Below are 72,089 nucleotides of genomic sequence, written 5' to 3'. Positions count from 1 at the left end.
ATAGAAGTTTATCACTGGGATCAATCTAAATTCATATCTTTTTCAGTAATTCATTTATAAATCAGTTAGATAATGTTTTTGTGATCTTCTGGCTTATGTTGTTTTTGACATGAACTTTGATGCTATTATTATTTTTGACCCTTTGTATGTAACAGGTTGTTTTTCTCCTCTTACACTTAAAGCCAGTGGCAGAGAAAATATTGAGAAAGTAGATTAAATTGGGCTTTGGTGTAGTTTCCCTCATTTTCCTTGTGTTTGGTATTCATGGAGATTTTTTGATGTATAAGTTTATATTTTACATCAAATATGAAATTTTCCCAATTACTATATCTTCAACTATTTATATCCTCCACCTTGTTCTCTAACTTATGGGCTCCATTTACATATATATTAGGATACTTGAAGCTGTCCCACAAATAAATTGTTGTCCTGTGTTTCACTTAAGATAACCTTATTGGTATGTCTTCAGTAATCTTTTCATCTGAAATCTAATCTGTTAATCCCACATATATTTTTATTTTTCATTTCATACACTTTAGTTTTCATCTCTAGATGTCCTTCTAAAACCTATATTCACCTGATTAATCTTCTCTCTGCTTTCACGAACATGTGATGTACACCTATAGTTTTTAATGTTTGTTTACTAAATCTGTGACTTGCATCATTTCTGGGTTGAAATTTCTTGATAAATTTTTCTTGTAGGTCCTCTTTTTCTACTTTGCATAAATAACTTTAGACACAGTGAATTATATTTTTCTTGGTGCTGGATATATTTCTGTTCTTACAGTCTTGAGCTTTGTGTGGGATATACCTTTTCTTATTAAGAAATGCTTTAAATCTTTTAGATCTTCTAAATTTGTCAGATGGGGTTAGAACACTGGTTCATTTGGGGCTAATTTTTCCTATTACTGAAGCAACACTCTGGGAGTGCTACTGAATGCCCTATGAGTGCTAAGATTTTATGTGAAACCTGGTGAGAACAGGGTTTTTTTCAGCCTTTTGTATTCTAAGTAGTTTTCCTGCTTTTATGTAGTTTCCTCAATGTGTACATTGATCAGTACTCAATGAAGAATCAGGATGGACCCTCTACAGATCGTAAGTGCTCTTTCTGTGTGCAGTTGTTTTCTTTCTTGGCCTCTTCACTGTGATGTCTAACTGCTTTGGTTTCCCCATGTTGAATTTGGGTAGCTATTAGATGGACCCTAAAGTTTAAATTAGATAATTGGATTGAGATACGAACTTGGGCATTGTCAGCATGTATGGTATATTTAAAGCCATGAAACAGCATGATTTACCAAAGGAGTTCATGTTGACAGAGAAGACTGAGATGTTGAGCTCTGTAGAAATCCAACATCGAGAGGCTGGGATAAAAAGAGAAGCCAACAGAAATGCAATTCTGACTTCTTAATGTTTTCCATACTTTACTATCATCTTATATTCATTAAAAATACTTATTATCCACAACTTTTAGATTTCTTACAAAATAAGGTATTTCTTAACATGTATAGTTCATCACATTTCCAGCAACGTTGTCTTTTACACTAATTTTTATTCACTTTTTTAGACCGAGAATCGGTTCTATAATAAATGACAAATTAAGGAATGCTCTATTAAAAATTTAAAAATATATTAGAACCAGTTTCATATTAGGGCTGTTCCTAAAAAGTATATTACTGATGGATCTAAGGATCCCATCCACCTCCATCAGAACTACAGTTACTTGCTAAGAATGTTGATTACTGGGATTCCAGTCTAGATTTGGAAAGTCTACACATTTGCAGTTTCACTAAGATTTTCAGATGACTCTTTGGTGTATCAGAGGTTGAAGAATTTGGACTCATTTTGTCAGTGGTTCTCAACACTTTCTATGTACTTAAATGTCTGTGTGCGTGTGTGTGTGTGTGTGTGTGTGTGTGTGTGTGTGTGCATTTAGATGATTATACCTTGGTTTTATAGAGATTTTGATTCAGTTGATCAGGTTTGGGTCCTGGACACCTATATTTTAGGCCTTTCAAGAAATTCAACGTGCAGCCAGAATTTAGAACCATGTCTTAAGGTGGAGTGTGAACACATGTAAGTGGGTGTTTATGTAGGGAAGAAATCCGGAGTTTTCTTTGAAATAGGCAATATAGCTGAATGCAAAGAGAGTGCACAAGAACCTGGTCATTATCCTAGATCAGGCGGGTTATTGGTTAAATAGAGAAAGTTAGACAGGCTTGGAATAATTAGAGGATATGTTAGTTGAAACGATAAGAATGAAGCAGAGGTTATCTCATATAGTCTCAAAGGACTCTGCATGTGGGCTCTAAATCTGGACTGTCAGAGTCTGAATATCCCAGTGAATAGGAAAGTAAAACCTATAGGTGATCTTAAGATAGGGATTTTTTTAATCTTAAAACATTTGCTCTGTGGATGGCTTAGGGTTCAGAGATTTTTCTTTATACCAGAGAATGTAAAAAAATCTATGCACCCTAATTAAGGCAGGCAAAGGTACATAGATTTAGATCTATCAACACAAGTTTTCTTTGATTTTTCATTTTTTCATCTTTTTAACACTTTTCATGACTTTGACTATGTTCCCTTCGTATAATCTAATTCTTAAAACTGCTTTCAAAAAAGAATTTGACCCAGAAAAAGGTTTACTTCTCCTTTTTTAAAAAATGTATTTATTTGAGAGTGGGGAGGGAGATAAGGAATATGAGCCACGGTAGAGGCAGAGGGAGAGAGAGAAATCAAGCAGACTCTACACTGAGCATGTGGTCTGACAAAGGGATCCCATGACCCTGAGATCATGACCTGAGCTAAAATCAAGAATCAGATATTTAACCTATTGAGCCACCCAGGCGCCCCAAGGCTTGCTTCTTAGAGGTTATTTCCACTTGAATGGAAGAGTTTATCAAATACATCTCTAATAGCTGGAAGAGGAGGTATTTTAAGAGTATTGTTTTTCCCAGTGTAGCTGAAATCACAGCACAGAGCTTCTGTTGAAGAATGTATACCCCCAAATTTCATGTTGAAATCCTAACAGTGACAGTTATAGGAGAGGGAGCCTTCGGGAGGTCAACAGAGCGGAACCCTCATATGTGATTCATGCCCTTGGAGTTCTGAGAAAGCTTGCTTCCCCTCTCTGCCCGCGAGAATACACGGAGGAGCTAGCAGTCCGCAACCCAGAAGAGGGGTCTATCCAGACCTGGTGGCATTCTGATCTTGGACTTCCATCCTTTAGACCCGTAAGAAATAAACTTTGGTTATTTACAAGCTACCCAGTCTATGGTAATTTGTTACAGTGGCCCAAGCATTCTAAGACAGCTACTTTAATTACATGTATGGCCACATCCTTACCCACATATTGCTCACACACGAGTATATTTAGTTTCAGGGGAGTTGGATAGATACATAGATAATGTCTAGCTTCCTCTGAGTTCTGGTTTCTCTTTGCTGTTATGGTAGTTTGATGACTTACCTGTAAGCTCCTCAGTCTAGGGGATAGCTTCCTTCAATACAGAGCTCTCACATCAAACAGTTTTGATTGTTATCAAACTGTGCTTTGATTATTTCTTGTGTTCTGAAAAGTCTTTTGCAGTATTTTTGTCCAAGAGGTAAGAAAAAAAAGTTTTACTTCATTTTTCATCCTGAAGAGATTGATTCTTGTACATAAATCAGCCCAGTGAGTCTTTCTGTGCAATGACTCCATTGTCTCTGAAGCAGCTGCATTTCAGAAACTGTTTCCAGATTATCTGAATCTGCCATTTGGAAAGGATGTTAACAAGTGGGTAGTTTCACAAAATAAATACAATGTATAAAACTGAAAGCGTTCCATGTTGGACTTCATTTATGCAAGGACAGTTTGAAAAAGAAAATGCTCATTGGCAAAAGGTCAACTTGGTTTCGAGAAAATAAACTATAGCAACACCTCAGGTGAGGATTTTAAAAACAAAGAGCTACAACAATAATCAGTATGAGTTTTATATGAGTATCGGGCATTGTGATATTCAGTTATACTGTAAGCGTAGGATTAGACTTTTACATAGTCAACTGCTTCAAAAAGATAGAGGTAAGCTTTATTCTATACAGGTTTCATTTTATTTTTCTATTTTCTTGTACATTTACATTCTACATTTTCTTCAAAGTTTATTATTTCATTAGATCAAGACCACCATCCTAAAGAAAATTTTTAAAAAAGAGGAAAAGATGTTATCTACCATTAATACTTTAGTGTACTTGCTTTGTTTATTCTCTTATACAAATTTATTTTTTATATATTGCTATTCACATCTACAGATTTGGTCACTTCTCTTTTATTTCTACAAATTAATGTTATTTTAAGAATCAGTATGCCAGTTTGAGTAGGAAGTCTACCGCCCTTTCCATCCATTCCCTGCATGTCTGGGGTTTACTCTGTCTATAAGAAAGTACATCTGAAAGCCATGCCCGAGTACAGAGAGTCCCAGTTTCTAACATTTGCTGTAGCCTGTGATGCTATAGGTTCTTCCTCTTACATTATGTTTCCTTTGATAGCAGTCATTCATAGTATGAAAACCTTGCCAATCACATGTGCTGCCCCAGCTCCTCATATAGACCATTGTGGGCTTTTGAGGCATGTGACTCTCAGGATATTTTCTTCTTTCAATGTTAGACATAGCTCGGCTGCCCCATACTCATTTTTCTGGGATGTCTTTCTGGGGCTCAACCCTTTCAGTACAAACTGTAGTCATTCCCAGTAAACAAACAGGCCAGCCTATCCAGAAATACAGCACCTTGACTGAGTTTATGGTGGTGTGAGCTGATCCACAGTCATATCTCTATATTCTGTTTGTTGGATCTTTTGGGGGTCAGACAGCTTTCCTTTTCAATCCCTGAATGCCAGTTGTTCATTCCACTTCCTTATTGGACAATGAAAATATCTCATGATGGCTACCTGTACAGTTGTCAGGAGCCGACCCCTCCATAGTTACCTGATAGTCTCTGTTTTAGCTTTTCAAAATTAAGTTTTAAAAATTAATCAAGTCCTTTGTATTATATCCTTCTTGGAAAATAGAGTTTGAATGACTTCAAGGATTTAGGAAAAGTTTGTTTACTCACTGCAAGAGGGACAACCATCTGTTACTGTATCAGCTGGGTGAGTTACCTCCTGAGTACCATCTGGGTGAATTTAAATGTTCTCTCTAAAGAGTAAAAAAACAACAAATTCCAACTTAGCTTTTTCTCCTTTATCTTGAAATAATTGTAGATTCACACCCAATTGTAAGCCATAATATGGAGAGCTCATGTAGCCTTCACTCAGCTTCTCCCAATTGTAGCCTCTTGTAAAAACTATGGTGCATTACCACAAACAGGAATCTGGCATACAGAGTACATAGTAAAGATACAGAACATTATCCTCATCACAAGGAATCCCTCATCTTGCTCTTTGTCCTTTATACCCACACCCACTTTCCTCTTACCCTACTTACTTCTTTTTTCAAGAATGCCATGTAAATGGAATTGCACATTATATAACCTTTTGAGATTTGCTGAAAAATAATCTCTCTTTAAAAAATGATCATAATTCTCTAGGGAATCAACCAGTTTGTTGTATGTATTGATCGTCTTTCTTTATGGCTGAATAGTATCCCATGGTATAGATATACAATGGTCTGTTTAATCATTTACCTATTAAAAGACATTTGGCTTATTACTAGTTTTCTGCTATTATGAGTAAAGATGCTATAAATATTCATGTATATATAGGTTTTTGTGGGAACATGAGTCATTTTTCTGAGATGAATGCCTAGGTCTTCAATTTTGGGGTCATATGGTATTATCATAACTTAAGTGAGATTTATCCACATGGAAGGCCTTGATGACCCCAGTAATAACTGTTTTGGTAGAAAATTTGGGATAGAAACCTACATTGGGTGAGTTCAAGAAAGAGTGGGAAGAGAGGAATTGGAGACAGTAAATATAGTGAGTCTTTTGAAGGGCTTTGCTATAAGAGAACTTAGATATGGGACAGAATATTGAAGTATGAGAGAAATAATAGCCTGTTGATTTGCTGATGCAAATGAGTAAGAGGGAACCAAATGAGTAAGAGGGAGATTGGGATATGGGGAAGAATGCTGGCCTTGTAACCAATGAGAGAAAATAGGACACAGCGCTAACACGGAACCTTGGCATAGACATATTATCCATAACAATAGGAGATTCTGAAAAATTTTCTCATATTGGTGTGATGATTTCCTCCAGGCTTTTTTTGAACTCCTATTAGGTACATGTTGGATTTTTTTTTTTTTGATAACTTTTTACTTTTCCTCCCTTTGTTCTTTGCTTTGTAAGATTTCCTTAATTTCCCCTTCCTTTATTTTTTTAGCTTGTCTGCTAACTTATTTCTACAATATTTTTAGTTTGCAATAGTGTTTTATCATTTTTTTGCAGATTATTATTTTTTTTTATTTTCAGCATAACAGTATTCCTTATTTTTGCACCGCACCCAGTGCTCCATGCAATCCGTGCCCTCTCTAATACCCACCACCTGGTTCCCCCAACCTCCCACCCCCCCCACCTCTTCAAACCCTTCAGATTGTTTTTCAGAGTCCATAGTCTCTCATTGTTCACCTCCCCTTCCAATTTCCCCCAACTCCCTTCTCCTAACTCCCCTTGTCCTCCATGCTATTTGTTATGCTCCACAAATAAGTGAAACCATATGATAATTGACTCTCTCTGCTTGACTTATTTCACTTAGCATCATCTCTTCCAGTCCCATCCAAGTTGCTACAAAAGTTGGGTATTCATCCTTTCTGATGGAGGCATAATGCTCCATAGTGTATATGGACCACATCTTCCTTATCCATTCGTCCGTTGAAGGGCATCTTGGTTCTTTCCACAGTTTGGCGACCGTGGCCATTGCTGCTATAAACATTGGGGTACAGATGGCCCTTCTTTTCACTACATCTGTATCTTTGGGGTAAATACCCAGTAGTGCAATGGCAGGGCCATAGGGAAGCTCTATTTTTAATTTCTTGAGGAATCTCCACACTGTTCTCCAAAGTGGCTGCACCAACTTGCATTTCCACCAACAGTGGAAGAGGGTTCCCCTTTCTCCACATCCCCTCCAACACATGTTGTTTCCTGTCTTGCTAATTTTGACCATTCTAACTGGTGTAAGGTGATATCTCAATGTGGTTTTAATTTGAATCTCCCTGATGGCTAGTGATGATGAACATTTTTTCATGTGTCTGATAGCCATTTGTAGTCTTCACTGGAGCAGTGTCTGTTCATATCTTCTCCCCATTTTTTGATATGATTATCTGTTTTGTGTGTGTTGAGTTTGAGGAGTTCTTTATAGATCCTGTATATCAACCTTTTGTCTGTACTGTCATTTGCAAATATCTTCTCCCATTCCGTGGGTTGCCTCTTTGTTTTCTTGACTGTTTCCTTTGCTGTGCAGAAGCTTTTGATTTTGATGAAGTTCCAAAAGTTCATTTTCACTTTTGTCTCCTTTGCCTTTGGAGATATATCTTGAAAGAAGTTTCTGTGGCTGATGTCAAAGAGGTTACTGCCTATGTTCTTCTCTAGGATTCTGATGGATTCCTGTCTCACATTGAGGTCTTTTATCCATTTTGAGTTTATCTTTGTGTACAGTGTAAGAGAATGGTAGAGTTTCATTCTTCTACATATAGCTGTCCAGTTTTCCCAGCACCATTTATTGAAGAGGCTGTCTTCTTTCCACTGTATATTTTTTCCTCTTTTGTCGAAGATTATTTGACCGTAGAGTTGAGGGTCCATATCTGGGCTCTCTACTCTGTTCCACTGGTCTATGTGTCTGTTTTTATGCCAGTACCATGCTGTCTTGGTGATCACAGCTTTGTAGTAAAGCTTGAAATCAGGTAACGTGATGCCCCCAGTTTTATTTTTGTTTTTCAACATTTCCTTAGTGATTCGGGGTCTCTTCTGGTTCCATACAAATTTCTGGATTATTTGCTCCAGCTCTTTGAAAAGTACCGGTGGAATTTTGATCGGAATGGCATTAAAAGTATAGATTGCTCTAGGCAGTATAGACATTTTAACAATGTTTATTCTTCCGATCCAAGAGCATGGAATGGTCTTCCATCTTTTTGTGTCTTCTTCAATTTCTTTCATAAGTGTTCTGTAGTTCCTCGAGTACAGTTCCTTTACCTCTTTGGTTAGGTTTATTCCCAGGTATCTTATGGTTCTTGGTGCTATAGTAAATGGGATCGATTCTCTAATTTCCCTTTCTGTATTTTCATTGTTAGTGTATAAGAAAGCCACTGATTTCTGTACATTAACTTTGTATCCTGCCACGTTACTGAATTGCTGTATGAGTTCTAGTAGTTTTGGGTTGGAGTCTTTTGGGTTTTCCATATAACAAATCATGCCATCTGCAAAGAGAGAGAGTTTGACTTCTTCATTGCCAATTTGGTTACCTTTTATTTCTCTTTGTTGTCTGATTGCTGTTGCTAGGACTTCTAATACTATGTTGAACAAGAGTGGTGAGAGTGGGCATCCTTGTCATATTAGATTTTAAACTAAAGACTGTAGTCAGAGATACAGATGGACACTAAATCATTCTTAAAGGGACTATCCACCAAGATGATCTAACAATTGTAAATATCTATGCCCCCAGTATGGAAGCAGCCAATTACATAAGAAAACTGTTAATCAAGATAAAGGGTCATATTGTTATGAATACATTAATAGTAGGAGATCTTAACACACTTCTCTCAGAAATAGATCATTGAAGCAGAAAATCAATAAAGAAACAAGAGCATTGAATGACACATTGGACCAGATGGACCTCATAGATATATACAGAACATTCCACCCTAAAACAACAGAATACTCATTCTTCTCAAGTGCACATGGAACCTTCTCAAGAATAGACCACATACTGGGTCACAAATCAGGACTCAACCGATACCAAAAGACTGAGATTATTCCCTGCATATTCTCAGATCACAATGCTTTGAAACTGGAGCTCAATCACAAGGAAAAGTTCAGAAGGAACTCAAACACCTGGAAGCTAAAGACCACCTTGCTTAAGAATGCTTGGATCAACCAGGAGCTCAAAGAAGAACTGAAACAATTCATGGAAACCAATGAGAATGAAGACACTTCGGTCCAAAACCTATGGGATACAGCAAAGGCGGTCCTAAGGGGGAAATACATAGCCATCCAAGCCTCCCTCAAAAAAATTGAAAAATCCAGAAAATCCAGCTATCTCTACACCTTAAAGAATTGGAGAATCAACAACAAATCAAACCGACTCCACACATAAGAAGGGAAATAATCAAGATTAGAGCTGAGATCAATGAGGTAGAAACCAGAGATACAGTAGAACGTATTAATGAAACTAGAAGCTGCTTTTTTGAAAGAATCAATAAGATCTATAAAGCATTGGCCACACTAACCCAAAAGAAAAGAGAGAAAACCCAAATTTGTAAAATTATGAATGAAAAGGGAGAGATCACAACTAACAGCAAGGAAGTAGAAACAATCATCAGAAGTTATTATCAACAGTTATATGCCAATAAGCTAAGCAACCTAGATGAAATGGATGCATTCCTGGAAAACTATAAACTCCCAAAATTGAACCAGGAAGAAATTGACAACATGAATAGACTGATATCTAGTAACGAGATTGAAGCAGTGATCAAAAACCTCCCAAAAATCAAGAGCCCAGGACCTGATCGATTCCCTGGGGAATTCTACCAAACTTTCAAAGAAGAAATAACACCTATTCTCCTGAAGCTGTTTCAAAAAATTGAAGCAGAAGGAAAACTTCCAGACTCTTTCTATGAAGCCAGCATTACCCTGATCCCCAAACCAGGCAAAGACCCTACCAAAAAGGAGAATTTCAGACCAATATCACTGATGACTATGGATGCTAAGATTCTCAACAAGATCCTAGCAAACAGGATCCAACAGCACATTAAAAAGATTATCCACCATGACCAGGTGGGATTCATTCCTGGGCTACAAGGATGGTTCAACATTCATAAATCAATCAATGTGATAGAACAAATTAATATGAGAAGAGAGAAGAACCACATGGTCCTCTCAATTGATGCAGAAAAAGCATTTGACAAAATCCAGCATCCGTTCCTGATTAAAATGCTTCAAAGTATACGGATAGAGGGAACACTACTGAACTTCATAAAATCTATCTATGAAAGGCCCACAGCAAATATCCTCCTCAATGGGAAAAAGCTTTGAGCCTTCCTGCTGAGATCAGGAGCACAAGGGTGCCCACTCTCACCACTCTTGTTTTATCATTTTTAAAGTTTCCATTTCAATCCTGTTCTATTCTCTTATGATGTATGCAACATATTCTTTGCTTTCTCTGTGAATATTAACTATATTGTTTGTGACAATTTCATGCTCAACTTGACTGGGCTGAGGGGTGCCCAGATGGCTTTAGAGACATTTCCAGGTGTGTCTATGAGGGTGTTTCTGGAAGAGTTTACTGTTTGATTCAGTAGGCTAAGATTCCTCCCACCAATGTGGGCAGGCATCATCTAATTCACTGAAGGCCCAAATAGAACAAAAAGGCAAAGGAAAGGAGAATTCTTTCTTTCCCTGAGCTATAATGCCCATATTCCTGCCCTTAAACATCAGAACTCCTGGTTCTTGAGTCTTTGGACTCAAAAACTGAATTATACTACCACGGGCTTTCCTAGTTTTCCAGCTCACAGATGGCAGACTATAGTATTTCTCAGCCTTCACAGCTGTGTGAGACAATTCCTGTATCTCTTATAAAATGTTCCTGTGGAGAACCTTGACTAATACATTGTTGAAAGTATTTTATTTTTCCTACATTGTTTCCATTTACTCCAGACTCCTTTTCTTTTTGTTGGTTTCTCCAAATCCTATTAGAGACTTCTCTTAATGTATTATGAGCCACACTGTTTAAGAACCATGAACTAAAAAGCCATATAGATAGGTTGTGCTGGGTATGTGTGCAAGTCTTGTCTCTTGGACTTTGCTACTCATAAGAATTGCAAAGTGTATGTGAGTTCTCTTTCAGGAGAATCTGCTTCTGCAGAAAGAAATTTTCTAGTTTTTTGTTTGCGATGTAGGTATGGCTGCAGTATTTGGATGGCTGAGTGGGGGAAAGCATTGAAATGCTTAATATACTCTCTTATTCCTCCTGTTTTGACTTGTTACTGACTTCTCTTTCCAGTCTCCTGGCTGACTCCAAAATCTCATGTTGCTGAGAAGGGAAGATCAGCTGCCTGTTTCACAGAGTAGAGGGGATCTCTGGAGGTCTACCTGCTCCTTATATCATTATTCAAACAGTCCTGTTTCTAACCAGTCATGTCATCCTGTCCTCAGACACATGTGATGCTTTCCATATCAGAGTCTTCTCTGAGATCTGCTGGCTGCTGATGGGTTTCCCTTCTGTAGGCAGTGAAATTTTAACTCTTTCTGCCTTGCATAATAAGGCTGAAAATCACCAATCTACTTATCTATCTTGCAAAAATTGTTGTCACCTTTACCTCACATTACCTTTCTCCTAGCATATTCATACTTTGATACTGAAAACTTATCTTTATGTTGGTGAATAAAGGGTGAATCACCACCGCTTAGTGATTCACAAAGTCAATCTATGTGTTAAAACTCTCATATAACTGGAAAATTTCATTCAGACTCATGCACCATACCAACTAGAGCTGTTTAATAAGAGGATAACTTCATCAAACAGAACCTATTCCAGGATAATCCTATAAAATATTTGACTATATTCATACTTGCCTGCATTCCATAATGTGAGTTGCCAATAATGAAGACAAGCATTAACTTTCCCTCTGATAACCCAAAACAATGTGGACATACAGATTTTTGTCTTCATGCAGAAGAGATGTGCAATTTTGTCTAATTATCAGAAGCTCTAACATAGCTTTAAAAATAAGGAAATTAGTGGACAAAACATGAAAAATACAAAACAGCTTCCAGGCACTTTAGCTTTTATTAACCCATGTATATCTCACAGGTAGCTTTAATCATTATCCTTGTTTTACAGATAAAGAGTCTGTGTTAGTCAACTTGGGCTGTCATAACAAAATACTGTAGACTGGGTATTAAACAACAGATTTTTCTCATGATTCTGGAGGCTAGATGTTGCAGATTTGGGTACTGGCAGATTCATTTTCTGGTGGGAACCTTTTGCTGGCTTGTACCCAACTGCCTTCTCACTGTGTCTTCATGGCCTTTCTTCTGTTCATGTATGGAGAGGAAGAAAGAACTTGTGTCTTCCTCCTATAAGGACACCAGTCCAGTGTCATTAGGGCCCTATCTTTATGACTTAATTTAACCCTAATTACATCCCTCAAATGAAGACTCATTTTCCAAATAATACAGGCCTATTGGGGTTAAGCCTCAATGTATGAATTTTAAGGGGACATACTTAGTTTATAAAAGAGTTTGAAACAAAGAGGAGGGTTCCACAGAATGTATGCGGCAGAAGGCAGTTGGCTTCAGGGTTCATGTTTGAATATTAGGCTACTGTACCTCAGAGTCGATTGGTCAAATAGTTTTTTCAAACACATTTTGTTTTGTCATGTTGAGGCAATGATTGAATCATGACCTTGGTATTTTCCTATCTCAGTGTGCTGGCAGTAGAGGAAACTTCTTTATCAGGTAGCATGAATAGATCACATCTAAGCCTTTCCTCATAGTGATGTGATATGTATGTTGGCTTTTGTCAGTAAGTTTTATTAAAGCAAAAAGATTGGGGCATAAGATAAACCTTATCTTTCTTGTATTTTTCTATATCTGCTGGGAAATGAAGCATATGGATCGATTATTTCCTTTCAGTATTAGGACTATTAAAAGGATTATTTGTATCAGAGGAATCTTCTGTGTACAAATTCTTCATGTTTAAATTTTTCTTTTGTAATAAGTGATACATGTCCATGATGAAAAAGTTCAAAATATATAAGCGTATGAGATGAGAAGCAATATTGTATTCTATTTCCAATCCCCAGTTAAGTTTCCCTCTCCAGAAGTAATCAAGGTTGTAGTTTATTAATTATTCTAATTTTTTTAAAGATTTTATTTATTTATTTGATAGAGAGAGAGAGATCACAAGTAGGCAGAGAGGCCGGCAGAGAGAGAGGGCAGCAGTCTCCCCGCTGAGCAGAGAACCCGATACGGGGCAATCCCAGGACCCTGAGATCATGACCTGAGTCGAAGGCAGAGGCTTAACCCACTGAGCCACCCAGGTGCCCCTAATTATTCTAATTTTTATTTGTATAATTAGTCAAGCTATTATTTTTCAGTCTTAACTTTTTTTAAAAAAAGACTTTATTTATTTGACAGAGATCACAAGTAGGCAGAGAGGCAGGCAGAGAGAGAAGAGGAAGCAGGCTCCTTGCTGAGCAGAGAGCCCTATGTGGGGCTCGATCCCAGGACCCTGAGATTATGACCTGAGCCTAAGGCAGAGGCTTTAACCCACTGAGCCACCCAGGCGCCCTGCAGTCTTAACTTTTAAAATATGAATCTAGCCAATTAGAGAAAGAGCATGATCACACCATCTCTATTAAGAGAAGCTTGGTAGAAATAACAATGATCATTAAACTAAAAATGAATAAACTCTTAGCACTTGGTGGTGAATACTCATTGCATGATTGATTATAGCTGTTAGTCATATTTACTTGATAAATTATATACTAGACTATATGAAAATGTTGCTGGTTAATGTGTTAGTAGCTTTCTTTTTTATATATAAGAAGACAAGAGCTTAAGGCTTGTTACTTTCACGGTAAATTGTTTAACTGACTCTAATAAGAAAAAACAACTTACTCATTTTTTTTTTCTAATTATAGTTGATGCACAATGTTAAATTAGTTTCAGGTATACAATATAGTGATTCAACAAGTTTAAGTTATGCTATGCTCAGAAGTGTACCATCTACCTACCATTTGTCACCATACAATGTTATTACAATACCACTGACAATACTCCCTTTGCTGTATTTTTTATTTCAATGTTTTCTTTCCATATCTGGAAGCTTGTATCTCCTACACGCCTTCACCCCGTCCTCCTCTTTCAGATACATTCTAGAAGAACTTTACTCCCTCCCCCATGTTTTATGTATATGTTGTCATGTTCTACATTTTTATTCATAATTTCATGCATAATTTTCTTATGCATAATTATGGACATAATTATTTTTCTTTTCCACTTAAGTCCTTGGGGTGCCTGGGTGGCATAGTTTAAGCTTGGACTCTTGGTTTGGGCTCAGGTCATGACGCTAAGATCATGGGATCAAGTGCCTTGTTAGGCTCCTCAGGCTGGAGTCTGCTAAAGTCTTCTCTGCCCCTCCCCATCATGTTCTCTCTCTATCTAAAATAAATAAATAAATCTTAAAAAAATAAAAGAAGTCTTTTTAACATTTATTGTAAGGCCCATTTAGTGGTGATAAACTCCTCTTAGTTCTTGTAAGGGAAACTCTCCTATTCTGAATGATAATCTTGCCTGGTAGCATATTCTTGATTATAGTTTTTTTTTTTTTTCTTTCAGAACTTTGCAGGCCAGAAAGCAGTGGTATGACATATTCAAAATTTTTGTTGAAAAACAAGCTGATATCCTAATGAGGTTTTCCTGCTGTTTTTAGGATTCTTTATCTTTAACCTTTGACATTTTAATATGTGTCCTAATATGGAACTCCTTGGGTTCTTCTTGTTTGGACATCTTTGTACTCCCTGAAAGTAGATGTCTGTTTCCTTCCTTACATTAGAGAAGGTTTCAGTTATTATTTCTTCAAATAACTTTTCTGTTCCTTTCTCTCTTCTTCTGGGACCTCAATAATGTAATAGTTTATTAACTCACTATTATCCGAGACCTCTCTTAATCTACTCCCATTTAAAAAGAATGATTTTTCCTTTTTGCTGCTTTCCGTTACCCTTTCTTTCAGACTGCCCATCTGTTCTGGCTTTGCTAATCTATTGCTGACTCCTTCTAGTATGTTCATTTCAGTTCTTTGTGGTTCTTTTTATATTTTCTATCTGTTTGTTGAAGGGCCCACTGTTTTTCCACTCTTCTCTCTTCTCTGATGAGCATCTTTACTTAACTGAAGAGGATGTAGGCTGGGGGCAGGTGTCCTAGGGCTCTATGCACAGAGGGGATCCTGGAATATTCCTTTGATTCTTAATGCAAGTAAGAGAACATTGAAAAGAATGGATAAACTCCACTAAGCCAGTTTTGTGTATGTTATTTAGCAATATTTGCTGGCAGGTAATTGAAACATTAATAAAAACTGACTTGTGATATAATGGAAAAGTCCAAAAATAGTGTGCCCATCAGGTCAGGCTTCACTGTGTAGCTCAACAAGGTTTTCAAAGACCTGCTAGTCTTTCAAGATATCTGAAATACTGTTACCATGACTTAAGGGGAAATTGATGTTGGATATTAAATAATAAATGCTTATGACAGGTTCATATGAGATATTTAACAGTTTCCACAGTCATCCTTGAATGGGCTGGAGTGAGTGAACTATAGAAATACCTTGGATAGGAGACTTAGGGGTTCAAACCAACTGAGAGTCTGTGCTTTCTCCCCATTTATTAGGAAGATCTGGGTCCAAATTTTGGTAACTATTGTCTAAATTGTTATATGTAAAAAGTAAACTTTAATGTTATTTCCTATTGTCTATGTGATTCTGAATGAGTTCTTGGATATAAAGTGCTTAACATGAACTGTGAATCATATTAAACTCTGACAACAACTGCTACTAATATGGTTATTACCCATATAGTAATTTTGCTTCCATGGCATGTGCCAGAACCTTGACCTAAAACTCTTCTGTTCCCATCATATACTCATTTCTAGGTGATCTGCTTAATGTAATCAGCTTTGAATTCTCTCCTGTGCTCTACACTTTTTTTCTCAGGTCCCAAACATTGCAATTTTCCTTAACTTTTCTGTTATACCCCATTCCAACCCATCAGTAAATCTTACTGGTCCTATCTTCAAAATATACCCACAATCTAAACTGCTTCTCATCCCTCTACTGCTGTCACCATGGAAAAGCCATCCTCCTCTTATATAGGATTCTTGCTATAGATGCCCTCCCTTTGTACTTGTACCCCTTAAATTAGTCTCAATACTTCTGCTTCAAACCTTCCAATAGCTTTCCTTCTCACTCAGTCCTTCTTGCTGAATATTAGCCCAACGTCATCCCTGAGCTGACCTTCTATTCTCCTGATGGCTCCTACCACACCAGTTTCTATTCTGTTCTTCATAATCAGCATACATGTTTTCCTTCAAGGTTTCTACAATGAATCTCTTTGCCTGGGACACTTACTCTCCTTCATAACAGTTTCTCTGTTAAACTATCACCTTAATGGAGTAGATTTCATGTCCCTCTACCCTTTCATCCATTGCTTTCAGAATCTATCTGATTCTGCTGTTGTCTGTTTTTAAACAACACCACCATTTGATATGTTTCTTATAACCTGTTTTCCCCACTGCATGTAAGCTGTGTTAGAAAAAGGACTTTTTAAATTCTACTGCTGTCTGACAAATATGTAGAATTGGGCCCTCTGTATAATGTTCACAAAATGAATGTACATGAATACTTGGGGCCCATGTGTGTCTCTGGACTTTGGCCTATAGAGAGCTCAATGGGCTGTATAAGAAGAGTTGGGTCTTCCTATTTCCACCAGTAGTGTTTGATTAAATTTAAAATTGTACCCGAGGACACTAGTGAAGAAAACATGAAGGCCATGCAAAAATATATTCAGAACTCTGTGCAATGCCCTGCAAAAGAAGGCTGTTCATCCCCTACAAAAGAGAGGAGGAAAAGAGGTGCCATTCTACAGCACAGGATTAATAGAGCCAGAAAGATTTCCTGAAATTGCATCTTAGTCTATTTTCAGTATTTCTCTCTTGCCAAAGACAAGATTGTCTTAATCTTTTCTTGAGAATCCTAACAAGACCCATGCTTTCAAAACAACTTTAAAAACCTTTATATGGGATGAGGTTGCATAGAACTGGACCTTCTATTTTGTGAGCTACTTCCAAAAAGAACACCTTTTCTTTTTCCCAAAGTCACATACATTGGAAAGTCTAAGAGTATGGCTGTGATTTAAATGTTTGTCTCTTTCCCTCTCCCCCAAATTTGTATGTTGAAATCCTAACCTTCTGGTGTGACAGTACTAGGAGGTGGGGCCTTTGGGAAGTGATTATGCCATGAAGGTATGGCCTTCATGAATGGGATTAATGATTAATATCCATATAAGAGAAACTACAGATATCCCTAGCCCTTTCCACCGTGTTTGGATAAAATCTGTAACTCACAGAAGGGAATTAGCTTGACCATGGTGACACATTGATCTCTGACTCACCAACCTTCAGAATTGTGAAAAAATAAATTGCTGCTGTCTATAAGCTACACAGACTGAGATGTTTCATTACAGCAGCCCAAACAGACTGAATGTGTGGGATTGTTCTCTGGTTTAGATATGGTGACATCCCACAACTATATAAGAGGGGCATACTGGTGTGGACTTACAATTATCTTATTTCTCAAAGCAAGCATTCATTTCAAGCTCCTCCTTGAGTCTCATTTCTTCCTGCTGTCAAGTATTGAAGTTATTGATAACTGTTACACAGTCTTTCATTTCTATTTTTGCTTTGCCACTTCAGAGTCTGAAGGAATTGTCTTTCTATCAAGAAGAGCCTTTGACCATGATTGAGGTGCTTAGCACCTCTGTGTGCCAGTTTCTTAATCTTAAAATTTCTATTAGATCTATATTGTCCCATACGTATTTAAAGATTAAATGTTAAATTTAAGGATTATACAGAACACGTTGAAAGATATTTGAACATTCAATATGTTTTTGTTACTAGTATTGCTTGTTGTCATATCTCTGAGCCAGTTTTACGGTTTTATTTATTTATTTTTATTTTTTATTTTTTTAAAGATTTTATTTATTTATTTGAGAGAGAATGAGTGAGAGAGAGCATGAGAAAATAGAAGGTCATAGGGAGAAGCAGACTCCCCAAGGAGCTGGAAGCCCGATGCGGGACTCGATCCTGGAAGTCTGGGATCATGACCTGAGCCAAAGGCAGTCGCTCAACCAACTGAGCCACCCAGGTGCCCCCAGTTTCACTGTTTTAATGTGACTAACTATCTAGCCAAGTATTATTTCTACTACATACTGGTGAGTCTTTGCTGTACTTACAAAAAATTTTAACTAAACTTATTTTTGTTGATGTCTAAGGATCTTAGGCAAAGTTAAAGAGAATGTCTACTCTTTTAACAATTCAAATCCTTTATTATATCCTACTAATCAATGCTTAAGATATATAATTGCTTATATTTAAATAAAATTTTGTAATAATCTTAAGGTTTGTTAATTATGGATGCTTTGTACCCAGTGATTTTAAAATGACTTCTGACTATAGTTTGCCTTTCTTTGTGTTATTGTAAGTTTCTTAACCAACAGGTCATAATTTTCAGGGTTCAACCAGACTATTAATCAGCTGATAACATGAAACATCATATTTTACATGAGGGTTGTAGCCTTTAACACTTACATAACTGAAATTTTGTAAAACATGAGATTAATCATAAGTATAATCAATATTTGTGTTTTTTAGTTAAATTGGTATTACCATATGTCAGGAGCATAAACACAGTTGGAAACCTAAATTCAAGACAAATTTTTGATTTGTGGGAATTTGCATTATTTTAAATCTTACGTATTAAAAATGTAGATTTTTATAGCATACTATATCAAATTTTAAAGATTCAAATAAATACCAAATGTAGATGTCTTTTGCTTAAAATGATTTTTCTACCTAAATTATATGTCTTCTGCTCTTTTGCTAATGTTTAAAAGCCATCAGAATGATTTTTAGTTCTTGTTAACTTGTTCAGTAGTTCCAGTTAGAATTCTTGACTGAAACCGAGACATGCAACTGTGTATTACTCATAGTTCTTTCCATAGCTATATTGGAATCTCTGCTTGAAATTTCTGAGTAAAAAGAGTTTGTTGGAAGTATTTGGGAGTATCTTCTGTAACTAAAGGAAGGTATGTGGGCTGGTGGATTTCAAGGAAAACCATAGGGAAAAGAAAAAAAAAAGGACTTGAAAGGATGTGAACCTTCTCTAAGACTCTCTTTGGCATTGGTCCATAAAATATTCTGTGTGAACTTTTAATTTTTTTAAATATTCTAGATTGCTTCTTCTAGGAAGATGGTAGGAAACTGAGTCACTCAAAGCTCCCAAGCCTTCTATTTCATAATCCCTACTAATTTGACTGGCATTGACTCTTTTTTTTTTTTTTAAGATTTTATTTATTTATTTGACACAAAGAGAGAGATCACAAGTAGACAGAGAGGCAGGCAGAGAGAGAGGAAGCAGGCTCCCTGCTGAGCAGAGAACCCGATGTGGGGCTCCATCCCAGGACCCTGAGATCATGACCTGAGCCAAAGGCAGAGGCCCAACCCACTGAGCCACCCAGGTGCCCCTGGCATTGACTCTTAACACTAACTTAAGTTAAACAAAAAGAAACCGAAGAAATAGTTATGAGCCAGTCCAGTTACATCAGACACCCACCTTTGCATCACTTAGCTGGGTCAGGAGAGAAGAGTCCTTGTATCAGAAATACAGCATGTACCTAAATATAACTGTGTTTTTTTTTTTTAAGACCTACTGTATGTCAGATATTATACAAAGATGACTAGTTGTTTTCTAATCCTCAAAACTATCCTTTGGATCTTTCATAAATGAAGATGTTTAGATTTGTTGAAGTTAAGTGGTTAGTCTAAAGAACTATGACTTTTCTGTATTTTAATTATACTGATGGCCCCAATTAAAGGCCTCCTTATATCCAGTCCTGTTGCCTTTATAACTTTGTATTCCCAACCTTCTCTGACTCTGGAATGGTCTGTGACTTGGCCAATAAAATATGGCAGAGGTAGATTGTGCTACTTCTGAGATTATGTATACTTCTTCTTGCTCTCTGACTCAAATGAGCTTGGCCATTACTGTACCTCAATCTTGCCATGAGAACATGCCTAATCTATCTTGCTTGAGGGATGTAAGAGACACATGGAGTCCAATCCATGGCCTGGACATACCTGTGTGTCCCAGATTGAATCATGTGTCTTGATTCTAGCATAAGCTGTGACTAATGTTAGGCTCTGAGAAACACCCTTGTGACCACTGGTTATGGGCCTCAACCAGGCATTTGTCTGCATTCAACAGAGTGCTCAGGAAAAAGACTGACACTCTGTGATATGGGCCCTTTGGGTGACCGCTAATATAGAGGAGAGCAATTACCATGTGGCATACTGAGGTCCACACACCTTACTAGGACGGTTCACTGAGACCCTACAAAATAATTCTGTTGCTGCTACTGCCTATGCCTTTGTTGCCAAAACAAACAAACAAACAAACAAACAAAAAACCACATCCTCAGAGTTATAGAGGAAAAATACCCACTTATGGTATACCCATGGCTCAGCCAAGGAGTTAATTTAAAGCCAATATAAATCTAAGCTCCTTAAAACCACTAAAGCCACTATTGGCATGGGAACCTCTTATCTTGGTGATAATGATTAGGATTCTCTGGGGAAAGAATGTAATGTAAGTAATGTAATGTTACATAATGTAATCTAATGTAAGTAGGTGAAGAGGATCTCCTCTTCTACCCCAAGTGTATCCAATAGACAGGAAAAAAAAAAATAAAGATGATAAAACAAAAATCAAACCAAAACAGACCTAACTCAGATGCAGAAAGAAGCAAAACCTGAAACAGATTTGAAATTTGACCCAGTTGGAAAGCCAAAGTTTACTAAATGAATTTATCAACAAAAAGTGCAAAATAGCCTTGGTGCCTCAATATAATGTTTTGAATTAGCTTTAATATCTGCTGAAATATAGTAATTGGCAAGTCTTTATCAATACTTTATCAAATTAGAAACTCTTTGGGATTGCATTAAATATAAATACAATAATCCTTATGGTTGTAGGGGATGTGTGAAACATGAAACAGGTATACCTCACCTTAACTGTCCTCTATCAGAATTCTTGCTTTGCCTTAATTATCCAATGTCTTGAAATATCCCATAGCAGGAATGGAATTTCTGACCCATTGAAATAAAAATTACTTTAAGTCTCTGGCATTTAGAATTGGTTTGACAAATGGGACTCCATGGATCTTCCTAACCCTGCCCTGGACCTAAAACCCAATCTGAGTTTCCTTGGTGACTTCTAATATAAATCAGTTATTTTCATCCTTTAAGTGGGCTGTCCATTGATGAAGGATGGGTCCTGAGTGTTAGCACAATTGGCAAACTGTTGCAGCTGATGTCTAAATATTCATAATAATCTTAGGGTATTTTGTTTACACAGAGTAAATTGACTGGTTTTTTTGCTTATTTCTTTATTGGAAATGTCAGATTTTTGTTTAAAATGTTTCTGTTATTTACTTCATCTTTTATGGATATAGCATGTTCTCATCCAGGTAAGGCAATCACAGTCTTTATTGAAAATGGTAGTATCACCCATGACAGATGAAATATAGTAAATTAGGTGAAAATTACATGAGAAAATGTGATTTTTTCAAATTATTATACTTAACAAAATCATGTCATTACTAATTTCATGGGGGAAAGGTTTATTTTTATTTTGCATAATGAAAATTTTACAGTGATTGAGTAAATGCTATGTTTGCTTAAGTAAATTTACTTGAGTATATATATATATATTCTTATTGGAAAATTATCTTCTACATTTCAGGCATTGAGGGGTTTCTAGATGGCTCAGTGGGTTAAACATCTGACTTGTGGTTTCAGCTCAGCTCATGAACTCATGGGTCATGGGATCTAGCTGATGTCAGACTCCACACTCAGCAGGAAGTGTGCCTGAAGATTCTATCCCTCTGCCCCTCCCCCAACTCGTGCTCATGTGTGCATACGTTCTCTCTCTCTCTCCCCTCTCAAATCTTTAAATTTCAGGTATCCAGTGATCACTGAAAGGTAGTGAAAACAAAAGACTTTCTGGCTATTACCATAATTCATTATTTCTTTTACCAAATTAAAGATGTAAAATGTGAAGTAAAAATGACTGCTTTATTCCTGGGGGTTGCTTCAAGACTGCTGTTTACCTAGGAAGGCACCATTTGGCCCTCACTCTCTAGGCCCTAGTGGGAACCCAGATGAAGTTTTTGGTGAGAGGAAATCTGAGGGAGGTTTCTGAACTATTTCTGGCCAGAGGCACTTGGGCTATTGTGATGTAAGACTTGAAGGAAGCTCTCCATAGCTTGAAGGCTACTATGTAAGCCATGGACAGAAAAAAATATTGGGTTTCACAGCAGCAAAACTTTTCTCTCCTACATAGGACATTAGAAAGAATGGAATTCATTGCTTTATGTGATTTTTGAAGAGTAAAAAGAGAAAATGGGACAAATCCTTTGTCTCTCACCCATAAAATAATTTCTATTGTATTTAAATGACGTTTTTCCTAAAATTTCTATGAAGTCTTCCATATTGATCTGTCTGATTCTTCAGTTAGACTTATCTGTTCAACTTCAGGTTATTTTCTGAGCTGCCTCATCTGTTTTCATGGCAGTATTCTTGCCTAACTGCAGCAATTTGCATATCGGTCATCTTTCTTGGATTCATGTGCCCACATGTTTTCTAAAGAAGCTTCCACATGCTGTTGACTATGTCATGACTGATAAACTATTTTAAATTCCTAATATAGGCAGACAGACCATCTTTTCATTCAGGACTTTTTATAAACATTATGGAATAATTTTTGTTCTCAAAATCATTTTTTCTAGCTTGAAGCTTATACAGTTTTTGGTAGACTATTTTCATATCTCTTAAGTAAATTGATTTCCTGTGGTGATCTCGTAAGAGGCTTATGTTTTGCAATCTTGAAGCAAGGTTTAAATGAAAAAAATATATAGTATTTTAGGCATCATTGATTTCTTTTCTCCTAAGCAATGATCATTTTCAAAAACACAAAGAATTTCTAATAAAATATCAACTTAATTTTTTTAACTTTAAAATAAGTTATTTTGTTATAGGGATTTTTTTTGAAACACTTATTTTTAAAGATTTTATTTATTGGAGAGAGCGAGCACATGAGAGCATGAGCAGGGGTGGGGGGGGGTGGGGAAGGGCAGAGAGAGAGGGAGAAGCAGACTCTCCGGTGAGCAGGAAGCCTGACACAGGGCATGATCCCAGGACTCTGGGATCATGACCTGAACCAAAGGCAGTTGCTTAACTGACTGAGCCACCCAGGAAATATTTATATTTAAAATAATGTGATAAAGATACTTGGAATAACCAGAAATATAAACTTGAAATTAATCAGTTGGATAATCTTTTAAAGTACATACAAATTGATATTCAGAAATCTTTTAGGTGGGTAAGTTTATGATTTGAGAATTTGTTTGGAATTTTTATTTGAAAATTTCCCATACCATGTTCCAATAATTCATTAACACATCTATCAAGCAAATTTACTTACAAAGAACAGAAAGTAACTTCTATGTCCATGTTAAATTCTTAGTAAATATTTGAAATTTGGGAGTATGTTTTATAGCTTTCAGTATGAACTTCTCAACACAAGAAATTTCTAGGTATATAGAGTAAGGCTAAAAACCTCTAGAAAAGTAACCTTTCCGATTTGCATAAGATTTGCAGTTAATGTGAAGCCAGCCCTATTTCAAAGGGACACATTCAGTGGCAAATTCACGTGATTTAGGGACTGTTGATTATTATAGTTCTTAAACCTCTGAAGCATTTCCTCCTCTGCTTTGTGAGCTTTCAAGTCTGAGGGTATGAGCCAGTTATCTGTGCTCTTCCTCTGTGAAATTTAAACCACTGAGAACCTCCTTTCTTTTCTTCTAGGGACAGGTTCTCTTGGGAATGCTTATCCCCTTTAACTTATGGAAGACAACACATGAGGATTGTGTAGGGGGGGCCACAAAGGCTCTCTGTGTGGGCCACCAAATGTGGTGTCTGTCTTGATTGGATGTGGGCCCCCAAATGTGAGGTGGCCCAATTGGTTGGAAGCTGGAAGCAGGGGTGGGGAGTGGGTGAAAGAATTCACCAGAGGCAGAACAAAGGAGATAGAAGTTGACTAAATACACCTCAAGAAAGTGGTGGGAAGGATAGCAAAGCAGAGACTGTTGCCATGAGGCCAGGGTGGGGCACTTTAGTTAAAAAGGGAAGTTGAGGGGGTGCCTGGGTGACTCTGTGGGTTAAAGCCTCTGACTTTGGCTCAGGTCATGATCTCAGGGTCCTGGGATCGAGCCCCACATTGGGCTCTCTGCTCCGCAGGGAGCCTACTTCCTCCACTCTCTTTCTCTGCTTGCCTCTCTGCCTACTTGTGATCTCTCTCTGTCAAATAAAAAAATAAAATCTTAAAAAAAAAGAAAAAAGGGAAAGTGAGGAGGTATGAGAACTAGGGAATTGTCCTGTTTGTTTTTTGTTTTGTTTTGGTGCTTAGGTCTGGATGTAAGTAACCCATTGGTCAGCTAGGGTTTACGGATATTTCAAGGTGGGTCACATAATGGGCCTGTTTGTATTCAGCCAGGGGGTTAGGGGTCACCTGGGCCCTTCTATCTTAGTTTCCCATCATTATAGTTAGTTGCCTAAAAGCAGCTTTTCCAGATTGCAAAATTAGTTGTCCTTGGTAATTTTCCTGTATAAATAGAAGAAACCAACATTATGGGTCACATACCAATAGGCGCGTATAAACATATGTTGATAGGGGTTCTTGGATGGGTCAGTCAGTTAAACATCTGCCTTTGGCTCAGGTCATGATGGTTCAGGTCATGATCCGAGGACCCTGGGATCCGAGCCCCATGTCACGGTTTCCTTTGTCCCTCCCCCTCCTCATGCCTGTGAGCATGTGTGCACATGCTCTTCTTGAATAAATATATAAAATCTTTAGAAAAACGCATGTTGATGACAGGAGTAGAGTTTAACCTAAGTAGAGAAGATACCTTTTCATACTCTTTTGCTTTTAAGTGTTCTTAAAAGCTTAAAAAACACCTTCAGAAGGTGTTTTTAAGTGTTCTATTCTTAGTTAACACTTAAGTTTTAAGTGTTCTATTCTTTTTCCTTCTGACCTTTTCTATGTGTAGTTTTATTTTTTTCTTCATATATCTGAACAAACTGTAACTTGCTTGGCTTTAATTCTAGTCCTGTATGTCTATCTCAGAAAACTGGGTATTAATGCATCAAGTCTACTTATTTACATCACAACAAATTCAGAGATTTCTTTTAAAAAGGCCTTGGAATTCACATATTGTTTTCCATGAGGAACTTATTTTCATAGTATTGGTGGATCTATAAAAATGGTGTATATTATTTTCCTTTAATAAAGTAACAATTATTAAAAATTAATCCTTATGAAATTAGAGCATACTTGTTACAATACATATTGCTGGGCTCCCACCTAGGGATTCTAATTTAGGAAACATGAAGTTGGGGAAGTTGTTAAACATCTTATTCAGAAAGAACTAAGGAATTCTAAGTTGGTGGTGGTTAGGCTTTGAAAACTTGTTAGCTTCTCAAACGTGAATGTGAAACTGAATTACTTAATTGCAGATTTTGACCGAGTGTATCTGGGATGAAGCCTGAGACTTTGCATTTTAAATTACTTTCAATCATTTTGGGTAGAAAGCCCTTCGTGAAATCACAAGTAGGCAAGCAGAGAGATGGGGGAAGCAGGCTCCCTGCTGAGCAGAGGGCCTAGTGTATGGCTCTATCCCAGGACCCGGGGATCATGACCTGAGCCAAAGGCTAACCCTCTGAGCCACCCAGGCACCCCTAGAAGTCTATATTTTTAAATGTATAGCTACTGATCATAGCTATTAATTAGATATTTGTGTGATGATTGGATGAATCCTTTCTTGCTGAGACCATAAAGTCTGTGTGTGAGTACACTGCCCTCATGGTTTATGGCTAATAGTGGCACTCGCAAATATTTGGTGACTAAGTGGATGAGTGATTAACAGTGTCAAGCTCTGTTGATGCTGGCAATCTAATGGAACATAACAGCCAAGGCTGACATGATCTCTCACCCTTATGAAGCTTATAGCCCATTAGGAAAGACAAAAGTGAAAAACAATTACATAAGCATTCATTTATATAATTGGTGTGAGTCCTACAGAGAAGTCCAGGGTATAATGTGAGAATCTGGGAGTGATGGGTGTGGCAGGACAGCCAGAATGCTTTTTCTGAGTAATTGATTAAGCTAAAATCAGGGAAGTACAGCTTAGCTAGGTGAAGGAGTGGCATTGAGGGTTCTGGGTCTCTCAGAGTCTTAAAGTATGTGGGTGTCCCTGCCTCTGCCCATCCGTTCACCCATCTACACACTTCCGAGAAAGAGAAATAAGGGTAAATGTGCAGACCAAGAATTTGTTACTTCCTTTGTACCCCAGTTTCACTTGTCAGTTAAATTTCCAAGTTGTTGCCTGATCTCATCTTGAATTCATGATCACAAATCTGCATTAGGTTTTAAGGGAAGCTAGTACTATTATGACTTTTCCTTAATGAACCTACTCTCTTTCAGTCCTACACACCCATTTTCCAGTGTTCTCCCCCCGCAAACTTGAAACATGTCCTTTTCTTCCTGACATCAGCTGATATATATTTTTTTCCACTGAGAAAATAAGGGAAATACAGAGATGGTCCATGTGTTCCTACCACAAAATTATGGCATCTATACTCAGATTCTTGGCCTTCTTCCTTTTACACTGGATGAAGCTATTATCCTTCCTAAGACCAATGACTATCCTTGTGTTCCAATCTCATCCCTCCTAGCCTCCTCAAAGACATTGCCCCTAAAATTTTCTACCTCTTGCTTCTTACATCTTCAAAATTTCTGTCTCCACTGTATTGTTCCCATCACATGCAAAAAGGATATAGTTATTCCCAATTTTTAAAAAACAATCTTCCTCTTGACCTACATGCTCTTTCAGCTAATGCTCCGTTTCTACCCTCCCTCTTTTAGCAAAACTCCTTGAATAAGTTGCCTTCATTCAATGTCTTTAATTCTTTTCTTTCCATTCTCTTGTGCAGGCACTTCAGTTAGGGGTTTTATCTTCTCCACACCGTCTAAAGAGTCTAAGCAAAGCATTACTAATTTAAAGGAGACAAAGTCTCTCACTTCTCTGAAGGAATCCAGCAGAGTTATGAGATGTATTATGCCTTTACAAATAAAGGGAGGAAAAGGAAATCTTTCAGCTCTTTTGGCTTACAGAGAATCTCATTTTTATTTAAGCTTTTGAAAAATAAACATGTTATTGGAGTATCTTCGCCATGGCAAAAGTTATGAAAACAACAAAAAAGGACTCATAAAGTTTTTGGTATTAAAGGTAATATTTCTCTGGACAGTAAGAGTAATCTCTTCAGCAATATGTTGGCATACTTTTAAATATACTTGTGTTATAAATAACCCTTCAAGGACAGCAGTTTTAGAATTTTGGAAAAATAGAACAGAATTATACATTTATAGGACTTCGTAGGATAAGAAAGTAAGAATTCTTCTGTGGATGTTCCCAAGTTACTACCTTATCATACCTGGTTTTATGATGCAGAATACAGTCTACTCTCCTACTCTAGGGGAAAAGCAAACATTTCTCATCTTGAAATTCTTTCACCATCTTCTGGGAGGACTGCAGTTTGAAGGGCAAGCACTGAAATTAATGCAGTTTGAAGTAAAGAAAATAGGACCAAGAATCTTTAAATGTGCAACAGAAGAGTTAAGGGCAAAAGAGAATTTTCAAAGATTGGAATATAAAGCCTGTAATATAGGAATTTGCATTTATGTCACTAATAAACTATAATTGTCAGCTGAAGGTCAATTATCAGTTTTCTGTCTGCCAGCAGCATTGGGCACATCTTATCACTCTCTCCTTCTTGAGACCTAGTCTTAATTTCCGTACACAGTCTTTTACTTCCCATCCAACTGTACCAGACATTCCTTCATCTGCTTACGGGGTGATTTTCATCCTGTTGACCTTGAAGGTTGAAATGCCATAGAGCTATGTCCTAGACATTCCTCCTTTTAGTGACCTTAACAGAGACTCCTTTCCCTCTAACAATACCTAAGGAACAACTTCTACTCTTTTTCTGCACTGTTTTACTTAGAATTTTTCATCACCTGACATATTACCCATGCACACGTTTAGTTATTTCTCTCTAGAGTGGAAATGTATGCTTTATTGGAGAAAATACTTTGTTTTATTCACTATTGCCAGCAACTTAAAGAATACTAGATCCATATCAAGTGCTATAAAATAAAGATGGTTTGTTTATGAACATTTTTACATGTAGAACAAAACTGAAAGACTTCTTTAAAGTTAAGCACTTTATTTTCAGCACGTAGGTTTTTCCATTGACATTTTACTGTCTTCTTTTCCTCACATATCTAAGTACCTATTTTTCTCTGTCCATCTATTAAATATCATTTTTAAACCCATTTAAGTTCAAAGAGCTCTATATACTTCCTGTTAAAGAAACATGAAATTTATTAAGTAAAGTTCAATATATGTTTGATTTTTCTTGATATAAAATTTGTGTATGATTAAATGCATACATCTGAAGTATACATCCACTAAAGTTTGACCTGTGCAACCCAAACGTCTATTAAGATATAAAATATTACTTCAGGAAGTTTCTACTTTCCCAGTCAACTCCCCAATCCCCACCCAGCAGCTACCAGTGTTCTGATTTTTTTCAACCATAAGTTGCTTTTAGAATTTTAAGTAAAAGATGCCATCACACAGATGTTCTCTTTTCTGTAAGACCTTTCCAGGAGCATTATGATTTCAAGACTCCTCTGTATGGTTGTAGACATCAACAATGCTTTATTTTTTATTGCCAGTAGTATAAATATGTGTATTTGTTTAGTCATTCTTCTACTGATGAACATGATGAACACTAGGGCTTTATTCAGAATTTGACTATTACAAATAAAGCTGTTATACACATTCTTTTTCTTTTTTAAAGATTTTATTTAGTTATTTGCCAGAGAGCAAGAGAGTGCTAACACAGGCCAGTGGGATAGGGGAACTGGCAGGCATAAGGAGAAGCAGTCTCCCCTCTGAGCAGAGGACCCAATGTGGGAATGCCTGAGCTGAAGGCAGACACTTAACCGACTGAGCCACCCAGCTGTCCTGCTATGCATATTCTTACTCAAGTATTTTTGTGACTGGCCAACCCCCTCAGGTCCCCTCCCTTCTTAAGAGCTTTGTACTATCACTTTGTTATTGCTCAATAAACCTTGCTTTGCTGCCCCCTCCCCCCAATTTTTTTTTTTTGTGATCATATCTCTCTATTTTTACCTCTTTGTGGGAGGATAAATACCTAGAAATAGAATTCCTAGATCCTGTGATATGTAAGTATTCTATTTTACAAAAAAAATTATCAGTAACTTTTCAAGCGATTGTATCATGTTAAACTGCCATAAAGAATATATGGCCGTTCATTGTTCTGTATCCTTGTCACCATTTGGTATTACCAGTCTTCTTAATTTCAGCCATTGTGGGGGGATTGTAGTGACGTATCATGACGGTTTTAGTTTGTTTCCCTGCTGACTAATAATGTTCAGTACTTTGTCCATGCATATATTGATCATACATTTTTTTATAAAATGCCCTTTCAGATCTTTTGACCATTTTGTATTGAGTTGTCTTCTTCTTATTATAATCTGTGTGTCAGCACTTCAGTCTTTCTCTAGCCACTGGGGAAACTCATTTCTCCCGCAAGAAGTACACAAAAAGAGAGTTTTCTCCATTCTCTTGGGACAAATTTGTACTTCCTCAAAGAATAGAGGCATCTTCTTTTCTACAAAAACAAAGAGGATTATTAAAAAGTTACACATCTTATGGTAACCCACTTCCTGTGAATATGTGTATTACTGTTTATAAAGTCATATAGCACATAAGGAGAACATGTAACTAAGAAATAGAAATCTAAGAAAATGATACAGAGCTACATGGAAAAATGCATCTGTGGGATCTTAGGCAGAAGTGAATTTAGTTGGCACTTCCTGGGACTGGATCATCATTGTTGGAGTCTCTAAATTTTAGGCCAAGTCTGCATTCCTCCACTCCAGAGAGAAGGAGTGAGAAAAGTATAAAATCAAAATTTAAGTGTAATAAAACTAATAACCCTTTGGGACTACTTCAAAGCTTTTTTTTTTTTTTAAGATTTTATTTATTTATCCAAGAGAGAGAGTGAGAAAGCATGAGAGGGAGAAGGTCAGAGGGAGAAGCAGACTCCCCATGGAGCTGGGAGCCCAATGCGGGACTCGATCATGACCTGAGCTGAAGGCAATTGCTTAACCAACTGAGCCACCCTGGCGCCCCATACTTCAAAGCTTTTTGAGAAATGTCATATATTAAAGTCTTTCCCAAAAATAAAAAAAAACAAACATTTTTTTCAAATTTCTGCTTTGCTGGCAATTTAGGCACATGCTTAGTTTACCTAATTAGGTATTCAAACTGGCTCTGCCTGGTTATAGAATTAAGGGAAATGGGAGAAAAATCTAATAAGAGATGTTTTAAAATTTATTTTAAAATACTTCAGCATTCATAGTAATATAAATTCTAATTTATACCTTAGAAGTTTTCACCTTCTCCTAAAGGGATTGCATACTTCATGGGTGGTTGGCTAGCATTTAATCTCAAGAGCACCCTCGAGGCTACTGGATCTGTTTGAGTTATCTCTATCCCTGATAGATACCAATGGTTTTGTTATTAGCTTAACCTATGGCAAAAGTGGCTTTTGATAGGTGAAAGTCACAATATTCATGATATATGGATAGGCCAGAAATAATGAGGGACAGTCCGACCCTTGCAGAGATGGGATATAAGAATCCTATAAACACAGTGATTGACTCTCATATAATTCTGGGTTCAGCTGTTAATTGAGAGTTTTCTGGAACTTTTGCCTCTAGGTGACTTGTCAGTCTGTGTCTAGAGAATTGTCACCATTACTGTGCATGTATCATTTATGCAAGTTGCTGCTGGAGCAACTAGAAGGACAGAGAGCTGTGTTTCAGTGTTTGGTTCCTATTGGTAATGTCTATGGGTGGTATACTTTTGTCTGGAAATTGCTTTCATTGTATTCTGGTTAGGGCAGCTGTGAAAAAGTGACCTGTAACTATCATTTGTTTCTGAATCTGGACATTAACCAAAACCCCCCTAAGATTTACATATGACCAAATCGACTCAGGTCAGTTTGGCTTACACTTAATTTTGACATTTACTTTAATAATATAATCCTCGGTGTCTCTACCAAATATAGAATATTATACTGTAGAGGGTAAGAGCACAGAAGACCTGGGTTCAAATTTCAGCTTTGTCATGTATTAGCTGTTATTTTACTTCAATTTGTTTCATTTTTTTTCCTCTACAGTAAAATAAGGACAATAACCCTACCATAGTTGATATGGAAATTACATAAATTCATGTTAGAAACCATTATATGGGATTCCTTTCTTTTTTGCTTTAAGGAATGGAATAGAAATATGTTACTTGAACTTAACTGAAGTTAGGAGATGTGTTTATTTGAAATCACTGAAAGTTCTCAGGATTCTATAGATAGCCACAAGCTAAGAAGCAAAATAAAAATCTATAGTAGCCTCAGGAAACGTTCCCACCTCAATGATATTCAAAAGCTATTTTCATCTCTGCTTATAAGCAGAAAGTAACAAAAGGAGAACATAAGAGCAAATGTTTCTAGCTGGTTGTTAATTATCAACTGAAAGAAATGTATAGAACCTGAAAATGATAGGAATCCAAAATGAAATGTCAACTTCATGTAGAACAGACTGCTTAGGTGATATATATTTGTTAGCACTTTAGCTCACATTTGAAAGAATATTCTGTCATTCATACAGTTACTAAGGGACTAAGTTGAATACTTTTAAGGTAAAAATAATTAATACCTTCATAGAAATTTCATTTTAACAATTTGGAATGTTTAACAGAATGAGAAGTATCCATTTCTCTTTCTTTCTTGTGAGTGGTCAAACTTTGCTTGGTTGTCTGGCTACCGGATGAGAAAAATGATGTTCCTTGACCTTTTTATATATATAGAAAAATTAAGATTTTATTATTTCTGATAAACATATCAAACCACAGCCTGGGGTTATTTTCCAGTAGGGTTACTGACTTATATAAAGATTTCTCTTGTCAATCTTTGATTTTTCATGTTTCTGACTTTTCTTGGTCCTCTCCTGGAGAAGTAGATGACAAATCACTATTCAAGTGTCAACTGTAAATGGCAAACTGGTCCCAGGGTTTTTGACTCTTGAGAATATGAGGACAATCATTTTCCATATTGCTTGACAGTTAAAGGGTATATTAGCTTATGGATTATTTTACTCTAGAGACTCAATAAAATGCTACCCATTTCCTGTCAGAAGTATAGAAAATGATTTTAATTTTATATCTTTAAGATATTTGATAAAATGACTGCAAAAGTTAGGATATTTTTAACAATCTATTGTCTTGTTTTACTGACTTTAGAAAAATTTGGTGTGTAAGAATTCTGCCCTTTTTCTCATGCATACAGATGAACTGATTTCCCCAGAGTAAAGGGCTTAATGTTATTTAGACTATATCAGTATATAAAGTTGTATTATAAAATATCATATTGATTAAAACAAAACAAAAAAATGAATGGCCTGACAATAAAAAATGGTTTAGAAAAACTGTATTCTCCATTTAATATCTAGAACATATTTTAGACTCTGAAAAACTTGCTTATTGTTTAGAAAATAAAAATCTTAGATATATTTTTCATGAAAATCCTGGAGATTAGGGCTGAATTTTGGGGTAGGATATATGCAGTTAAATATAGGTGGTGGTTTGAAGTGTACTAGGAATGCGGAATGTACCTGGACCCTCCTACCCTCATCCTCTCCATCCCAAAATAGCTTGCCTGAAATATCAGTGCCTGAAATTCTACCAGATGAGAATGGTTGTTTTGTATGAGGTAAGCATCTTTCTTGCTCCGTGAAGTTTTTTTGTTTTGCTTTTTAAAAGCAAATAGTACTGCTAAGGGAAATCATTAATCAACAAGTTTGTCAGAATTTTCCATTAACTTGGCTTTCTTTTGCATGCAGTCTTGTGATACATACAGATATTTTTGGGAAGAGAGAAACTGGAAAGGGTGCTGGCAATGAAAAAAAAAGTCCTTAGGTTTAGATCATATAATAACCTTCCCACATTAACCAATTAGATAATTATGTGTGGTATGCTACTAAAGATGAAATTATTGAATCATCATATCCCTGAATAACTACTTACTGCATGTGTGAAAAGTTCTAAAGTTCTATCATAAGAGATGTCATGAGTGCTACTTTAATTAGTAAAATTATGTTATATATCTTATAGACACTAAAATGATAAGAAAAAAGTATGAAAAGCTTTGTGGTGATATAAATTCAAAAGTTTAGATGGAATGGAAAAATTACTCAAAACAAAACTTACCAAAACTGAGTGAAAGGAAATAGAAAATCTGAGCAGTTTTCTATCAAACTAAATCTATTAAAAAAAAACAAAACTTGCCTACAAAGGATGTTTCAGACCCAGCTGTCTCCACAGGGGATTTTTCTCAAATATTTAAAGAATTAAAGACCCATTTTTCATTAGTTTTTCAGGGAAGAGAAAGGAGCACTGCCCAACTCATTTTATGAGACTAGTATAACCTTGTAACAAGATTTACTAAAAGAATGTTGAAAAAGTAAAGTAAAGCTGGTAACATCACAATTCCAGACTTCAAGCTCTATTACAAAGCTGTTCATCAAGACAGTATGGTACTGACACAAAAACAGACACATAAATCAGTGGAACAAAATAGCCCGAAATAGACCCTCAACCCTATGATCAACTGATCTTTGACAAAGCAGGAAAGAATGTCCAAAGGAAAAAAGTCTCATCAACAAACAGTATTGGGAAAATTGGACAGCCATAGGCAGAAAAATGAAAATGGACCACTGTCTTATACTATACACAAAAATAGACTCAAAATGGATGAAAGACCTAAATGTGAGAAAGGGATCAATCAAAATACTTGAGGGGAACACAGGAAGCAATGTCTGTGACCTTGGCCACAGCAATTTCCTGCTAGAAATGTCTCCAAAGGCAAGGGAACCAAAGGAAAAAATCAACTATTGGGGCTTCATCAAGATAAAACTTTTGCACAGCAAAGGAAACAGTTGACAAAACCAAAAGACAACTGACAGAATGGGAGAAGATGTTTGCAAATGACATATTGGATAAAGGGGTAGTATACAATATCTATGAAGAACTTATCAAACTTGGGACACTTCGGAGGAGCAGTTGGTTGAGCATCTGCCTTTGGCTCAGGTCATGATCCCAGAATCTGGGAATCAAGCCCTGCATTGGCCTCCCTGTTCAGTGGGAGTCTACTTCTCCCTCTGCCCCTCCCCCTGCTTACGGTTGCTCTCTGTCAAATAAATAAATGAAATTAAAAAAAAAAACTTATCAAACTCAACACTCAAAGAATAAATCAATCAAGAAATGGGCAGAAGACATGAAAAGACATTTCTCCAAAGAACATATACAGATGGCCAACAGACACACAAAAAGATTGTTGAAATCACTCACTACCAGGGAAATACAAATGAGATACAACCTTATATGGGTCAGAACAGCTAAAATCAACAAGTCAGGAAAATACAGATGTTGGTGTGGAATGTGGAGAAAGGGGAAACCTCCTACACTGTTGGTGGGAAGCAAACCAGTGGAGTCACTATAGAAAAGAGGATGAAGTTTCCTCAAAAAGTTAAAAATAGAACTACCCTATGATCCCACAATCGTCCTACTAAGTGTTTGCCCAAAGCATACAAACATAGTGATTCGAAGGGGCACATGCACCCCAATATTTATAGCAACAATGTCAATAATAGCTAAATATGGAAAAAGCCCAGATGTCCATTGACACATGAAAGGATGACAAAGAGGTAGAGATGTGTGTGTGTGTGTGTGTGTGTGTGTGTGTGTGTGTAGGAATACTACTTAGCCATCATAATAAAAAGAATTCTTGCCATTTGCCATGATATGGATGGAGCTAGAGAGTATTATCCTAAGCAAAATAAGTCAATCAGAAAAAGACAATTATATGATTTCAGTCATATGTGGAATTTAAGAAACAAAACAAGGATCACAGGGAAAGGGAGGGGAAAAAAATCAGAGAGGGAGACAAACCATAAAAGACTCTTAATAATAGGAAACAAACTGAGTGTTGCTATAGGGGAGGGCAGGGGGGGTATGGGGATAATAGGGTGATGGGCATTAAGGAGGGCACATGAGATAATGAGCACTGGTTATTATATAATACTGATGAATCACTGAACTGTACCTCTGAAACTAATAATACACTATATGTTAAATTTAAGTTTAAAAAATTAAAAAATAAATGCCTTTATATTAAATAAAATACCTAATGGTACAATTGCTGGATCATAGGGTAGTTCTATTTTTAACTTTTTGAGAAACCTCCATACTGTTTTCCAGAGAGGCTGCACCAGTTTGTATTTCCATCAACAGTGCAAAAGGGTTGCCTTTCTCCACATCCTTGCCAACACCTGTTGTTTCTTGTGTTGTTGATTTGAGCTGTTCTGACATGTGTGAGGTGATATCTCATTGTAGTTTTGATTTGTATTTCCCTGGTAATGAGTGGTGTTGAGAAATTTTTTTGTGTGTCTATTGGCCATCCATGTCTTCTTTGGAGAAATGTCTATTCATGTCTTCTGCCCATTTTTAAATTGGATTATTGTGGGAGTATTGATTGTGATAAGTTCTCTATATATTTTGAATACGAATCCTTTGTTATTTGCAAATATCTTCTCCTATTCTGTATTTTGTCTTTAAATTTTATTGATTGCTTCCTCTGTTGTTTAGCTTTTTATTTTGATGAAGTCCCTATATTTTATTTTTGCTCTTGTTTCTGTTGCTTTAGGAAGCCTATCTAGAAAGAAGTTGCTATGGCCAATGGGAGAGAGGTTCCAGCCTGTGTTCTCTTTCATGAATTTACATCTTTCACCCATTTTGAATTTATTTTTGTGTATGGTGTAAGACAGTGGTCCAGTTTCATTCTTTTGCAGGTTACTCTCCAGTTTTCCCAACACCATTTGTTGAAGGGACTTTTTCCCAATGAATGAAGACTAAGTAACCATAGAGCTATGGATTCATTTCTGGGTTTTCTATTTGTTTCATTGATCCATGTGCCTGTTTTTGTGCCGATACCATACTGTTCTGATCACTACAGGCTAATAATGTAACTTGGAAGTCTAGAAACGTGATGTCTCCAGTTTTGCTTTTCTTCTTCAGCTTGCTTTGGCTATTCAGTCTTTTGTGGTTCCGTACAAATTTTAGGATTGTTCTAGCTCTGTGAAAAATTCAGTGTTGTGTTGATAGGGATTGCATTAATGTATAGATTGCTTTAGGTAGTACAGACATTTGTTAAAACTTACTGTTCTGAAACATGAGCATGGAATGTTTTTCCATTTCTTTGTGTCATCTCTGATTGTTTTCATCAGTGTTTCATAGTTTTCAGAGTATAGGTGTTTTACCTCTTTGGATAGGTTTATTCTTAGGTATATTATTTTTGTCGCAATTGTAAATGGGATTATTTACTTAATTTCTCTTTCTGTTGCTTCATTATTGGTGTATAGGAATACACCAGATTTCTATACACTCATTTTGTATCCCATGACTTTGCTGAATTTGTTTATCCCTTATTTCTTGAAGCATCTCTTCCTGACTCATTACCTCTCTCTTCCTTCTTGGATTCCACTTATGTGTATGATAATTTTGGGATATTGTCCTACATGTCTCTGAGACTGTTTAGTGTTTTTCAAATCTTTATTCTTCATATCATACGATTTCTATTTCTCTATTCTCATTTTCATTTTATAATTTACCTTCATTTTAAATCTAATTTATTTCAAATATTATACTTTTTTAATTAATTTTTTTTAATTTTTTAATAAACATATAATGTATTATTTATCCCCAGGGGTACAGGTCTGTGAATCGCCAGGTTTACACATTTCACAGCACTCCTTATAGCACATACCTTCCCCAATGTCCATATCCCCACCACCCTCTCCTGTCCCCCCTCCCCAGCAACCCTCAGTCTGTTTTTTGAGATTGAGTCTTTTATGGTTTGTTTCCCTCCCAATCCCATCTTCTTTCATTTTTTCTTTTCCTATCCCCCAAGCCCCCCACATTGCATCTTCACTTCCTCATATCAGGGAGATCATATGATAGTTGTCTTTCTCCGACTGGCTTATTTCACTAAGCATAATACCTTCTAGTTCCATCCACGTCGTCGCAAATGGCAAGATTTCGCTTCTTTTGATGGCTGCATAGTATTCCATTGTGTATATATACCACATCTTCTTTATCCATTCATCTGTTGGTGGACATCTAGGTTCTTTCCACAGTTTGGCTATTGTGGACATTGCTGCTATAAACATTCGGGTGCACGTGTCCCTTCAGAGCATCATGTTTGTATCTTTAGGATATATACCCAGTAGTGCAATCGCTGGGTCATAGGGTAGCTCTATTTTCAGTTTTTTAAGAACCTCCACACTGTTTTCCAGAGTGGTTGCACAAGCTTGCATTCCCATCAACAGTACAGGAGGGTTCCCCTCTCTCTGCATCCTTGCCAGCATCTGTCATTTCTTGACTTGTTAGCCATTCTGACTGGTGTGAGGTGGCATCTCATTGTGGTTTTGATTTGTATTTCCCTGATGCAGAGTGATGTGGATCATTTTTTCATGTGTCTGTTGGCCATCTGGATGTCTCTTTGCAGAAATGTCTGTTCATGTCCTCTGCTTATTTCATTCTTTTTTTTTTTTTATTTTCAGCATAACAGTATTCATTATTTTTGCACCACACCCAGTGCTCCATGCAATCTGTGCCCTATTTCTTGATTGAATTATTTGTTCTTTGGGTGGAGTTTGCTAAGTTCTTTATAGATTTTGGATACTAGCCCTTTATCTGATATGTAGTTTGCAAATACCTTCTCCCATTCTGTCAGTTGTCTTTGGTTTTGTTCACTGTTTCCTTTGCTGTGCAAAAGCTTTTGATCTTGATGAAATCCCAATAGTTCATTTTTGCCCTATCTTCCCTTGCCTTTGGCGATGTTCCCAGGAAGAAGTTATTGCGGCTGAGGTCAAAGAGGTTGCTGCCTGTGTTCTCCTCAAGGATTTTGATGGATTCCTTTCTCACATTGAGGTCCTTCATCCATTTTGAGTCTATTTTCATGTGTGGTATAAGGAAATGGTCCAATTTCATTTTTCTGCATGTGGCTGTCCAATTTTCCCAACATAATTTGTTGAACAGACTGTCTTTTTTCCATTGGACATTCTTTCCTGCTTTGTTGAAGATTAGATGACCATAGAGTTGAGGGTCTATTTCTGGGTGCTCTATTCTGTTCCATTGATCTCTGTGTCTGTTTTTGTGCCAGTACCATACTGTCTTGGTGATGACGGCTTTGAAATAGAGCATGAAGTCCGGAATTGTGATGCCACCAACTTTGGCTTTCTTTTCAATATTCCTTTGGTTATTCGAGGTCTTTTCTGGTTCCATATAAATTTTAGGGTTGTTTGTTCTATTTCTTTGAAAAAAATGGATGGTACTTTGATAGAGATTGCATTAAATGTGTAGATTGCTTTAGGTAGCATAGACATTTTCACAATATTTGTTCTTCCAATCCATGAACATGGAACATTTTTCCATTTCTTTGTGTCTTCCTCAATTTCTTTCATGAGCACTTTATAGTTTTCTGAGTATAGATTCTTTGCCTCTTTGGTTAAGTTTATCCTAGGTATCTTATGGTTTTGGGTGCAATTGTAAATGGGACTGACTCCTTAAGTTCTTTCTTCTGTCTTGTTAGTGTAAAGAAATGCAACTGATTTCTGTGCATGGACTTTATATCCTGACACTTTACTGAATTCCTGTACAAGTTCTAGCAGTTTTGGAGTGGAGCCATTTGGGTTTTCCACATATAGTATCATATCATCTGCGAAGAGTGATAGTTTGACTTCTTCTTTGCCGATTTGGATGCCTTTAATTTCTTTTTGTTATCTGATTGCTGAGGCTACGACTTCTAGTCCTATGTTGAATAGCAGTGATAATAACAGACATCCTTGCCGTGTTCCTGACCTTAGCGGAAAAGCTTTCAGTTTTTCTCCATTGAGAATGATATTTGTGGTGGATTTTTCACAGATGGCTTAGATAATATTGAGGTATGTGCCCTCTCTCCCTACACTTTGAAGTTTTAATCAGGAAGGGATGCTGTACTTTGTCAAATGCTTTTTCAGCATCTATTGAGGGTATCATATGGTTCTTATTCTTTGTTTTCTTAATGTATTCTATCACATTCATTGATTTGCGGATGTTGAACCAAACTTGCAGTCCTGGAATAAATCCCACTTGGTCGTGGTGAATAATCCTTTTAATGTACTGTTGGATCCTATTGGCCAGTATTTTGGTAAGAATTTTTGCATCTTTGTTCATCAAGGATATTGGTCTGTAGTTCTCTTTTTTGATGGGATCCTTGTCTGGTTTTGGGATCAAGGTGATGCTGGCCTCATAAAATGGGCTTGGAAGTTTTCCTTCCATTTCTATTTTTTGGAACATTTTCAGGAGAATAGGAATTAATTCTTCTTTAAATGTTTGGTAGAATTCCCCCGGGAAGCTGTCTGGCCCTGGGCTTTTGTTTGTTTGGAGATTTTTGATGACTGTTTCAATCTCCTTACTGGTTATGGGTCTGTTCAGATTATCTGTTTCTTCCTGGTTCATTTGTGGTAGTTTATGTCTCTAGGAATGTATCCATTTCTTCCAGATTGTCAAATTATTGGTGTAGAGTTGCTCATAATATGTTCTTATAATTGTTTGTATTTCTTTGGTGTTGGTTATGATCTCTCCTCTTTCATTCATGATTTTATTTATTTGGGTCCTTTCTCCTTTCTTTTTGATAAGTCTGGCCAGGGGTTTATCAATCTTATTAATTCTCAAAGAACCTAGTTTCGTTGATCTGTTCTACTGTTTTTTAGTTTCTATTTCATTGGTTTCTGCTCTGATCTTTATGATTTCTCTTCTCCTGGTGGGTGTAGGCTTTCTTTGTTGTATTTTCTCCAGCTCCTTTAAGTGTAGGGTTAGGTTGTGTACTTGAGACCTTTCTTGTTTCTTGAGAAAGGCTTGTACTGCTATATATTTTCCTCTCAGAACTGCCTTTGCTGTGTCCCACAGATTTTGAACAGTTGTGTTTTCATTATCATTTGTTTCCATGAATTTTTTTAATTATTCTTTAAATTCCTGGTTGACCCATTCATTTTTTAGAAGGATGCTGTTTATTCTCCAAATTATTTTCCATAATTCTTTCCAAATTTCCTCTTGTGATTGAGTTCTAGCTTCAGAGCATTGTGGTCTGAAAATATGCAGGGAATGATCCCAATCTTTTGATACCTGTTGAGACCTGATTTATGACCCAGGATGTGGTCTATTCTGGAGAATGTTCCATGTGCACTAGAGAAGAATGTGTATTCTGTTGTTTTGGGATGGAATGTTCTGAATATATCTGTGATGTCCATCTGGTACAGTGTGTCATTTAAGGCCTTTATTTCTTTGTTGATCTTTTGCTTGGATGATCTGTCCATTTCAGTGAGGGGAGTGTTAAAGTCCCCTACTATGATTATATTATTGTTGATGTGTTTCTTTGATTTTGTTATTAATTGGTTTATATAGTTGGCTGCTCCCGTGTTAGGGGCATAGATATTTAAAATTGTTAGGTCTTCTTATTGGACAGACCCTTTGAGTATGATATAGTGTCCTTCCTCATCTCTTATTATAGTCTTTGGCTTAAAATCTAATTGATCTGATATAAGGATTGCCACCCCAGCTTTCTTCTGATGTCCATTAGCATGGTAACTTTGTTTCCACCCCCTCACTTTAAATCTGGAGGTGTCTTCAGGTCTAAGATGAGTTTCTTATAGGCAGCATATTGATGAGTTTTGTTTTTTTATCCATTATGATACCCTCTGTCTTTTGATTGGGGCATTTAGCCCATTTACATTTAGGGTAACTATTGAGAGGTATGAATTTAGTGCCATTGTATTGCCTGCAAGGTGACTGTTATTATATATTGTCTATGTTCCTTTCTGATCTACTACTACTCAGGGGACCCTTCTCAATATTTCCTGTAGGGCTGGTTTGGTGTTTGCAAATTCTTTCAGTTTTTGTTTGTCCTGGAAGCTTTTTAATCTTTCCTTCTATTTTCAATGATAGCCTAGCTGGATATAGTATTCTTGGCTGCATGTTTTTTCTCATTTAGTGCTCTGAATATATCATGCCAGCTCTTTCTATCCTGCCAGGTCTCTGTGGATAAGTCTGCTGCCAATCTAATGTTTTTACGCTTGTATGTTACAGACTTCTTGTACCGGGCTGCTTTCAGGATTTTCTCTTTGTTGCTAAGACTTGTAAATTTTACTATTAGGTGATGGGGTGTGGACCTATTTTTATTGATTTTGAGGGGTGTTCTTTGCATCTCCTGGGTTTTGATGTTTGTTCTCTTTGCCATATTTGGGAAATTCTCTACAATAATTCTCTCCATATACCTTCTGCCCCTCTCTCTTCTTCTTCTGGAATCCCAATTATTCTAATGTTGTGTTGTCTTATGGTGTCACTTACCTCTCAAATTCTCTCCTCGCGGTCCAGTATTTGTTTGTCTCTCTTTTGCTCAGTTTCTTTATTCTCTGTCATTTGGTCTTCTATGTCACTAATTCTTTCTTCTGCCTCATTTTTCCTAGCAGTAAGAGCTTCCATTTTTTATTGCACTTCATTAATAGCTTTTTTGATTTTTAACTTGGTTAGATTTTAGTTCTTTTATTTCTCCAGAAAGGGCTTTTATCTCTCTGGAGAGGGTTTCTCTAATATCTTCCATTCCCTTTTCAAGCCCGGCTAGAACCTTGAGAATCATCATTCTGAACTCTAGATCTGTCATATTACCAATGTTCGTATTGATTAGGTCCATAGTCTTCGGTATTGACTCTTGTTCTTTTTTTTTGTGGTGAGTTTTTCTGCCTTGTCATTTTGTCCAGATAAGAATATATAAAGGAGCAAATAAAATGGTAAAAGGGTGGCAAAGACCCCAGGAAAACGTGCTTTCAGAAAGTGATCGATTTTTTGTTTCTAGAATTGTTGCTCTTCTTCTCTTCGATCTCCCGTTGGATTTGTAGGTGTTTGCAATGGTTACATAAGCTATCTAGCTGATCTCCTGCTACCTGATGTCATCTCAGCCTGTTACCTTTCCACCATCTTGACTCCTCGCATAAAATATTATACTTTTATTCATATAACTTATATTTGGTTCTTCTTTACAGGCACCCCTTTTCTGCTCTTTTGTTGTCAAGTCATTTTGGATTGCATTCTGGACATTGTAGTTGTTATCTTGTAACAACTCTGGCTTTATTAAAATTCTCAGTCTTTTTTAATTGAAAATATACTTGGCTTTACTCAAACTGACAATACAGACAGTTGCTCAAATTTCAATTTAGTTATTTTATTCCTAACTGGTCCTTGTGAAGTATGTCCTGTGTACCCATGGAGTTTCATGACTTCAGAAATGTTATTCACAAGTAGTCTACAAAAGAAAAACAGAATCTTAAATACCCAAAAAAACAAATAACCCATACAAGAAATGGGCAGGGGGTGCCTGTGTGGCTCAGTTGTTAAGCACCTGCCTTCAACCAGGTCATAATCCCAGGGTCCTGGGATTGAACCCCACATTGGGCTCCCTACTCAGCGGGAAGACTGCTTTTCCCTCTCCCACTCTCCCTGCTTGCGTTCCCTCTCTTACTGTGTCTCTCCCTGTCAAATAAATAAATAAAAACTTAAAAAAAAAAGAAATATGTAGAAGGCATGAACAGATGTTTCTGCAAAGAAGACATCCAAATGGCTAGCAGACATGAATATGTGCTCAACATCAGTCAGCATCAGGGAAATACAAATCAAAACCACAATGAGATATCACCTCACACATCAGAATGGCTAAAATTAACAAGTTAGGAAACAGCACATTTTGGTGAGGATGTGGAGAAAGGGAAACCCTCCTACACTGTTGGTGGGAGTGCAAGCTGGTGCAGCCACTCTGGAAAACAGTATGGAAGTTCCTCAAAAAGTTGAAAATAGAGCTACCCTTTGACCCAGCAATTGCCCTACTGGGTATTTACTCCAAAGATACAAATGTAGTGATCCAAATGGGTACATGCACCTGAATGTTTATAGCAGCAATGTCGACAATAGCCAAACTATGGAATGAACCTAGATGTCCATCGACAGATGAATGTATAAAGAAGATGTATATATGTACAGTGGAATACTATGGAGCCAGCAAAAAATGAAATCTTGCCATTTGCAATGATGTGGATGAAACTAGAGGGTATTATGCTAAGCGAAATAAGTCAATCAGAAAAAGACAACTATCATATGATCTCTCTGATATAAGGAATTTGAGAGGCAAGGCAAGAGGTCATGGGGAGTAGGGAGGGAAAAAGGAACAAGATGGGACTGAGGAGGGAGAAAAACCTAAGAGACTATTAATCTCAGGAGACAAACTGAGGGTTGCTGGGGCTAGGGGGGAAGGGATAGGGTGGCTGGGTTATGGACATTGGGGAAGGTATGTGCTATGATGAGTGCTGTGAATTGTGTAAGACTGATTCACAGACCTATATTCCTGAAGCAAATAATACATTGTGTGTTAATAAAAAAGAAAAGAAAACTATAAAGCTTGGTGTTCCTTATATGAAAAAAAGTTTCAGATGGGAAAAGAAAAATGACAAATCAAAATTGGAGACCTAGATTTACTAGAAGAAAACATTAGTGTATATTTTTATAAACTCAAGACACAGAAGGCTTTTCTGTATAGGACATCAAATCTAGAAACAGAATAAAGCACGATGGGTTTGCAGTTTATTAAACATTTAAAACCCCATATAGAAAAAAGAAACCTTGGACTTCATTAGCATGTCAGGCAAATCTATAATATATTAAGCATAACTGCAAATCAATAAAAATATAAATCTAATATATTTCATTAATATTAATTAATATCATTAGTAATTCCAATAATGAATTCCCTATAGTTAAAATTAAAGGAGGAGAATCTTTGAGAAGAGAAATGATTTTACCAAATCATAGTTTGGCTAGGATTACTAAGTCTCCTGAGAAAACAAAATTATAGCTATTTAATGAATATGCAGTGGAATTGTTGTTGTTCTTATGTGCATGACAACTTCATTCTATGCTGACCCCCACCCAGGAAGTTTTCCTAGGAAGATTTTTATATTTATTACTTAGGGAAAAATTGTTAGCTAGCATATTCTCTGGTCAGTTAATATTTCAGAGCTGGTTAAGTGATGTTTACTTTCTGTGCTTGGTGAGTTTCTTTCCTCAGTGTGATTGAAGAGGGTAATAAATTTTCTTCTAGTTACCAACTATATTCTTCTCTTGGGATCAATCTCAGCTGGGCAATTCTTTCCCAGTTCTAATCTCTGAAGAACAGGTCAGATGTGTGTGACCTGAAATAACCTTCATTGTTAATGAATGTGTGTGAGTAACTTATGTATGTTCATATTTTGATGTCATTCTGTGTATGTTTCTTAATCCTAGAAGAATGACAAAATCCGCCTGTAAAGTACTGTATAGAATTCAGTCTAGTAGTACATAAGCTTTTGGAAATGTAATGAAAGAATAAGGAAAAACAGTTTTCCCTAAAAGTCTAATATAGCACAGAACATGAAATTCCTTATTTTTTCATACACCTAAGAAAGTTTGTTTTATTCACAAACTCCAGGATTTCTTCAACCAAGATAGATCTACCATAAGTTCTCTTTTGAAAGCATTTTTTTCATGTTAATAGACAAAAGAATGTAACTTCTTGTCTCATTATAGACTTCTAATTAATGAATAATGAAATCCTAATTCGATACATGAAAATAAAGTCCATTAATGATACTCCAAAAAAAAAGAAGGAAAAGAAAAAACAAGCAGAAGCTTTGTCTCCAAGTAATGTACTCTTTTATCTTTAATTTTATCTTTTGATCAACTCTTACTCTGAAAAGTAAAGATAACCTGAGTAGATGAAGAAAAGCTACTCTTTTTTTGGAAAGAATAGAAGGGAAAATGAAAAAGGTAGACCAGTAGCAATTCAGAAAAATGCCAAAAATTATACTCAACCTGATTTGTAACACAGGTTTTTCAGTCTTTCATGAGGCAACTAGTCCATTTGAACTTTAAGCTGCTATGACAAATATTTTAATCTTCAAATTGGCAGTATCAGTTTGAAAATTTATTAAAGGCAAGTATTTTTATTTGAAAGTAAAAATTTCAAGTGATTTAACTTTATACTTAAACTTTTTCAGTTACTTTGATTAAATGATCATGCAGGTTAATAGGAAAACATTTAATTTCTGTTGATTGTTATGGATTGTAGGGACATTCTAACAATATTATTTTTTTTTCATTCCATGAACATGGGCTATCTATCAATTTGTGTCATCTTTAATTACTTTCATCAAAGTTTTGTAGTTTTTATTGTAGAGATCTTCTACTTAATTAAATTTAATCCTAAGTATTTTACTATTTTTGATGCTATTGTGAATAGGATTACTTCCTTCTTTCATTTATTTAGATAATCATTGTCAATGAATAGAAATGCATGATTTTTATACCTTGATTTTATAACATATTGCCATTGCAGTTGGGTTTTTCTGTCTTTTCATAGTTAGATCTGTTGGAGATGTTTCCTCAAGGTTCATTTTATACACTACATTTTAGATGAGCAATAATGTACCAAAAAATATAATTCCCTTGATTAAATTTCTGCATGAGGTCTTATTCAGCCATTTATTGGTTAAACTCCATTCCTTTTTCAAGTACTGGGACTAGATAAATGAGTGATAGTGAAGATAAAGGAAGGAAATATCTTAAACTTTCTGATTAAGATATTTTGACTGCTGATTTTTATTTTTTTAATTTTTATTACAAGTTTTTTTTCAGATTCCAGTTAGTTAACATATAGTGTTAGTCCACCTCCCCTTCAGCAACCCCCTATAGAAAAGATTCTATTTTCTGGCTTGCCTCTCTCCGCCCCCCATGTATATTTGTTTCATTTCTTAAGTTCCACATATGAGTAAGATCATATGGAATTGTCTTCCTCTAACTGACTTACTTCACTTAGCCTAATACACTCTGGCTCCATTCTCATCATTGCAAATGGCAAAATTTCATTCTTCCTGATGGCTGAGTAATAATCCATTGTGCACATACCATAATAATCCATTGTGTACCTCTTCTTTATCCATTCATTAGTTGATGGACATTTGGGCTCTTTCCATAATTTGGCTGCTGATAATGCTCTTATAACCATTGGGGTGCATGTATCCCTTTTATTCAGTATTTTTGTGTCCTTTGCATAAATATCTAGTGCAGTTGCTGAGTCATAGGGCAGTTCTATTTTTTTTTTCTCAAGATTTTGTTTTTTTTTATTTAAGAGAGTGAGAGAGAACTAGCAAGCAGGGGGAGCAGCAGAGGGAGAGGAAGCAGATTCTTCACTGAGCAGGGAGTCCAATGCAGGGCTTGATCACAGGACTCTGGGATCATGTCCTGAGCTGAAGGCAGATGCCCAACTGACTGAGCCACCCAGGAATCCCAGGGTCGTTCTATTTTTTACTTTTTGAGGAACGCCATAAAGAGTCGCCACACCAGTTTGCATTCTCGCCAACAGTATAAGAGTGTTCCCCTTCTTCCACATACTTGCCAACATCTGTTTTTTCCCGTGTTGTTAATTTTAGCCATTTTTTATAGGTGTGAGGTGATACCTCTTTGTAGTTTTGATTTTTATTTCCCTGCTGATGAGTAATGTTAAGCATCTTTTTTTGTGTCTGCTAGCTATCTGTCTTCTTTGGGAAAATGTCTGTTCATATGTTCTGCCCATTTCTTAACCTGATTATTTGTTCTTTGGTGTTGAGTTTGATAAGTTCCTTATAGATTTTGGACACTAACCCTTTATCAGATGTGTCATTTGCAAATATCTTCTCCCATTCTGCAGATTGCGTTTAAGTTTCATCAATTGTTTCCTTTGTCATGTAGAAGCTTTTTATTTTGATGAAGTCCCAATAGTTTGTTTTTGCTTTTGTTTACCTTGCCTCTGGAGATATACCTAGTACGAAATTGCTACAGCTATGTCAAAGAGGTTGCTTCTTATTTTCTTCTGTCTCATATTTAGGTCTTTCTTTCATTTCGAATTTATTTTTGGGTATGGTGTAAGAAAGTGGTACAGTTTCATTCTTCTCCATGCCACTGTCTAACTTTCCCAACACCATTTGTTGAAGAGACTGTCTTTTCCATTGGATATTCTTTCCTGCCTTGCCAAAGATTAGTTAGCCATAGATTTGTGGGTCCACTTCAGGGTTCTTCATTCTGTTCCATTGATCTATGTGTCTGTTTTTCTGCCAGTACCACATTCTCCTGATGACTACAGCTTTGCAATACAGCTTGAAATCTGAGATTGTAATGTCTCTTGCTTTCCTTTTTTTTTCCAACTTTTTTTTTTTTTAGTATTTGGTGTCTTTTCTGGTTCTACACAAACTTCAGGATTGTTTGTTCTAGTTCTGTGAAAAATGCTGGTGTTATTTTGATAGGGATTGCATTGAATGTGTAGATTGCTTTGGGTAATATAGTCATTTTAAAAATGTTTGTTCTTCCAATTCATGAGCATGGAAAGTTTTCCTATTTCTTTGTGTCCTCTTCAATTTCTTTCTAAGTGTTCTATAGTTTTCAGTATACATATCTTTTATCTCTTTGGTTAGGTTTATTTGTAGATACCTTATGGGTTTTGGTGCAGTTGTAAATGGGATTGATTCCTTGATTTTTCTTTCATCTTCATTATTGGTATGGAGAAATGCAACAGATTTCTATATGTTGATTTTGTATCCTGCAACTTTGCTGAATTTATGTATCAGTTTTAGCAATTTTGGGATGGAGTTTTTTGTGTTTTCAACATAGAATATTAAATTGTCTTCAAATAGTTAACATTTGACTTCCTCCTTGCCAATTTGGATGCCTTTTATCTCTGATCTTAAAATTCATTTAGAAACATTTGTCTTTTTGGTAATTCTGTCTTTTTTGAATAAATTCTGAATCTTTTAGATTTTCCTATTTCTTTCCACAAGATGTCAAAACCTTTATATGATATCACGGTAATGACAAAGATTTCACAGATTTAAGACTGAGACCTCCATAGCCTAGGGAGGCTGGTGTGTTGCAGTACCCAGATGGTGTTTGATGTCCCCATAATGGTGATTATCACTTTCCACTTATATTTTCAGTTTTAAAATTTGTTGAACAGCAACATTGAGGTCTTTTTTTTTCCTACTTAAAAGGTGCTCTCTCACTAAATACTGAATATCATATATGTAAATTTGATTATTTTCCATGGTTGTAAAATGTGATTTCTCACAGGAATATTTATAGTAAAGAAATGAAATCATGAAATAGAAATGTTATTTTTCACAATTCAATTTATTGAGAAACCTTAAAATGACACTTCTTAGGAAATCAACTTGATGAAAAGTGACTTAAATCTTATAGAAGTTTATACTGATAGAAAAATGTGCTTTGAAGATAAATTATAAGTAAAGTAGTTGTTGTGAATCTATGTCAGATGTGTGTATAACACATAACACATTTTATCCCTTGTGCTCATTATTAAACTCTGCAGTTGTGGAAAAATTTAAGTGAAGGGATAATTAGTGGCTTTAAGCTATTATGAGGGGGTAGAGATATGTTGATTTTCTGTACTGTTTTCTCTGAAGTTTCTCAAAACACCTCCATAGAGACTGATTTTTGAAGTAGAGGGAAAAATGTAAATCAACAGTCATGAATTCTATCTGATAAGATTTTTTTAATATTCAGTAAAGTTGCACCCCCAAAAGATTCTGCAAACAGTTGGCAAATAGATGTGGCCCAAAATTTGGTTCCAAGCTTAGAGTCTATCTTATCACCTCAAAGAATACTTTATATAATAATGAGACAATAATTATAGTAAGCATATAACATATTTATTTAGTGCACCATCTAATACGCTTGGTTTTTGTATGAATCATCTCATTTAATTCTAACAGTATAATGATATTGGTAATGTTTTCAGCCATTTTACCAAAAAGATATCAAAGGTCAAGGTAATAGTAAAAATAGTAATAGTAATAGTAATAGTAATAGTAATAGTAATAGTAAAAATTAGAACCAGGAGTTGTCTCCAGTAAATTTCTGTAATCAAATTTTTATTGAAAAAAAAATGTAGACTCACATGCACTTTTAAGAAAATACAGGGAGACGGGGCGCCTGGGTGGCTCAGTGGGTTAAAGCCTCTGCCTTCGGCTCAGGTCATGATCCCAGGGTTCTGGGATTGAGCCTCGCATCAGGCTCTCTGCTCAGCAGGGATCCTGCTTTCTCTTCTCTCTCTGCCTGCCTTTCTACCTACTTGAGATCTCTGTCTGTCAAATAAATAAATAAAATCTTAAAAAAAAAAAAAGAAAATACAGGGAAATCCCTTGTACACTTAGCCCAGTTTCCCCAATGAAAACATTTTAGAAAATTATAGTAAAACACCACCAGGATATTGCTCTTCATACAATTCACTGATCTTATTCAGTTTTACTGTATTCATGTGTGTGTGTGTGTGTGTATGTGTGCATATGTATTAAAGTCTATACAACTTTATCACCTCTGTAGGTTCACAGCCAAGAACTGAACAGTTTCAATACAGTAACTGTTTTGGTCAGTTGAGTCTGCTCTAACAGAATAGTAGAGACTGGCTGACTTAAATACATTTATTTCTCACAATTCTGGAGGCAGGAAAGTCCAAGATAAGCTACCCACAGATTATGTCTGGTGTGAGACTACTTCCCATTTCATAGATGGCTATCTTCTTCTTTGTTCTCACATCGCAAAAAGAGTGTGAGCTGTGGGCTCTCATCCCTTCTAAGGGCACCAGCACCATCAGGGGCTCTACCACTATGATTCACCCAAACCTAATTACCTCCCCAAAGCCTCATCTCCAAGTACTATTATATTGGGGAGTAGGTTTTAACATGTGAATTTGAGGGAGGAACATCAACATTCAGTTCATAGCAAAAGGATCTTGCATGTTGCCTCTTAGTAAGCATGTCCATCACTCTCCTTACCTACTCCATCTCTAAGTCCTGGCAATCACGAATCTTTCTTCAATTTCTAAAATTTTTCCATTTTCAAAAATATTATATAAATGTAATAATACAATATATAATCTTTTATGATTCACTCAGCAAAATTCCTTGATATTTATTCACGTTGTTGGGTATATCAGGAATTGCTGAATGGTATTCCATGGTATGGATGTACCGCAGCTTGTTTAACCATTCATCTGTTCAGGGAATTTGAGTTGTTAATTTTTGGCTATTGAGTATAAAGCCACTATGCACATGGGTGTATAGGTTTTTGTGTGAACATAAGTTTTCACTTACCTGGTTTATATGGTAACTGAATATTTAATTATATAAGAAATGGCAAACAGTTTTCCAGAGTGGCTGTATGATTTCACATTTCTACCAGCAATATGTGAGTTTCCATAAAATTTTGATATCTGGTGTTGTCACCATTTTTGATTTTAGTTATTCTGTTTAGTTATTATTTATTTAGTTATTATTCTATTTAGTTATTCTGATAAGTGTATAGGGATATTTCAGTGTAGTTTTAATTTGCATTTTCCTATCGGTTAATGATATGCCACATCTTTGATTGAGTTTATTTGCCTTCTGTGTGTCCTCTTTAGTGAAATGTCTGTTCAAATCTTTTTCCAAATTTTTAATAAGATTTTTTTAAAATGTTGAGCTTTGAGAGAATTTCATATATACTTTAGATACTAGTCTTTTTTGTCAGATATGTGGTTCATAAATATATTTCAGTCTGTAGCTTGTTTTTTCATCTTTATGCATACTTTCCCAGAGCAAAAGTTTTAAATTTTGATTAGGGTCATTTTGTCAGTTCTTCTTTTTAAGGATTTTCCTTTCAGTATCAAAGAACTCTTTGCCTAACACTAAATCCTGAAGATTTTCTCCTATGTTTCCCCACCGCCCCCAGAGATCTAGACTTTATATTTTACATTTAAGTCCATATTCATTTTGAGTTAATTATTGTATAAGTTGTGCTGCTTATGTCAAGGTGTTTTTGTTCTGTTTTGGTTGTGTGTGTGTGTGTGTGTGTTTTATTTTGTTTGTTCGTTTTTTTTGGTCTATGGACATTCAGTTGTCCAGCACCATTTGTTGAAACAGATAACTATGCTTTAAAATTATTGCTTGGTAAATTTGACTGGACTATTTTAGCTTTAATAAAAGTGAGACAAGTTCTTTTTGAGATAGTATAATACCTTTCTTTGATGTCATCTTTGGAGTATGGGGCTTATATGACACAGGGACAAGTCACAATTGTCACAGTGACTCAACTATCACTGTATTTTTAAAATTTCTGGCCCCAAATAATCAAGATAAATCTTCTATGCTCATTTCTCTAGTTTATTTGTTTATTTATTTATTTTGACAAATTTCCTCTCAAGTACCTGTCTAGGTCATGTGATTTATCTGTGTCTGCCCTTAGATTGGAGAATATTCTTCACAATTAACCATTTTGTGTTGATTAGAGCAAGAGGTTCGGCATATTCTTAGGTATTGTACTTCTTTTTCCACAGAAGGAATCATTTTGGATTCTACTGCCCTGATCATAAAATTTCATATTAACAGGAAATGAGGGGAAGAATCTTTTTTATAAACTTTAAATAAGAAAGAACTCCCTAAGTTTTACTATGAATTTTCTACATGGTTACTTGGCTATCAAAAGGCTTCACCCATAAATGTGTTGGTTGAATTTTGTTCAGGTCTCTGTTTAATTTTGATCCCTATTTGAAAGCATTCAATTCATTCAAGTTAGTGAGATTTTTCTGGCATCTACGAAAAGGTCCGTTACAATGAAAGGCACTCTGAACACATGAGTTCTTTGCCTGTGGAACTATCAACATCATAACTAATTACTAATGTCTTTGAATCACATTTGTGAACTTTCCTCTGTTAGAATTTTGGCTATGGGCCTAAATTAAAAACAGATTTGTCTTGCTCATTTCTCCTGCCTGGATTACTTATAATATGATTCGCTCATTAATTGTTCTTTTTATCCTTGAGTTGTCTAGGTAAAACGCAGTCTCTGAAGGAAAAACAGCCAGTAATTATAGGCCAAACATTGAAATCAGTGACTCGTTCCCGTAGACTTGGCAAAGACCCAGATAAGACTCTTCAAGGCACTGTATTATTATCTTTGTACCTAATCGGCCTTGATTATCATTCATTATCACTCTACTTAACAGAATAGGGTTCTTTGTCCATCAAAATTAGTTGGTTTGTGGTTGTGTAGTTTCCCTCAAAGCTATCTTCTCTATACTGACAGGTTTTTTTGAGATTTTTATTTAATTATTTGACAGACAAAGAGAGAGCACAAGCAGGAGGAGCCTTAGGCAGAGGGAGAGGGAGGAGAAGCAGGGTCCCTGCTGAGCAGAAAGCCAGATGTGAGGCTCCATCCCAGGACCCTGGGATCATGACCTGAGCTGTAGGCAGATACTTAAGCAACTGAGCCACCAAGGCACCCCTATTTTGACAGTTTCTATAAGACCCTTCAGTATCCCAATGGAAAAGAAAGTGCTGCCATCAAGAAACAGGAAGTTCTTTTTATGACCTTATGAAGAGAAATCTGTTTACTGCAGGGATCGGTGACAAAATCACCCTATGTTTTAAATCTACTAATTATACTTGCCTAGGAGAGCTGGGTCAAGGTTGTCTCAATTTCCACTCACGTTTGAACTCTCATTTACCTTTGCCTTAAAAAAGAAAATGGCTTTATAGACTCAGTCCTGTATTTGTGAGGATATCTTAACAAGGATGTGTTGAAATGTTTTTTCTATTCATTGTAACATAAATTCCCAATTCCACTTTTTTATCCTTCTCAATTTCACTCTGGTCTATAGGTAAAAACATCCAATTACATCTTATTTAGTTTTTAAAGGGTATCTTTATGAAACCATGTTTTGTAAGATGTAATATCAAATATAAGCTGTAATAGAATGTGCCATAAAACCCCTCCAACTTTAGAAGATTTCAAATGACAAAAATCCTAAAGAAATTAAAAGAAAAACAAATACTTATAAAAGAAGCCAAATGAAATATAACTATAATCAGGCACTGTGCTTGTAAGCCCCCTTATCTTACATTTAACTTAGCAGTGAGCAGAATAGGCAGAAGAAATAACATGTTTCAACAACCAGCACAATGAAAAAGACAGTCTTCGACTAAAAAGAATGGACCTCTTAGTCTGTTAATAGACAAGAGAAGGTATAGTGGGCTTAGAACATGGGGATGGAGATACAAAGTCAGAGCTACAATTCTAGTTTTCTGGCTCTGGATCAGTTGCTCTTTCATACCACATAGCTTGATAAGGTGAATTTTAATTTTATCCAGCTTAATTGTTGTCCTGCTGGTTGACTGGATGTTGGAAGTGTGTATGGATATCCTAATCATTGCAAACACATGGCCTGTAAGTCTACCTTGATTTGTATGGCTGAGAAACATTCATTGGGAGGAGAAGACTGGGGAGACGGGGAGGGAAATAGGAGATTTTTTCCATTTCTTTTACTACTGAATTTTAGAATGAAATTTCCCATATTACATACAAGGGCATAAGGCCTTCTGACACAATAAAATTTAGTTCCTGAGAATGAGAGAAATAGACGGTGTTTATCCAGTATTAAAGATGATCATGTTTAGAAGGTAGCTAAAACACTTAGGGAAAAGGCCATTTCGGTACTTAAAAGTGTAGGTGATAGAGCCCTGCATCGGCTCCTTGTGCAACGGGGAGCCTGGCAGTCCCTCTCCCTCCGCCTGCTCCTTCTCCTGCTTATGCACTCTCTCTCTCTCTGTTTAATAAATAAAAAAAAATCTTAAAAACAAACCTGAAGAGTCAGGAATAGCTCTCTTGAGTTGTTGGTTGTTTCTGTAAAAAAGCATCAGCCAAACTTTAAGAAAAAATTTATGTGTTAGTGCCTGGATTTGAATTTGCATATAACCAGCAACTTAAGCAATAAATTATGTCTTGCTCTTGCTGACTTTTAAAAACTTATAATGTGGTAATAAATCCACAGTAAGGTATAGAGATCTGTAAGAAAATAATAAAAGTAGAGATCTTTTTGTTTAGTGTTTGTGATAATTTATTTTTTGTGTTTTGTATTTTTTCTGTTTTTGTTTTGATTTTTATTTGTGTTCAGAGATTTCTATTCCCAGCATATTCTGTAAGATTTCTGTCTTCATTCAGCTCATAAAACTAAAGTGAAGCCACAATAAAAATGGGCAATTTGTTGACAATGTAGGATTGAAAGACCTAACTATCCTGTGGCATTATTGAATATGAATGTCAATCTCTTAAACTACTTGAGGATAGTCACATAAAGAAACTATCTTTGTTCCAGAACAATTGCAAAAAATACCTTTTGTATTTTTGTCAGGGAAAGTAAGCTCTTATTTGGAAATTTGGAAAGTCTAAGCTTCTGTCTGGCTTCTACCTGTGAAGTAAATGTGTGACTTCTACTGGTAGTTTAGCTTATTTGAATCGCAGTCTCTTAGTCTTAAAATCAAAATAATAATATAAAATTTATATTTAAGAATAACGTGAGTTAAAAGCAGTTTATAAATTACATTAGAAATAGCATTTAAAAAAAAAAGAAATAGCATTAAAATTGAAAATACAGTGCCTGAGGTTAGATCCTGGCTTCTCCATGTATTTGCTGCAAAATTGACCTCTTGAAACTTCTATTTCCTAATTTTACTTATGATAAACTGAACAGGATTGTTGTGAGGACTTTATTTATGTGTATATATAAATATATATAAATAAGTAATAATAAATAAATATACTTTATTTATGTATATATATAAATATACAATGTGTGTGTGTGTGCATGCACACGCGCGTGCTCTTAAATCATGCAAATATCAACTTCAATTAAGTACTGGGGCTTTATAAACACTGCATTTACACACATGTACAAATCTCATAAAAGTTACACAGTATATTCACCATGAAATCGTACATCTTTTTAGCCCTTACTCAATTGCTCTAAATGCCCTCAATGTTCTTTTTTGAATTGAATTTAGAGACACTATACAGGCCAACAAGAAATTAATCTTACTAATTTATTACATTACACTATATAACATGGACATTAAACACTGACAAGTAAAGGCCAAAATATTAGATTTCTCTTACATAAGCTTTCCAAAGCTCATTCTAGAAGTGAAGCTATTAGAAAAACATGATTATGCATAATTTGGGATGGTTCATTTAAAATCATTTAGCCTCAGGATTGTTGTGAGGACTCAAAGCTAAAATCCATTAAAGAAAAAATTTAATTTTAATAAAAATTTATGATAGAGGTAGGGAGGTAAATGAGGGCAGTGCACGGTGATTTACAACAAATAAATAAATGTATCAGACCCTACCTCGGTAAAGACAAAAAAAGATCAATCAATAAAATTATAGTTCCTAGCTACCCTGGTACTGATTTAAGAACAGAGGTTTGAGTTTGAGAGTTAATTCAAATTAGGCCAGAAATGCTATGATTGCTGCCTTGTATTGTATGGTATAGGAAACTTGTGTTCATAGAGCTCAACTTAATTTCTTTAAATTTCATAGCCAGCAAGTGGCCAACCCAGGATCCAAATCAGTGCCCCTGACCTCAAATTCCTTGCTGTAGAGACACAGGCCCTACCGTTTGAGTAGATACATTGAATTGATCAGTATGAAAGCAAAGTGACCTACAAATAGGAAATATTCTAGAACTGATCTTACTTCTTGCAGTGTAGAAAGATATCCAGCAAATCCCTTGGATAGATATGAAAGAAAGAAACCTCCCATTTACAGGACAGTGTTCAGGCATGTCTAGCGTTCTATTGGGACAGGACAAGACAAAGAGCCAGTGTAGTCAGGGTGGGCCACGTACAGTTACCCAAACTGTATTTATATATACAGCTTGGACAGTCAGCCAAAACTTCTATCAGGAGCATATGAGCAAATGAGGAGCTAATGAGCAAATTTCTTACTAAGCTTAAGATCTTTGTTTTCTTTTTTGCCCCCTATCTTAATGACCATATGCTTCTCTGAGTGGCACTTTCATAACAACAGATTAAGGACAAGAGAGATGAGATGCTTTCTTTGTCAGATTATGAATTGTTGTGTTAGAGCAACAGTTCATCTTTCTGAATGAATAGAAATTCATCTTTCTGTATGAATAAAAGTGTTTGCATATTGGAACAATGGATTCTTTTATGCTGCTCTCTTTTGCTACCAACAGTTTAAGCTTTTTATATATACCCATTTCTTACAAAAAGTGCCATTGGGTTTTTGAAATTTATGTATAAAAACAGTGTCTCCTGTAGAAGCAGGATTAATATGATAACAAAAATGTTATATGTGAATATTAAATTTAGTTCTTCTGGTAGCCACAACAAAAGAGGTATTATAATCTTTAAAAAATTCTCATCATAGAGAAGAAATACTAATACATACACACACTTATTCTCTTCTTTGGACTAAAATACAGAGCATTGATCACTCATTGTAAAATCTCAGATGCAGGTGACTTTTCCACTCCCCAGGTTTACTTTGTGGAATGTTATTTTTGATTTAAGCAATGGAAGATGGAGCAATGAAAGATGCTTACCATGGCTGCCAAGTGGCTTTAATGATCACTAGTGTGCCAACAGATCTCAGCTTTATATTTTTGCCTTCAAATATGTTACTCTTTATATATATATTTTTTAAAGATTTTATTTATTTATTTGAGAGAGAGACTGAGAGCACAAGGGAGGAGAAGGTCAGAGGGAGAAGCAGACTCCCCATGGAGCCGGGAGCTGGGAGCCTGATGCGGGGACTCAACCCTGGCACACTGGGATCACGACCCAAGCCAAAGGCAGCAGCCCAACCAACTGAGCGACCCAGGCACCCTCTTTTGATATTTTTGATCTCAATAAATGAAGCTTTCATCTCTGGTTGTTGATTTTTTAATTTTTAAAATATTTATTTATTTGAGAGAGCACATGAGCAGGGTGGGGTGGAGCAGAGGGAGAGAGAAGCAGGCTCCCCCCGGTGAGCAGAGAGCCCAGTGTGGGGCTCTATGCCAGAACCCCCAGGATAATGAACTGAGGGGAATGCAGATGCTTAACAGACTGAGCCACCCAGGCACCCATCATCTCTAGTTGTTTAAAACGGAAAACTGGACCATCCTTAACTCCTTCCCTGTCACTCCTTCATATCCCCTGAATTCAGTCAGTCAACAGGATTTTTGATATTGTCCCTTGAATATCTCTCAAATTTTCTCTTTATAACCATGGTATATAATCCACTTTCTTGATTCAGGCCATCATCTTCTCTTGCTTAGGTCCCTTTGGTAATTCGTAAATGCTTTCCTTCTCTTCAGCTTCCTTCAGTTCTCTTCCTTGGCATCTCTTATTGGCTCTTTCTCTTGATGACAGGAAATATATACTTCTTTTCTATATTAATAATACTATTCCTCACTTTACCAATAATAACTATTATTTCAACTATGTCCCATCCTTTTGTTTGAAAACTTTTTTGGACCCTATCAAATTTCAGTTCTAGTTTGGACATAGCTTTCTAGAATTGCAAAATTCTTAGTCTAGTAATTTTTTTTTTTTTTAAGTGAGAATTCCTGGTTTCATGTATTTTTTTTTTAGCTTACATATTTTTTCCTTTATGTATTTTTATGGGATTCTGTTTTCAAGGACATTCTTCAGAAGGGTGACACTGGTGGTAAACTTTGAGTCTTGTATATTTTTATTTTATTTTCATGCACAGAATATTATGTTAGTTTCCCCTCAGAATTTTACAGACAATGTTCCCTTGTATTCTGACATAAAGTGCTGATGTGAGAAGAATGTGATATTGTCGTGTGTCTCATTTCTTTGTAGGCAACTTTTAATATTTTTTCCTACCTCCAAGGAAACATTAAGGTCTCAATATAATTGACATTATGGACTTTCACAGTGATATGAATAAAAGTAAACACAGACTTGCCCTGTAAGAATATTTGTCACAACTCAAGCTAATAGGACTCACAAAAATAGACATTTTAACTGAAAGAATTTAAAATTAAAAAATTATAAATCAAATATGGAAAAATAATCAACAATAGAGCATATACAACAGATAAAATAATTTCCCTCTCCCACAAGACTTGAAGATGATAGATCAGTCTTGCAGAGGTAATAATTATATTTAAAGTTATTAAAATAACTACTCATGAAAGCCATAAATAAAGAATATGTTTTGAAAATAGTTTTTTTCAATAAAGCCAAATCTACTCTCAGGAATAAAAAACTGTATTGAAAAAAATATCCACACATAGTAGACAGATTGGATAACAAATTAGATATAACCAAAGATAAAACTGATGTATTGGAGTGTAAATCTAAACCAATTACATATGTCACATAAATCTATAGAATGATGAGAAATATGAAAGAGGGGTTTCCTGGGTGACTTAGTGAGTTAAGCATCTGACTCTTAATTTTAGCTCAGGTCATGATCTCAGGGTTGTAAAATCAAGCTCCAAAGGCTCTGAGCTCAGTGGGGAGTCTGCTTGAGATTCTCGCTCTCCCTCTGCCCCCCCACACTCTTGTGCTCTCTCAAAAAAGGAAATATGAAAGAGAAGTTATGAGATACAGATGATAGAATGAGAAAAACCAATATATATCTAGTATAAAGTACAGATGGAAAAAATAGGTTAAGATGCAATATTTGAAGTTATAATGGTCAAAAGTATTTCAGAATATAAAAAATTATTAATCATGTTTATATTTAGAAAGTATATAATCATTTCATATTAAATCTCTGTGAAGTCTACTTCCTCTCTTAGGAATCCTTTTGAATGTATGCATTCAATTTAAGCTTCTTTTGTCTGGCGTAAGAAATATATATGCTTAAGAAAATTATATGCTTAAGAAATCAATTAAGATGTCACCTTTTATAGGAAGTTTTGGTGACCCATCAAAGCTCATGTAGGGGCACTTAAACATGAGCTTCCAGTTATTATCCTGATCTTAGATACCTGAGTATAAGATTTCTAGTTACTCTGATCATAGCATTCCTCAACAAATTCTCATACATTTCAGCTTCCAAGTGTGTCCTGTTGAAAATAGAGCAATTGCATATTTTTACTGTTGAATTTCCACTGACCTAGCACATAGTAAGCATTCAACAAATTTTAAAATTTTAAAATTCTTATTAAACATAGTAGATATACAGTGTTCTACTGGTTTCAGGTGTACCCTACAGTTATTCAACAACTTTATACATTGTGCAGTGCTTGCCACCGTTAAGTGTAATTCTCTGTCACCATACAGTGCTATTACGATATTGACTGTATTCTCTATGTTATAATTTCTGGAACATTTTCTTCCACCATACACAAAAATACACTCAAAATGGATTAAAGACCTAAATGTGAGACCTGAAATAAACAAATATTAGCTCAATTAAATTCACATAATATGCTGCTCTTCTGAAGTGCATAGAATCTCAAAATATCAAGGCAAGGCTTCCTATACATTTTGATGCATCACAAAGTACCATACATTAACTTATAATTGAGTGTTACTTAATTTTTATGCATTATGTGCTTAGAGAAGAAAATTCACCTTAAAGTTATGGTTATAAGATAAACATTAAAATACTGTGTTCTGCATGAAAAGATGGTGTTTTTCAAGCTGGACTCATGAATGAACCTCTCTAAAACAAGAAAAAAAGTTCAAAAATCCTCACAACTAACTTTATTCACTTACTTAAAAATATTAAGGCCTATTGAAAACATAACAAGGGGTTATTTTCATTTTAACTTTTAAAAATATGTACAAATATAGAACTAATTAAAATTCTTTAAATAGAAAACAATTTGATCAAAATAAATTTAGAAATTAAGTGTAAAAGCTATAAAAACAAAGGCAACAATATATATTTGATGTGATGCATGATTCTTAGCTGAAATTAAATATCTGCTTGCTATTTTGTCTTGACTTCAGCATGCCAATTCTAATTTGTGCCTAGCAAATGTCTAAATTCTCCCATTTTTTCCTTTTTTCCCCCCAAATTACTGTGGAGGTCAATTAACACTCATTTAGGATGCGGGAGGAAATACATGTTTTATGTGTTAAATCTCCTTTGTTCTTTTCTCATCAGCCTGAGAAAATTAAGTATTACTTGGCATTACCTCAATTATAAAAACAAACCCAGACATTATGATATTCAGCAGTCTGTAGGTCACCTAATTGATTCATAATATGTCCCTTATACTTTCTGCATTATCTCAAATTAAAAACATAATATTAAAAATTTTCAGAGGAAACTCAGATTGCTGAGATAATGTTTTCATAACCCTAGGTGTCCGGGTATCCTGTTGGAGAGCTTGTCTCTCTTGGTAACCTAAACCATTTCCTCCTCATAGTTCTTTATAACTATAGTCAATTCAAACATAAGCAGGGGAACCAAACAAAAATATGTTTTATTATTTGGGATGCTGAGTCCTTGAATTAATAGGGGGAATTAGGAAAAGTTATAGAAAAATGTAGACTATATAAAATAGAAATTCTCTTGAATCTAGAATATTTGAAAAAGAGATAATCCTTTCCCTTGTCTTTGAGTTCTAAATTCATAAGACTGATTCATCTAGAAAGGTATTCATCTTAATTTCCTTTTCGCTCTTTTTAAATTATGTGGCTTGGAAAATAACTTTATTCACCAGGTATTATGGTGATGTAATCAGTTTAGAATGTATTCTTCATAAATACCATTTCCTCTTCAGTGTAACTTTTGTTGTTATTTCTAAGGACAGAAGCATTAAAAATTATATTGTTTAAAAAAAAGGCACATAGTTATTCCAAGATACTGGATGAGATTTCTTGTAGGGTAGAGCAAATAATATGATAGTGACCCATTTTATCTTTACTTAGAAGAAAAAGCATGATAGATTGAATCATTCATGGCTCTTTTTAAAACTGTTAAGTTAAATAGGGTATTAATTGTCACACTGTATTTTTAAAAATGTCTAATAGTCTGTCCTATTGGTGAGTTGAATACATAGTTTATCCTTTAAAAAATAGTTACTGTTTTGTTTTTTATTACCTCTAAGGTGTATTTTAGAAAATCAAGTAGATACTAGATGTATCATTAATTTTAAATTAAACCTATTTTATATTCATCTCAGATATAAATATTATAAGGAGATGCTCCATAATATTTTCCTGTCCCCTGAAACCTAACTTTACTTGGCAACTTAGAACAAATTTAAGTACTCCCTTGATATATGTCCTAATTCCAGGATCTCTGTTATCTAAATCCATGTTTCAAAGTTTTCTTCAGTTGTGCTTTCTTCAACTATAATCTTAAACTAAAACTCAATATGCAAAACTAATGAGAGTCATGTTCTTCTGGCTTAATATAGGGTGCGGAAATATAAAAGCCCCCGATTGAATTTTCTTGTCTTTTTTTTTAAGATTTTATTTATTTAATTGAGAAAGCGAGGGAGCACGTGAGGGGGCAGCAGAAGGGGAGGGACAAGCAGGCTCTGTGCTGAGTGAGGAGGGAGCCAGATGTGGGGCTGCATCTCATGACCCTGAGACCATGACCTAAGCTGAAACCTTAGAATGGTACATGAATTGAATTGAGTTGATTGGAGAGAACTACTGTGTACTAAATTTAGGGATTATTAAACCCTCAAAAGTGGTGATATTAATGCTCCATAAAATATACTGTTTCATTTCTGAGTGCTTGAGAAGAAAGATGTAAATTTGTGATGTTTCTAAACTTGGGCTGAAAAAATGGCTGGTTTAGAAGGAAATTATATATACATATGAAGGAAATTATATATACAGATTATGTGAATAAATCTGGTCTGGAGCAGATGCATACTTTTAGGGGTATTGAAGTCAGAGAATGAAGTTCATGTTAGGTAAAAATGATGTATAAAATATAAGGACAGACCTTGATCCACTTATTTACAGAGTTGCTGGCCAAAATAGAGTTGTGGAACATTGAAGACAGATTGAGAAATACTATTCTAGGAGACCTACTTTTGAATTTTTATCTCTGTAAACCTCTGGTTACTGAGGATTTCTTTCCATTTTTATCTTTGACAGAATTCCTATGGAGAAAATAGACAATTACCTTTATCCCTAAAGAGATTTTAAATCTGGGTTTCTCATGGCCTCTATCAGCCTGATATTTTAGGGTGGAGTGGAGCTTTGGGAAAATTAACTTTAATCCCCTTTTTCTAATGGGGTTCCAACTAAAGGTCTTACCTGTTCCAAGTTACAGGTTCACCTAAAGTAGAAATTCTGATGAATAACAACTTGTAAGATTTCCTCACAGATGTGAAAAGTCCTGATGAATTCTGGCCCGTAGGCCCTCTTATCTGAACCACTGATGAGTACATTTCTTTCTTTTTCATCCAGAACTGTAATATGCAAATGAGCAAAAAATTACGGATAAAGTGTCTGCATAATGCTGTAGATTATCTTCACCAAAATTCCCCATTTAAATTAAAATTCAATGATTTATATTCAGGTCATTTTAAGTAGTTCAAGAAAAGAAAATTCTAGGTGGTTGCAGATGATCTAATTAAGGTGCTTATTGGACTAGTTAATGAGCAATACTTTAATATCTTAAGTGTGCATCTGTTGAATGCAAAATTTATCCAATTGCCTTATCTAAAATTTAATGCTCCAATGTTGTGTGTCTTTGAAGGATTCAAAAGAGATTAAAGGAGTGTGCATATTCAAAAGGTTGGTAAACTGAGCAGGCACTGGGACATGCTTATGAGCATATAACTATAATTTACATACATTTGCATGTCTAGGTGTAAAGTCAATTAAGAAGACACTTTCATTATATGTCTGATTTATATGCTTCTTATGGAAAGTAAAATGATAATAGGGGTATCTTCCAGAATTTTAGTTCTTGAAGAATTCCAGATGGGTTTCCTAATCTATAAACTAATGGAGTAACTTAAATTTCAGTCTGAAATGAACCTGGTCATAATATCCATATAAATTTAAACTGATGTAGGGAGGTATCCACTGCTGCTAGAAAGGTTTGTCTTACTTCCAGAAGTTTGTGTCTTTATTCTGTATACAGTATCAGGTGGTATATTTTCTGGTTTTGCTAAACCACAGACTGTGGTGCGTTTATGCTGGAATTGATGTGTACTCTGTACTCAAGAAGCAAGTGAGCAAAGTGGCTAAACATTCAGGCTCTGAGTAAAGTAGTCCTGAATACAAATGCCGTCTCCTCCATATACTAGCCATATAAACTTAGATAATGGAACCATTGTAATAATAAAATGAAATAGTCCTTAGTGTCTGCATTATAGGACTCTTAAACAAATATTAGTTACTAATGCTGTTATTATTGCTATTATTATCCTGTCAGTTCTCATAGGTGCCAAAGGAAAAAAACAATTATTTTGGCTATAAGACCTATAAAACCTTTGGCTATAAAACCTATAAAAGACTAAAGCTTGCTGTGGATAAATTGGGGAGTCATGAATGAATTGCCAAAATGTATGGTAAGAGAAAAACCAGAAGAAATGATGTGACAACAAATATCTCTACTCTGCTGCCCATGCAGGCTATGTCATACTTATCATCATGTGGTTTCCTATTTATTAAGAGAAAAAGTGGAGAAAATGCTGAAGTGTTTTAAAAAATGCACTTCCAAAATACTAACAGAATGATTGGTTTTCTGTAAAATTAACTCTTTAGGGTCAGCTGGGTGGCTCAGTTGGTGAAGCATCTGTCTTCCGCTCAGGTCATGCTCAGCAAGGAGTCTGCTTCTCCCTCTCCCCCTGTCCCTCCTCTGCCCTCATGTTCTCTCTCATTCTGTTTCTCAAATAAATAAAATCTTTAAAAAAACTTTTTATTAGAAATCAAATATTCATGAAAATGAGATTATATTAATTCATAAAAATTTTTTTAAGCATGAGTGACAAGAGGTGTTGTCATATCACTACTTATTTGGGATGAGTAAATACTCATGTTCAGTCCTCCTCACCCTGTAGGTAGGTTTCAATGAAATTATTTGAAAGCCTTCATGTATCCTAATTATAAAGATTTCCATTTTTATTGGAAATAAATACTCCCTTTCCAAACTTTATCATCTGTTGCTTTAAGAACTTTACTCTCGTCTACCTAAACATATCTCGTTACAGTGTAATTCCATTTGTTCTTGTTAAAACTTCAGTGGGAATATTGAGAACTTGGTCATTTTTCTACAATAAAATAATCTTTCATGGATTCTAGAAAGCAGATCTGTCTGTAAAAGGAAAATAGGGTATCCCTATACTCATTTTGAACACAAAAAGGTACAAGTAGGATTCTCAGGTGAAAATGTTAAGCAATGTATTAGAATACAAAAAATGGAGACTATTGGGGTGCCTGGGTGGCCCAGTGGGTTAAGCTTCTGCCTTTGGCTCGGGTCATGGTCTGAGGGTCCTGGAATCAAGCCCCACATAGGGCTCTCTGCTCAGCGGGGAGCCTGCTTCCCCCACTCTCTCTGCCTGCCTCTCTGCCTGCTTGTGATTTCTCTCTCTCTGTGTCAAATGAATAAATAAAATCTTTAAAAAAAAATGGACACTATCGTGGGGTTAGAGTAACATGATGAGGAAAACATAGTGAGAAATGAATACATTTTATTAAGATATGAACTTGGGCATAATTGTAAATGTGGTTGTCTAATTCATGTTTATGAATATGGTTTATAATTCATATTTACACATTACATATTACATATATATAACATAATATTTATAATATAATGTATATAATTACATATTTACAATATGAATTTCTCTAAAGTTCCCCTTTCCCATCTTTATTAGTCATCCTCAGTAACCATAACAAAATACCACAGATGGCATAGTTTATACAACAAAAATTTATTTTCTCACAATTCTGGAGGCTGAGAAGTCCAAGGTCAAAGTCCGAGAGGATTCAGTTTCTGGTGACAGCCCTCTTTCTAGCTTGTCTATTGCCACATTTTCGTTATATCTTCATAAGGTAGGGTGTGTGTGCATATGTTCTGGCCTTTCTCCCTCTTCACAGAAGGACACAAACCCCATCATGGGGGCCCCACCCTCGTGACCTCATCTCAACCTAATTACCTCCCAATGGCTCCACCTCCAAATACCACCATATTGGGGATTTAGGCTTCAAAATAGGAATTTGGGGGAGAACACAAACATTCAGTCCATAACACCATCTTTCCTTCTCCTAATCTCTTGGAAAGGAAGTATTTAGCAAGGACACGAAAATAGCATTTCTTCTAATAGTGTTTCCTGAACAAAACAACTCAAGCAGAACCAGGTTTAGTGGATCAGAGATGGAACTGCAAGATGTACTTAGCTCTATTATTAAATGAATTTTCTGTTCTAATTTATAAGGTCATTCAAAATCTTACTCCATGTCGGAGTATTGTAATTGGTTATGTTTCACAAGTTTGGAAGCAATCAGGAAATATGTATTGTTAATTGCATTTTTCAAATGATACTCTAACAATGAAGAGATACCATTACAGTTGACCGTTGAGCAACACAGGTTTGAACACATGGGTCGGCTTATACATGGATTTTATTTTTTTTATGGTGCTGTAAAAGTATTTCTTCCTTATGATTTTTTTTAAGATTTTATTTATTAGAGAGAGAGAGACAGATAGTGACAGAGATGGTAAAAGAGAGAGTACAAGTGGGGAGGAGAGGGAGAAGTAGACTTCCACTGAGCAGGGAGCCCAACATGGGGCTTGATTCCAGGACGCTGGGATCATGACCTGAGCTAAAGGCAGATGTTTAAGTGACTGAGCCACCAGGCATCCCCTTCCTTATGATTTTCTTAAAAATATTTTCTTTTCTCTAGCTTTATTTTAAGAATACAGTATATAATGTGTATAATATATAGAATATGGGCTAATCACCTGTTTATTATTGGTTAAGAGTAGGCTATAAGTTGTTAATAGGTGGTGGAGTCAAACATTATATGCAGGTTCTTGATTGCATGGAGATCAGTGCCCCTAACCCCTATGTTGTTCAAGGGTCAATTGTATATAATGGAAATATCTTAGAGCTCAACACTGATAGACATATCACAGTTCTGTCACATTCTATCCCTAAAATTACTGGTAAGTGATTTAAATTGTCTAGCCTCCTGTGTCTTAAACTATAAAATGTGGACAACCATACCTGCTCTGAAATTTTACAAACTTTGTATTTCTGCCAACTAATATTTATAAAGGACCCACTACGTGCTAGATACTGGATTAGAGTTGGCATATGGTTATTTATCTTAATAAAATAGATACACCTCCTTTGAGAATCCTTTTTTTTTAAAGATTTTATTTATTTATTTGACAGACAGGGATCACAAGTAGGCAGAGAGGCAGACAGAGAGAGAGAGGGGGAAGCAGGCTCCCTGTTGAGCAGAGAGCCCGACACGGGGCTTGATCCCATGACCCCGAGATCATGACCTGAGCCGAAGGCAGAGGCTTTAACCCACTGAGCCACCCAGGCACCCCAAGAATCTTTTTGTTTAGTGGAGAAGAGACACATTGAAGAAATATTTACAAATACCCATATGTGTCCAAACAAGTAACTTTCTTTGTCTACTTGCATATATGAACTTACAGAGATAAAAATGAATTAGTCCAATATTTATTAATGATACTTAGTAGAGATTTATTTCATATATTTGAAATACACTATAAAATCAGATTGGCATGGGAATTATTGCTTTGTTTATTCAAAATTTATTCAAACTGTTTGCATCCACTCGTAAAATTAGTTTTTTTCTTTACTAGAACTCACTTTTGAGTTATCTAATAATTTTCCAGAGCTCATCATAATTTGTGTCCAAACCATGTATGATCTTATCACCAGAATTTTACATACTGTTTTAAAAAGTATATAGAATAAGCATAATATTCTAAAATTTTAATGGATAATATAAAATACATAGTTTTAAACAAGTCACATTGTGTATTTATATGTCATTTATATAAACTGAGTATTTTATTATTTACTGACTGGCATATTTTTAGTTCTCCATTGTCTGTATTGCTATCCACAGTAAGCTTGAAAAGGCTGGCTTAGGATCACAACTTAAAATTTTAATTATTTCACCTTATTTTCTCAGTAATAGTTTTTAGATATAAATTTTTTTCTCTTTGGTGACTTTCACAGGTCCAAACCTACCAATGGTAAATGTCATTTTACACTATGGACCATTTTATTCAGTACAAGTAATTGAGAAGTGTTATAAAGTATGCTGAACATTATAAGGTTTCAAACATAATCTGGTACTTTCCTGGAAGATGGATTTTATGGTTAATGAGCATATGTAGTAGTTAGCGAATGAGTATGTAAATTGTGAAACAACATGTGACATACTAAATGTTATTATGAAACAAATCCAGTAATCATTTAGGGTAATAATATAGGTATAGAATGCACATTACATGTTTTGCAGGTTTTGTAGAAATTTTGTGCTATGAGCATTATAGCTCCTTGTAAAAAATCATTACTACAATCAATACAATCAGCAGATCAATCACACACAAAAGTTTCCCAGTAATGTTGCTTTGCCAATTCCCAGGCTATCGCTGATTTGCTTTCTGTAACTATAGATTGCTTTGCATTTTTTAGAATTGTATGCAAATGGAATCACACATTATGTGTGTTTTACTCAGCATAATTGAGATTGATTCATCTATGTTGATGTCAATGTTAGCTGTTTATTTTTTAGTGTCAAGTAGTAAGCAATTGTGTGGACATACTACAAATAATTTGTTTACCTGTTCTTGGATAATTGGGTTGTTTAAGTATTGACCTCTTAGGAGCAAAGATACTTCAATAAATTTCATATAAATCTTGTGTAGACACATCATTTCTTTTGGATCATATGATAACATATGTTTACCTTTTTAAGCAACTGCCAAGTATTCCAATCACCACCTGTGTATGAGTTTTATTTGCCCCATATCATCACCAATACTTGGTGTGGTCAGTCTTCTTTAATATTTGAATTTTTAGTTGGTGTGCAATGGCATCTATTGTGGTTTTATTTGCAATTTCCTAATGACTAATGATGATGAAAATTTTTTCATATGCCTTATTTATCAATGGTATGTCTTTTTTAATTTATTTTTAAATTAGGTTGTCTTCTTTTTATTGAATTATAAAGGTTCATTCTTGATGTAAGAGCTTTGACAGGTTTTTGTTTTACAACTACTTACTCCCAGGAGGTGACTTCATTTTTAATTTTCTTAACAGTATCTTTTGAAGAGCAAAAGCTTTAGATTTCAATGAAACTCCAATTTACTGGTATTTTCTCTTATGGTTTGGACTTTTTGTATCCTATACAAGAAATATTGGTCAAAAAAATTTGAATTTCTCCTATCTTATAAAAAATTATAATTTTATTTCTTTTTAAAAATTTTTATTAACATATAATGTATTATTTGCTTCAGGGGTACAGATCTGTGAATCATCAGGTATACACATTTCACAGCACTCATAGCACATACTCTCCTTAAGGTCCATAACCCAGCCACCCTATCCCTACTCCCCCACCCCCAACAACCCTCAGTTTGTTTCATGAGATTAAGAGTCTCTTATGCTTTGTCTCCCTCCCAATCCCATATTGTTCCATTATTTCCTTCCCTAATCCCCACAACCCCCTGCCCTGCCTCTCAAATTCCTCATATCCGAGAGACATCATATGATATTTGTCTTATATGATCAGATATATGATCAGAGAGATCATATGATAATTCTTTCTCTGATTACTTATTTTGCTCAGCATAATACCCTCTAGCTCCATCCACATCATTGCAAATGGCAAGATTTTGTTTTTTTAGATGACTGCATAGTATTCCATCGTGTGTGTGTGTGTGTGTGTGTGCGTGCATGTGTGTATATAATCATTTCTTCTTTATCCATTCATCTGTTGATGGACATCTAGGTTCTTTCCATAGTATGACTCTTGTAGATACTGCTGCTATAAACATTCAGGTGCATGTGTCCCTTTGGATCACTGCGTTTGTATCTTTATGGTGAATACCCAGTAGTGTGATTGCTGGATCATAGGGTAGCTCTATTTTCAACTTCATGAGGCATATACATGCTGTTTTCCAGAGTGGCTGCACCAACTTGCATTCTCACCAACAGTGTAGGAGGGTTCCCCTTTCTCTGCATCCTTGCCAACACTTATTTCCTGACTGGTTAATTTTAGCCATTCTGACTGGCATGAGGTGGTATCTCACTGTGGTTTTGATTTGTATTTCCCTGATGCTGACTGATGTTGAGCACTTTTTCATGTCTGTTGGCAATTTGGATATCTTCTTTGCAGAAATGTTTGTTCACATCTTCTGCTCATTTCTTGATTGGATTCTTTGCTCTTTGGGTACTGAGTTTGATGAGTTCTTTATAGATTTTGGATACTAGTCCTTTACTTGATATGTCATTTACAAATACCTTTTCCCATCTGTCATTGCCTTTTGGATTTGCTGACTATTTCCTTTGCTGTGCAAAAGCTTTTGATCTTGATGAAGTCACAGTAGTTCATTTTTGCCCTTGCTGCCCTTGCCTTTGGGGATGTTTCTAGGAAGAAGTTGCTGTGGCTGAGGTCAAAGAGGTTGCTTACTGTGTTCTCCTCAAGGTTTTTTGATTGATTCCTGTCTCACATTGAGGTCTTTCATCCATTTTGAGTCTATTTTTTGTGTGTGGTGTAAGGAAATGGTCCGATTTCACTTTTCTGCATGTGACTGTCCAATTTTTCCAACACCATTTGTTGAAGAGACTGTCTTTTTTCCATTGGAGATTCTTTCCTGCTTTGTTGAAGATTAGTTGACCATATAAATGAGGGTCTATTTCTGGTGTCTCTATTCTGTTCCATTGATCTATGTGTCTGTTTTTGTGCCAGTATCATACTGTTTTGATGATTACAGCTTTGTAATAGAGCTTGAAGTCTGGAATTGTGAGGCCACCAACATTGGTTTTCTTTTGAAACATTCCTCTGGCTATTTGGGGTCCTTACTGGTTCCATATAAATTTTAGGATTATTTGTTCCATTTCTTTGAAAAAAAAATGGATGGTACTTTGATAGAGATTGCATTAAATGTGTAGATTGCTTTAGGTAGCATAGACATTTTTACAATATTTGTTCTTCTAGTCCATGAGCATGGAACATTTTTCCATTTCTTTGTGTCTTCCTCAATTTCTTTCATAAGTTCTTCATAATTTTCTAAGGACAGATTCTTTGCCTCATTGGTTAGGTTTATTCCTAGGCATCTTCTGGTTTTGGGTGCAGATGTAAATGGGATTGACTCCTTAATTTCTCTTTCTTCTGTCTTGCCGTTGGTGTATGGAAATACACCTGATTTCTGTGCATTGATTTTATATCCTGACACTTTACTGAATTCCTGTATGAATTCTAGCAATTTTGGAGTGGAGTCTTTTGGATTTTCCACATAACATTTCATATCATCTGCAAAGAGTGAGAGTTTGACTTCTTCTTTGTTGTTTCAGATTCTTTAATTCCTTTTTATTGTCTGATTGCTGAGGCTAGGACTTCTAGTACTAGGTTGAATAGCACTGGTGATAGTGGACATCCCTGCTGTGTTTAAAACCTTAGGGAAAAGCTCTCAGTTTTCCCCCATTGAGATTGATTTTTGCTGTGGGTTTTTCATAGATGGCTTTGATGATATTGAGGTATGTACTCTCTATCTCTACACTGTGAAGAGTTTTGATCAAGAAAGGATACTGTACTTTGTCAAACACTTCTTCAGCATCTATTGGGAGTATGATATGGTTCTTGTCCTTTTTTTATTAATGTATTGTATCACATTGATTTTAATTTGCAGATATTGAACCAACCTTGCAGCTCAGGAATAAATCCCACTTGGTCGTGGTGAATAATCTTTTTTAATGTACTGTTGGATCTTATTGGATAGTATTTTGCTGAAAATTCTTGCATCTGTGTTCACCAAGGATATTGGTCTGTAATTCTCCTTTTTGATGGGGGTTTTTGTCTGGTTTTGGGATCAAGGTAGTGCTGGCCTCATAAAATGAGTTTGGGGGACGCTTGGGTAGCTCAGTTGGTTAAGTGGCTGCCTTCGGCTCAGGTCATGATCCCAGAATCCTGGGATGGAGTCCCACATTGGGCTCCTTGCTCGGCAGGGAGCCTGCTTCTCCCTCTGCCTCTGCTTACCAGTCTGTCTGCCTGTGCTCGCTCGCTCTCTCTTTCTCTCTCTCTCTCTCTCTCTCACAAATAAATAAATAAATAAATAAATAAAATCTTTTAAAAGAAACGAGTTTGGAAGTTTTCCTTCCATTTCTGTTTTTTGGAACAGTTTCAGGAGAATAGGTATTAATTCTTCTTCAGCTGTTTGGTAGAATTACCCTGGGAAGCCATCTGTCCCTGGGCTTTTGTTTGTTGGGAGATTTTTGATGACTGCTTCAGTCTCCTTACTGGTTATGGGTCTCTTCAGGTTTTCTAATTCTTCCTGGCTCAGTTTTGGTAGTTTATAGGTCTCTAGGAATGCATCCATTTCTTCCAGATTGTCAAATTTGCTAGTGTATAGTTCTCATAATATGTTCTCATAATTGTATTTTTGGTGTTGGTTGTGATCTCTCCTCTTTTATTCATGATTTTTTTTTATTTGCATCCTTTCTCTTTTCTTTTGGATAAGTCTGGCCAGGGGTTTATCAATCTTATCAATTCTTTCAAAGGACCAGCTCCTAGTTTCATTGATTTGTTCTACTGTCCTTTTGGTTTCTATGTCATTGATTTCTACTCTGATCTTTATTATTTCTCTTCT

The sequence above is a fragment of the Lontra canadensis genome, unplaced genomic scaffold (genome assembly GCF_010015895.1).
Source record: "Lontra canadensis isolate GAN:19392208 unplaced genomic scaffold, GSC_riverotter_1.0 scaffold1, whole genome shotgun sequence".
In the NCBI taxonomy this organism is placed as follows: Eukaryota; Metazoa; Chordata; class Mammalia; order Carnivora; family Mustelidae; genus Lontra; species Lontra canadensis.
Note: the sequence above shows the minus strand (reverse complement) of the source record.